At 35.0% G+C, this 67,353-nt stretch overlaps 3 protein-coding genes across 8 annotated transcripts; 1 reads left to right on the plus strand and 2 right to left on the minus strand.

Annotated features, from left to right (window-relative positions):
- Nucleotides 1-6,915: 6,915 nt before the first annotated feature.
- On the minus strand, nt 6,916-13,823 carry LOC103491593 (serine/threonine-protein kinase SRK2H). 2 transcript variants are annotated; one of them, XM_008451609.3, is made up of 9 exons: nt 13,347-13,823; nt 12,963-13,037; nt 12,639-12,740; nt 12,426-12,479; nt 12,240-12,332; nt 12,063-12,155; nt 11,486-11,590; nt 11,312-11,410; nt 6,916-7,591 (listed from the first exon to the last, which is right to left on the minus strand). In XM_008451609.3, the coding sequence occupies exons 1-9, from the start codon at nt 13,464-13,466 to the stop codon at nt 7,265-7,267; spliced, it is 1,068 nt and encodes a 355-aa protein (XP_008449831.1). In that variant the 5' UTR covers nt 13,467-13,823; the 3' UTR covers nt 6,916-7,264. The 2 variants fall into 2 exon arrangements, with proteins under 2 accessions (XP_008449831.1, XP_050945283.1); XM_051089326.1 differs by lacking the exon at nt 6,916-7,591 and adding an exon at nt 10,321-10,519 and having other exon boundaries at nt 13,347-13,746.
- A 21,888-nt stretch (nt 13,824-35,711) lies between these two features.
- LOC107990951 (uncharacterized mitochondrial protein AtMg00810-like) lies at nt 35,712-36,868 on the plus strand. The gene is made up of 3 exons (XM_051089242.1): nt 35,712-35,829; nt 35,950-36,074; nt 36,275-36,868. Exons 1-3 carry the CDS (start codon nt 35,712-35,714, stop codon nt 36,866-36,868), a joined length of 837 nt encoding a protein of 278 aa, XP_050945199.1.
- Nucleotides 36,869-39,535: 2,667 nt separating this feature from the next.
- On the minus strand, nt 39,536-43,705 carry LOC103491600 (protein DYAD). 5 transcript variants are annotated; one of them, XM_008451622.3, is made up of 8 exons: nt 43,508-43,705; nt 41,652-42,025; nt 41,193-41,576; nt 41,045-41,102; nt 40,879-40,962; nt 40,380-40,732; nt 40,186-40,291; nt 39,536-40,088 (listed from the first exon to the last, which is right to left on the minus strand). In XM_008451622.3, the coding sequence occupies exons 2-8, from the start codon at nt 41,873-41,875 to the stop codon at nt 39,948-39,950; spliced, it is 1,350 nt and encodes a 449-aa protein (XP_008449844.2). In that variant the 5' UTR covers nt 41,876-42,025; nt 43,508-43,705; the 3' UTR covers nt 39,536-39,947. The 5 variants fall into 5 exon arrangements, with proteins under 5 accessions (XP_008449844.2, XP_050944278.1, XP_008449870.2 ...); XM_051088321.1 differs by having other exon boundaries at nt 41,193-41,570; nt 43,508-43,675; XM_008451648.3 differs by having other exon boundaries at nt 39,536-40,076; nt 43,508-43,675.
- Between the last annotated feature and the right edge of the window lie 23,648 nt (nt 43,706-67,353).

The raw sequence follows: 67,353 nt of genomic DNA on the forward strand, positions 1-67,353 counted from the left end.
TATTTCTAGAAGTTATCAATCAACAAGGTGTGGCAAAATGGATTACCTGCTGCATACAATCTATAACGGGCTTCTCCCAATTGACGAACTTGTTTGAGCATTGAAACAAAATTAGGCCACGTCTAACAACTGAACCCAATTATTTTGTCTTGCATCCACAAAATGGGATAGATATTCTTCGAGCATACAATTGAATCCCTCAGTCTAGTCGTCAGTTTTAGGATGGTAGCTTGAGGATATATTCAGACTTGTCCCCAAGAAAATAAATAATTTTTGTCCAGACAGTGCTAATGAATCTACCATCTTTGTCGCTCACGATTCAGGTCGAAACTCCCCAGAACTTCAGAACATGTCTGAAGAACAACTGTGTCGTCAACTGGGCTGAACATAACTTGGTACTAGGGATGAAGGTGACATATTTTGAAAATCGGTCAATGGTGACCAAAATGGCCTCAAAGTTGCCCACCTTTGGAAGATGGGTGATGAAGTCCATAGAAACACTCTGCCAAGGTCTTGTCGGAACTAGCAGAGGTTCGAGAAGTCCAATAACTTTCGCTTTCTTGACTTTATTTTGTTGGTAGACGAGACATTTCTTCGTGTATTGCATGACATCGTCTCTGATATTGGGCCAAAAATAGCCCTTCTTCAGCAAAGCATAAATCCTGCCACCCAAGATTGCCAGCCTATAGAGTGAGGTAAAACGTTCAACACATGAATCATTGGAAAAAATTTGAAAATATTTAAAACAACCGAGAATGTAGCATTAATACATAGGGTTTCATTCACTAAAAGTGTAAGAATAGAATACTAGTACTTATTAGAGATAATGAAGTCACTCATAAGCTACAAACAATAGAAAATACATTGAGTTAGCATGGATGACCTCCAGAATCCAAACTAATTCAGTGTGCTAGACTACATCGAAAGATGTGTAAGTTAGGTTTTTCTCGCCAAAAAACGCATTGCTATGTAAAGATTATTCTGATTGATGTTTTAGCTATGAAAATATAGGGAATCTAAAAGTCAAGTTTTCACATTTGTTATTTGATTCAACACCATTTCTTAGCAAACTTTTTACCTTTGGCATACTTTAATTCATTATGGTTTTTGTTTATAGAAGTTGTGGCATTAAAACACTCAAATTAAATCTATTTTCATGTCCCAAATCACATTTATTTGTAAGTCCCAAGCATCCTCGTGGAAACAATCTTGAAATTTTACAAGTACTACTTACTATTGTATTGATTTATAATTGGATTAGTGTAATAAGTGAACATAAAACTTCATATTAACCGTACAGCACACCAATATTTTCACATAAAATAGTTTTCAACAGCCAAGGAAACTGTTAGAATACCGGTTATACATCAGCATAGTAGGAGAAAGAAGAATAAAGAAAAGAATGTATAGTAGTGTCAAGTTTGTTAGGAGGTTAGGAGTTAGGTCGGTTAGGAGTGGGGACCACTGTTGAGTATTATAAATAGAAGAATGGGAGAGAAAGGGAGTTAGTTAGAATTTCTGTTGAAGTTTTCAGTGTAAACTCTTAAGAGATAGGGTTACGGTAGAGAGAGAGTTACTATCGAATTGTATCTTACAATTCGATTTCCATTCTACATTATAATTGTGTCTTTAATTCAAATAAAAATTTCTCAATTCTCTTCTTGAGAATTTCTGTGTTGGATTTGAGATCCAACATATTGGTATCAAAGAAGAATCTTGGGGAAACCAAAGAAAATGGCCAAAAAGTACAAAGAGAGGTTTGATGCACTGGAACAAGAAGTATCAAAGATGAAGTCTGACTTACAGAAGTTGCCGGTGATGGAACAGAAATTAGCGACGGTCATGAAGAACATCGAACGTTAGAATGTGCAAAACAAAAAGAAACAACAACATCAACCAGAGTTAATGAAGAACCTGGGTCGGTTGAGTTCAGAAGTCGATAATTAGAGCAATAGCACCAGGTACATATGAAATACATTGAAAACATAGTTAACGAAAAATAGGTAATGACTTTCGATATGGAAGAATCGTCCAGTAGATCGAAGGAAAGTGAAGGAAAAAAAGTTGAAGGAATAACGATAAGCGATAATGTGATAGAAGAAATTAAAGTGAACTCGAAGGAAGAGGAAGATAAAACTGTCGAATGAAATAAATTTAAAAAGGTTGAAATGCCTATGTTTAACGGAATTGATCCTGATTCTTGGTTGTTTAGAATCGATCAATAGTTTTAGATCCACAAGTTTATCAAGTCAGAGAAAATGACTGTATTTGTTATTAGTTTTGATGGACCAGCACTTGATTGGTATCGATCCCAAGAAGAGTGGCAAAAATTTACTGGTTGGGCAGATTTAAAAAGAAGGTTGTTAGAGCGGTTTTGCGATTAAAAAGACTTCTACAATAGATGAATTTAGAAATTTATTTGATCAATTAGTAGTGCCATTAACTGATCTTTCAAATAAAGTTTTGAAGGAAACATTCACGAACGGATTATTTCCTTGGATTCGAGCTGAGGTTGAATATTCTAAACCAGTTGGTTTACCACAAATGATGTGTTTGGCTCAAAAGGCAGAAGTCAGAGAATTAATCAGGAGAGAAGCCAATCTTTATGGTTATTCAAGAGGGAAGCACTTATATAACCCGACCAATTATAATAAACTGAATAGTGGAGCAAACGCAAATGAAGGAAAGGCAGGAGTATCTACACCTATGTGAATAATCACATTGAGAAGTACAGCTGAAACATAGGTGAAGAACGGAGGGCCGAGTAAACGCCTATCTGATGCAGAGTTTAAGGAGAAAAGAGAGAAAGGCTTATGTTTTAAATGTGATGAGAAGTACTATTCAGGGCATAAATGCAAGGAATCTAAATTGAGGGAGTTAAGGACGTTTGTTATCAATGGTGATAATGTAGAGGAAGAGATCATTGAGGAAGAGTATTATGAACAGAAAGAGTTGAGTATGTTTGAGATGAAAGGTGGAATGAATGTTGTTGTAGATTTGTCAATCAACTTAGTGGTTGGTCTTACTAACCTTGGAACCATGAAGGTGAGGAGCAAAATATTTAGAGAAGAAGTTGTTTTGATAGATTGTGGGAGCCACACACAACTTCATATCTGATAAATTGGTGACTGAATTGAAGCTATCGACCAAGGAAACCTCTCATTATGGGGTTGTTCTAGGGCCAGGCATTGCGATAAAAGGAAAAGGTGTATGCGAAAATATGGAGTTGTTGAATGATTGGAAGGTTACAGCCGATTTTTTACCACTAGAGTTGGGTGAAGTGGATGCAATATTGGGTATGCAATGGCTCTATTCCCTTGGGGTGACCGAAATGGACTGGAAGAATCTAATGATGACTTTCTTCCAGGGGAAAATAAGGTGGTGATTAAGAGTGATCCTAGTTTAACCAAAACTCGGGTAGGGCTGAAAACATTAATGAAGTCTTGGACTAACTCTGATTAGGGGTATTTGGTGGAGTGCAAAATATTGGAAGTAAAAGTATTATTACCAGAAGAAGAGCAGTTGTTGAAGAAAATACTAATGCACCTAAAGAAGTATAAAAGATACTGGCCAAGTACAATGATGTATTTGAATGGCCAAAGACATTACCACCAAAAAGAACTATAGAGCATCAAATACACTTGAAGACAAGACCCATTGAATGTAAGACCTTACCGGTATGCATTTCAACAAAAATCAAAGATGTAAAAACTTGTAGATGAAATGATGTCTTCAGCAACAGTCTATACTCCAGTCCAGTGTTATTGGTGAAGAAAAAAGATGGAAGTTGGAGATTTTGCGTGGACTATCGTGCATTCAATAATGCGACTATGCCAAATAAGTTCCATATCCCTGTTATTGAGGAATTGTTTGATGAGTTGAATGGTGCTAATCTATTTTCTAAAATAGATTTAAAGGATGGTTACCACCAGATTAGGATGCATAAGGAGGATATCAAAAAAACAGCCTTTAGGATCCATGAGGAATACTATGAGTTCCTAGTGATGCCCTTTAGGTTAACAAATGCTCCAGTTACATTTCAATCCCTCATGAACTCTATTTTTTATCTTACTTGAGAAAGTTTGTTTTGGTCTTTTTTGATGATATATTGATATACAGTAGAGGTATAGAGGAACATGTATATCAGTTGGAACTAGTGTTGGAAGTATTATGTGAACATAAGCTATATGCAAACAAGAAAAAATGCAACTTTGCTTATGAGAAAGTAGAATATCTAGGTCATATTATTTCAAGAAATGGTGTGGAGGTTGATCTTGAAAAGATAAGATCCATTAAATAATAGCCTATGCCTAAAAATGTGTATGAAGTTTGTGGATTCTTAGGGACTCACCGGTTATTATAGAAGATTTGTGTAGAACGATGGATCCACTGCAACTCCTTTGACTCAGTTGTTGAAATTGGGAGCATTTAAGTGGAATAAAGAAGCAAAAATGGCTTTTGAGCGGCTGCAAGAGGCTATGATGACACTTCCCGTATTAGCACTGCCTGATTTTGATGTGCCCTTTGAAATAGAAATAGATGCTTCGGGATATGGAATTGGGGCTGTGTTAATGCAGAACAAGAGGTCAATTACCTTTTTGGGTCACACGCTAGCCTTAAGACATCGTGTCAAGCCTGTTTATGAGAGAGAACTTATAGCAGTGGTGTTAGCAGTACAACTTTGGAGACCTTACTTGTTGGGGAGGAAGTTCGTAGTAAAAACATATCAAAAATCCCTTAAGTTTCTACTAGAACAGAGAGTTATTCAACCACAGTATCAAAAGTGGATTGCAAAACTCTTGGGATATTCGTTTGAGGTGGTTTACAAGCCGGGCTTAAAGAATAAAACAGTTGATGCACTGTCTAGAGTGCCTTCTTCTATTCATTTGAATCAGTTGACAGCACTAGCACTGATTAATCTTAAAATCATTAAAGAGGAAGTTGAAAAAGATAAACAGTTTAAAGAGATTTTGATGAAGCTACGAAGTGGTGAAGAGGTCCACAATTATGCCTTGCAACAGGAAATGCTACAGTATAAGGGAAGATTGGTAATAGCCAACAAATCAACTCTAATACCAGCTATCCTGTATACCTATCACAATTTCGTTTTTGGAGGGCATTCTGGGTTCCTTCGGACATATAAAAGACTGACTGGAGAGTTATTTTGGCATGGAATGAAGGGAGATGTGCAGAAACATTGTGAAGAATGTATTGTCTGCCAAATAAATAAGACGTTGTCACTATCACCAGCAGGGTTATTGACTCCTCTGGAGATTCCAACCAAAATATGGGATGACATTTTGATGGACTTTATTAAAGGACTTCCTAAAGCGGCAGGTCTCGAAGTGATTTTTGTGATCGTAGACCGCTTTAGTAAGTATGCCCATTTCTTAACTCTTAAACATCCTTTTGATGTTAAGATCATGGCTAAACTATTTGTTAAGGAAGTGGTTAGATTACATGGTTTTCCACGATCGATGGTCTCATATAGGGACAAAATATTTTTAAGTAACTTCTGGATAGAGTTATTTAGATTGGCTGGAACGACCTTGAACAGAAGTACAGCATACCATCCTCAAATGGATAGGCAGACTGAAGTTGTTAACCATTCCGTGGAGGCTTATTTGCGTTGCTTCTATGGTGAACGATCAAGGAAATGGGTCAAGTGGATTCATTGGGCTGAGTATTGGTATAATACCACATACCAATGTTCATTAGGAGTTTCTCCTTTTCAGGTAGTCTATGGAAGAACACCTCCTCCTTTAATTTGTTATGGAGAACATGAAACATCCAATTAAACGCTGGACGAACACCTTAAATAGAGAGATGTAGCTTTGGGTGCCTTGAAGGAGCATTTGAGGGTTGCTCAAGAAAAGATGAAGACTTCTAACCTAAAACAAAGGCATGTGAATTTGAGGAGGGAGATATGGTTTATCTGAAGTTGAGACCGTTTAGACAGGTATCTCTAAGGAGAAGAAGAAATGAGAAGCTTTCTTTGAAATATTTTGGGTCTTATAAAGTGATTAAGAGAATTGGGCCAGTAGCTTATAAGTTGGAGTTACCATCAACTGCTACAATTCACCCAGTTTTTCATATATCACAGCTTAAACGAGCTTTTGGAGTGTCAAAATCCTCAAGAGCTAGCCCCTTATATGACCGAAAACCATGAATGGTTGGCAGTACCGGATGAAGCTTACGATTATCAGAAGAATAATCAAGGCTGCTAGGAAGTGTTGATGAGTTGGAAAGGTTGTCTAGTCATGGGCTACGTACGATGATTTTCATCGATTCTTTCCGGATTTTCACCTTGAGTACAATGTGAAACTCGATCAGGAATGTATTTTTAGACCACCATACATCAGTATAGTAGGAAAAAGAAGAACAAAAAAAAGAACGTATAGTAGTGTCAAGTCGATTAGGAGGTTAGAAGTTAGGTCGAATGAGAGACAATAGGGAGTTACAATTTCTATTGAAGTCTTCACTATAAACTCTTGAGAGAGGGTTACAATAAAGAGAGTTACTATCGAATTGTCTCTTACCATTCAATTTCCATTCTACATTGTAATTGTTTCTACGTTGTAATTGTTTCTTGAATTCAAATAAAGATTACTCTGTTCGGATTTGGATCCAACACAAAACCCACTTGTACCTTAATGAGCAAGGATGTTCAGTGCATGCATATTATTTCAAACCCTTGTACTCTGCTACTGAGAATAAAGATCTAAATTGGTAGAGAACTGGAGTAATTAATTAAGCCACCTACAACTTGAAAGTTCGGAGGGAATTCTATAACAAATCTATCTACGTACATATTCAATTACAATATGGTTACCACTCAGTTTTCTTGAATTAAACCGACATGCTATCCGGTTGGAAGATTTGGACTTCTCACTTCAGTTACTTGATGCTTCAAACTTGCGTCACAATCCATTGTAATTATTCTTTCATTCATCAGCATTGAGTATAAACACAACGTTTGCACACCAAAAATCTTTCCACCTACTATGAACTGTATCCCAATAACATATGCTTCTTCAATCATACAATTGAGTGAAGCAAAAATGCAAAACCATTGACTTACACAACCACAGAAGACCTCCATAACCGGATTATATATGAAAGACTGATCTTTCAAGTCTGCGAAAATACAACTGCAGTGTGCTAGTATAATATTAACAGACTGTACACATGAAGACGACAACAAGAGCATATGCAATAATCTAAGCACACAAAACCGAATGAATAGTAATGGGAGAACTGAGTTCTAATTGACCAAGTATTCTCCGCTTGCATGAACTTCTTTCACCCTCTTATCATACTCGTCTTCTTCTTCCTCTTTTTCCACCTTTCCATCAACGTCCTCGTTACTTTCTTCATCATCTTCTGTTGTCCATCCAAAACCTTTGACAGGTCTTGACGATGGAGGTGGGTTTCTAGCCTCCCCCACAATTTTCATTATTTCATCCACGCTTTGGAGAGAGAAGCTTGGGTTGTCTCTCTTGTAATATGCTGCTTGAGCCGATTCTGTCAATTCTCTTGGCAAGTTCTTCAAGAACCATGGGTGGTTTTTTATCTCCATTAAAGTAATTCTCTGTTAAACCATACAAAGGTACTCAATATCCAAAAGGAAAGTAAACAAAGTCGGGGATTGTCCCTATTGGCAAGGGAGACTTGAAACACAACATGAAAACTGAAGATTGGAAATATGAACGAAAAAATGACTAATTTTGAAAAGTTAAGATGTTTTCACCGGACCCAAGTATAATGTTCAATTTCAGCTACTCCCACTAAAACAATAATAATAAATAAATAATGATAATGATAATGATACATAAATAAATATAAGTAATAATAAATGAAATACAAACTCCCAAGTAATTCAAGGTACTTGGACGCTTCCGACGTGGAGTATTCTAATTCAAACCTAAAAAGCCACTAAACAATTACCGACGTTCATCCTTTTACCCCTTCCCAACAAATTCCTAACGAAATTAATAATATACACTAATTACTCTAATAATTCCTAATTCTCTCCAAATAGCATTCCTATCACAAACAAAAGGTTATCGGCGTGCTTCAGTGAATTGATGGTCATGGGTTTCATTGCTCAATGCCACAATTAAGGCAAATCTGTGGTGACATTTGGAACTCTGGAATTCTTTTCTGCAGTCTACCACTAGTAGTTAGTCTTTTACATGCAGCAGTTCACAAAAGGAACTTGATTCAGGAAAAAGAAAAATCCACAGCTATCGAACTTCCAAATCGGTGATCTTCACTCTTATTGATAACCTCATCTTTCAAACTAGTTGAAAAGCTAAGTTCATTCCATTTGTCAATCAAATAAATTTATCGTAGCCACTATTTTTTCATGTCTGATAGGTACGGAATTCACTTTGTAGCTGTTATATTAAACCAACAAAAAATATTGGATCACCTTAAATAAATTTCTTTTAGTACACAATCTTTTGATCAACGTTATAATGCTTAGGTCAAGTTAGCTAAAGAGCTGAGAAAGGTACATGTTCCACCCTCTTTGTAAGAATTTAAGTTGCAAGACCATTGACTCAGGAACTTTCATGATTCTCAAATCTCCAAATGCCCTCTTAACTTGATTTTCTATTTATTTCAGAGAATCTTTCAAGCCAAATCTTCCAGCTACTTTCTTCTGGACTCCATTAAATAGCTTACACTAGAAATCTCCAACTATTATCAACGAAATGCAGACCTTTGAAATTAATCAAAAATTTGGAATTTTCCTTCCAATTTAGCAGACAACTTATCAAATTAAGCTTTCGCTCCTACAGATCCCTCAGCATAGCTATAAAAGCTTTTCTTAAAAAAACCCTGTGATGTTTCGTCCAAATATGCAAATCCTCTGTGTCTTCAAAATTGAAATTTATCCACTAAGAAAATCAAAAAGAGAAGCTCGTCTATCATATTTGACTATGCAAAACTAGAATTACTAAGGGTAATATAAGGAAAACGAGCTCCCCTATCAACCACTGTTTTTATTCCCCCCCATTAGACTCATCTCAAATCCATCAAACTGCAATGAAATCTCCTCACACCCTTTTATAAGTCAGCTTGTAACAATGTTAGAGTCCCCTGCCAAAAGTATTCCCTTTAGGATGGGGGTGGCTGCAAACTTTGGAGAATCAGCCAACTATAGCTAGTATACTAAACATTGATGGTTTTTTTCTTTTTAAGAAACCAAACTTTCATTGAGAAAAAATAAAACAATATACAAGGTCATATAAAAAAAAAAAAATAAACCCACAAAAGAACCACTCAACTACCTAGAAGAATGAGCAAACAGTTACAAAAAGTCCTATCCGACAAACTGAACCCACAAAAGGCACTACCTCACTCCTCCCAGACCTCTTTAAATACCTCTCCACCCCACTACCGTTTCTCTCAATTCAGACTTCCCAAAAGGAAAAAAAGCAAACTGACAACCCCACCCCACAAGAGACAATCAAGATCCTCCTGCTGTGCACAAAAAGACACCACTGCAAGTACGAAAACAATGTAGTGTGTGCTGGATAACATACCCAGTGTTTACCATATAAGACTATCCAAACAAAAAATTTCACTTTCTTAGAATTTTAAGAGACGAAAAAATCAAGGGCCCCTGAATGGGAGGAAGAGAACAAAAGATGGAGAAAAATGATCAGGAAGAGAAAACTTCAATAGGATTGGTATCCCAAACTCGCAAATCCCTTCTCCCCGTAAAAATCCTATGATCAAAATAATAGAAAGTAAGCCTACCAACTCTAAGGACTCTCAGTCAGTCAAAGGATAACAAAAACCCAAAGAAGGTGAGGAAGGCATCTCAGAGGGAGACAAAATAGAGCCATTTCAGTGCATCATCTTATCAAGCAAATGATACACGATCCAGGAACAATTCACAAAGCGGCTTAACACCCAATCACCAATCCTCCCAAAACTAGGCATCAATCCCATCCCTGACAAAGCATTTGAGAAACTGAAGAAATAATGGAAAACCTAAAGCAACAGTAATCCAAAGATGTTTACTAAAACCTTTCAACCCACCATTTAGAGCCACTCAAATGGGTGCAGGACATGTATCACATATCTAGTCACAATGGTTCTATACCACTGTGTATGAGATTCCTTGGCATTTAGAGATATAGAATTTTTCCTCCTGTTGAATCACCTGACACGAGTTTTTGCCGTCGTCCTCTTTGTTATTTGTTTGGATGCAAAACTAGAAATAATCCTTGCCAATCTTTATAATTGTCGGCCTTTTCACCTCAAATAAAACTAGCACAAATCTTCTACAGGTTCTAACTCAGAAACTTAAAGATCCAACCCTTCATCTTGATTCAAATATTTACTAATATTTCTTAGAGTAGGAAGAACTGGAATCAGAGCCAACTTGATATAAACTAGCAGATATCTTCTACATGTTCCAACTCTGATGTTCGTAGTTGATAGAAGTTAGAACACTCCATGGCAAAAACTAGGGATAGAGCCTTCCCAACTCCATGGAAACCATCTGAAACACGTTCATTTTTGTTATGAGAAAAAAAATTATTGCATGTGTTATTAAGTTTGATGAATTTATTAATATTGAAACGCATATTAGTCTAACTATACAATAATTTCATTGAGAATCAGTCTCATAATTTCATGAAAACAGGGCAACACCAAGGCAAGGAAAAAAATTTATAAAACATACTTTGATATGAACTAGGGGATCTTGTGGTGGCATCTTTGATGACCATGACTCAATCAAAACATCACTTCAGCAGGGGAAAAAGCTATGAAATGATCTTACAGAGAGTAACTAGCTTGCTACGAACATACAGTTAGCATTGCATCCACCAATTGGATACTATTACAATTGATTTGATAAACATATTATTCTGTACGATCTAGAAATTGGAAGTGTTTCCTTTAGTTGAGCTTTGTAGAGTGGTTTTCTCTACCACTTACCGTAGATTGTTTTCTTTTTTTCCTTCTGTGTGATTATATTTCCTTCCATAGCTTCTTATATAAAAGAAAAAACAAAACAAAAAATATAAATAAATAAGCAAAAACTCATAGATCCTATCTACAGTATCGGTATGCTTATGCACATTCTAGATACTTTTTAAAGCTTCTCATTATGCAGGATGTCCAACTCCAATCTACAAAACTAATATTCAGGTTAAAGAGGGAAAAGAAGAAATAAACCAAATAAACAAATTACATAATAGATAACAACAAATTTTTCATATTAAGGAAACGAATAAATAAATAACAAATAAACGAACAAACAGCAAATAAACTTGTCATTGAAAATTACCCTTGATGGATTAGGGACAAAAATGCGAGATAGAAGGTGCCGACAATCCTGAGATATGTGAACATAGTCTGGAATTTTGTACTGAACAGACATAATACGCTGCCAAATAAAAGTTAAAATATTAAAAGAATTGAATTACATTTCTTCCAAAATGACTGTATGGAGGTAATATACCTGAATTGTTTTCCTAAAATTTTTAGGATCCTCCTGATCCTCAAAAGGATATGCACCAACCAACATGACATAAAGTGTTACTCCACATGACCATACATCTGCCATCTAAAAACAGGATAAGGAATTCAATTTGTAAAAGAATAAAAATAATAAAAAATAGCGGTGGCATTTGATAAGAATGGATCCCTTTTAATTATTCTCCTACCAATAAGTATCTTACCATTTATTAAAAAACAAAACTCTATAGTAGTTACTAATTCATTATCTTTGAAAGTCATTGCTCAATATTGACGGACATGAAACCAAGTGTGTTGCTAACGTGCATAAGGCCTAAATAGTGTGTAATCCACTATTTCTTGGTTGAAAATGCAAGAGATCTTCAAGTGTATTCTGCAAATTTAAAAGGCGAAAAGAATCTTGACATACATTCTGTAGATATTTAAATAGAAATGAAATGATGATATATTTTAATTTTTCAGAATCTTATGGTGGTGCACTGCACTATTGATTGTTGAACGTAGCTAAGTTTTCGCCATTATGATAGCATCAACACACTGAACAAGATGTTCATAAGCACCTTGCCATCATACTCTCTTCGAGAAAGAACTTCCGGTGCTATATATGCTGGAGTACCAACAGTTGATTTTGGTCTCGAATGCAGCAGGGATGACTAAACAAAATAAAAGAATCAAACGGGTTAGTAATATACACCCAAAATACGGATAGATATAGACAGCTTTGCATTTTAACAAACCTTAGAGTAACCAAAGTCACATATCTTCAAGCGGGGTGCTGTGCTTCCATCTAAGAGCGTATTTTCTAGCTTTAGGTCTCTATGACAAATTTGCTGCAAAGTAAAATAAATTAGATAGCCATAGTGAACTTTATTATTGAAGTGGACACTACATAAGAGGCGATCACAATCTGCATAAGGTTTTACCATTGAATGGCAATAGTTGACACCAGAAATTAGCTGCTGGAAGAAATATCTAGCCTGCAAACATGAAGAATAAAAGTAGTTTAGGACCAAAATTTGATTGTCCTAATCTGCTAAAAATTAAAACCCCTCATTAGGGAGTCTGTGAAAGCAGCACTGTATCACAAATCGGAAATGAATATGACCATGAGTGAGAGAGTGGATAAGGAGGTAGACCTCATCTTCACTGAAACGGCCAGCATTACAAATTCTTTCAAACAGCTCTCCTCCAGCAGCATATTCCATCACAATAGCCAAATGCGTTGGGGTCAAAACAACCTGCAAATCTTAAACCAATTTCAACTTCAAATCTATATTTTATTTCATCTATTTCCTAGTCCAAAACAATTCACTTTAAAGAGCTATAGCTCGATCAATTTCTTACGTATGAGAATCAAATTCTTGGCATATGAAACAACAAATCCAAACCCAGTTCGCTGAAGAATACTTTGACAATTACATGATATTAGAGGAAATATATCTTGAAAAGGTGAAACTTACCTCCTTGAAACGAATTATATTGGGATGGCGAAGTGATCGATGGTTTATAATCTCTCTTGCCACATTCTCATCTATCTGTCAATAAAATTAAAATAAATAAATATATATATACACACACACAGACACACACATATATATCCAGAAATAGTTATAAAGGATCTTATATTGTCAAAATCCCCCAATTAAAGCACCTATATAATGAACTAGAATCAGCTCAATCCGAAGCTAATGTCTGGATTCCTAAATATTGGAGTCCAAAAAACTGCTGGGCAGCCCCCAAATTGTTTCAAACAGAAGATTCGTATCATTTCCTATGAATGAAACACCAAAAATGGGGAAACCCAAGTCGAAATTGGAGAGAATTGAAAAGAGATAAAAAGAAACCTTGTGACCACGTTCTATGTACTTCATAGCAACAAGCTCTTTTGTATCCTTATGCCTGAGGAGTCGGGCAACGCCGAAATTGCCAGCACCTAAATCCTTAACGACCTCATACTTGTCCATCTGAGCACAAAATCAAAGAGAAGAAGAGACCCAGAAGAAAAAACAAAGGAAGAAAAGGGAATTGGGAAGAAGGAAGATTTTAGAGGCTGGTAAAGAAGAGCTAAAAATGGGGAGTAGGGTAGGGATTAGATCCAGAAAGCAAAATGTGTTCGCCATATATAGTTGGTGGGGTCAGCAAGAAAGCCATAAACGAGATAGAGGGAGAGGCATTGCATTGGGCGATGTTACTTTTGAAAGAATTACAATTAGGAATGAGAATGTATCTCATGATCGATACCATACCATTTCATTCCTTTTCCTTTCGTTTTCTTCTCTCTCTCACGTTGGAAATTGGAATCATCCCCTTTTTGTTCAACAAAATTCGTTTTTTTCTTTTTTCAACTAATTTTTTTTTACATATTTATTTTGGTTTTTAGTTTAGCAAAGTTGTTTACTTGTATTCTTATTTAGAAGGGTGTTTTCAAAAATATAAAAAATGGATAAAATATTTACATCCTATAAAACAATTGAAAAAAGCTCATAAGCCCACCGTGTAAAATATCAAAAATATTCCGTCAACAACGGACACCTAATATATTTTCCATCATTTAGATTTGGTTATTGTTTCATACACGATTTTTTAGATATGATATGACTACAATGCGATCTTTTAGATATGAGATTTTGCTATTTATCGTTTAGATTCGGTTACCCAAATTTAAAGGACATAAAAAAAAAGGAAAAGAAGAAAGACGATGGACAGAAATAGAAAAAAGAAGAGGAAAAGTAGAAAGACGATGAAATTGAAGTAAAAAAAGAGTAAAAGAAGAAAAACGATGGAAAAATTAAACGACGTAAATAAAGAATTGAAAAATAAAAAAGATGATAGAAAGAAATTGCAGAAAAAAATGAAAGAAGAAAGACGAAATCGCAGTAAAAGAAAGACGAAATTGCAAGTAAAGACGGGGAAGACGAAGTAGTAGGAGGAAGAGGAATGGCGAAGAACAAAAAAGAAGGATGGAAGGTCAAACCTGGAATATTTAAAAAATGACTAATTTTATGGGCTTTGTTAAATGGGCCCTATATTTTTGTTACATTTACACAAGTTTCTCAATTTAAAATGGAATGAATATTTACAAATTGTAATTTTAAAATTACATAACAAATAAATAAATTGGAAAGTATACCAACTATAAATCAATATTTAAGAAGGCATTAGTGATACTTTCCAATTTATTTAGACAATTGTATCACTAATGCCTTCTTAAACATACCTACAAGTTGCTCATGCGGCGGCTTTACGGTATAAATCAATATTCACATCATCCATTGTCTAAACTACTAATATTATTTACATGTCTAAACTACTAATATTATTTACACTAGTAGTGTTATGTGAAATATGACATAGTTGTGAAGGATCGTGGATGTTATTGAACTAATTTTTCTTTTGAACTTTGAAAACAACGAAGGAAAGCTTACTATACTACAACTCGAGATAAAGTGAAGAGATGTTTGATGTAATACAAAGTTGGATATTTCCAGATGAATTCTCTACCAACTTTGAATTACATCAATATTTCTTTGAGGTGATATGTCACACCCCACCCCGAGCACCTCCTTGCTTGGACCAAGATGTGGCGTGAAGTCAACCGATGTCGTTTTCCTTCTTAACGACACCAATTGACTCTGACTACTAATTCTTTACAATGCTAAATAACTTGAGTAAATTAAAAACTGATGCAACGGACTAACATGATAAACACACATTAACAATCTTTATTACACATTCTCAAAAGAAGTCAAGGCTAGGTGCCGTTAATTATAGACTATTCTTTTAGACCCAATAGGAACATAGACAACTGAAACTAATCATAATTTATGTGCAACAACAAAGCAAACCTAAGAACTAACCAATAACATCAAAACTAATTACAACTTGGCACAACAAACTTGGAGAAAACGGTCAAGCTCTTGGATCACAATCTCTACCTGGAAAATGGGAAAATATTTGGAAAGTGTGAGCTAAAAATCCCAGTGCGTAACAGTTTTAATAAACATCCTTTAAGAAAACAACTCTAGTCTTTTACATATTTATGCTAAACTCTTTCCAACTTTCAAATACTCTTTTATCTCTGTATATTTTATATCCGAAAAACTTGGTTAAGATAGCAAAGCACCTTTGGTCTTACTATCCTGCCAAATTTTGGTAGTAGCTAGCTAAGTGGTCAGCAAAGCCCCATACCCCACACTATGCACATTGACCGTCGAGAACTCGGTATATAGAATACCATGGTTTTCTTACTTAAAAAATTTTTCATCAAACACATGCTTTTCAAACATCTTTCTAAAACAGTAAACAATTCTATCTCAGAAACCCAAACTTACTCCTAAATCGTTGCTTGCAAATCTCATCAATAAACTTATCAATAAACACATGCTTTGTTAGAACATTTCTAAACTCATGCTTTGGAAACATTTTTTAAATCAGCATACTCAAATATTTTTCATAAACATGCTTGTAAATTAAGATATAATGATCAATATTGCATACTTAAATAATAACTTTGTAAAACATATTTAGAAATCATGTTACCACTCATTGATGGTGGCTTAGACCCTCAGCTTGTCAATCTACTTGATCTCCTCTTTGATGGATAACATACTAACGCAGCGGAAATAAGATCGGAATTTTACCCTAATTGCAACTAAACTTAATTTAGTGATTAACATGCATACTAAACACAAACCTAATTACATTAAATTAGGATTAAAAGAAATACTTACCTTTGTAGCTTCCCGAAGCTCCAAATCTTCTTCCGAACTCAAATCGAACCACCATTAAAATTGACCTGCTATTCTCCAGATTTGAAACCGAGTTTTAGGATCCGTTTAAATTAGAAAATTTGAGAAAGAGATTGATGATAAATGAATAGAAATTAGAGAAGGACAATTAGGGTTTGAGCTAGATTTGAGAGAAAGGTTTATTTGTAATTCAAAATTACAAATTGGCAAAAAAAAATCCTTCTTCAAAATGAAAAATGCTCCTTAAACAGACTAATTACATGCAAAATTTACATGTAATTGGACCACCAAAGCCCAACACCTCACAATCCACTATCCATTAGTGGATTTATTTACCATTCCATTTTCTCTTAATGGGCTTGGTCTCATCACCATAAGCTTCTACATAGCTCACTAAGAGTTAGTGGAATTATCCAACAAAATGTTGTATTTTCCGACTAACTTTGGATAAGGGGCAAAATGGTAATTTGACCATTCTAATCAAAGTCAAACTTTGACTTTTCAAGTCAAAAGTCAACATTTTGACTTTTTACCATTTTGTCCATCTTAACTAATTTCGACCTTCTGAGTATGAATCCGCATTCATTTTCTTAAAATTCAAATTACATTTGAATATAAAGCCGGTCAAAATTTAACTTTTCAAAGTCAAAAGTCAACATTTTGACTTTTCACAACTTTGGCCATTTCCATCAATTTCGACTTCCAAATATGAATCCATATTCATATTTTCAACTTTGACAATCCAACACTTGTTTCCAATTGTAAACTTTCAGAGATTCTAGCGACAACAATTTTAAGACGTATTCATCTCCTTGAATGGCTACAATCCACTCTGACATTATATCTTCTAAACTCAACTGCCCATTCAATTTTATAGGGACGAATTTCAATAAATCTATAAAAGACACTTTTTTTTTACCGTCAAGAAGGTTGTTGACATTTGACCACAAAAAAACCTTTGGTTCCATAGAAAAACCTCACCGATGAACAAATCAATGTAGCTATCGACTAAGAAGAAAAAGATTGCTTATGCAAAAATTTTATTTTAAATTGTTAGACTGATGAGCTATATGACTATTACTACACAATGAAGACATCAAAACAAGTTTGGGATGCCCAACAAAAAAAATATGACCACGAGGAGGTCGGATAAAAAAAATACGTTGTCACCCGCTACCTGGGATTTCAAATGACAAATAACTTATCAATGAATGTTCAAGAATTATAAAAAATAGCCCACGAATAATCAACGAAGGTATGACCATTGATGAATAGTTTCATATTGTTGTCATTATTGATAAATTGCCTCCTTTGTAGAAGAATTTTATAAATACCCTAAGGCATAAAACCAAGGAATTTTCCTTGGAAGGTTTGGTTACCCATCTGAAGCATGAGGAGGAGGTCTGAAAGCAGGACCAAAGGGAGGAGGTGAACTTTATACCGAGGAAACCTAGCTATGGTGAAATCAGAATAAAGGAATAAAGGAAAAAAGAGGAAGAGCAAGAACCGAGGATCCAACAACCATCAAAATCAAAAGAAATAAAAACACCCCTTCAGAGAAATGGCATAGAAAAAAGCATGTGGCCAAACACCGTAAGAATAAGAATCATCCTGCTGGTCAGGAAAACTTATTAGAAGGACCATTAGTTGCCATGAACAGAGAAGTAAATGTGATTGATGGTTCTGAGGGGTGGTGGATAGACATTGGACCTATGCGCCATGTCTGTCATGACCTTAGTCTTTTTAAAACTTATAACAAGATTAAGGACAAAAGATTTTGTTAGGAGTTCATCATTCGACAAAGGTTGCTAGTATCAGAGACGTAGACCTTAAGTTTATCTTTGAGAAGATCCTCACTCTAAAGGATCTAGTCTCGGGCTATCTCCTCAACAAGGTTGGCTTCACTCAGACTATAGGAGCAGAATCTCTTTACTTTAACAAAAAAATAATGTCTTTATGGAGAAGGACTATGCTATTAAGGGCATGTTCAAATTAAATATTAAAGCTAATAAAGTCAAATCTTCATTGTATATGTTGTGTTCTTTTAACATTTGGCATGCTAAACATTTTCATGTTAATAAACGACTAATAATTATATGAGTAGATTAGAAATTATCCCTAACTTATCCATGAATGAATTTGAGAAATGTGAATTTTGTAGTCAGATTAAAATAACTAAAGCTTTGCGTAAATTTGTACTTAATGAATATGAGTCTCTAGATTTAATTCATTTTGATCTATTTGAATTTGATGGTATATTGACTAGGTGTAGTAAAAGATATTTTATTACTTTCATAGATGACTATTTTGACTTCACTTTTATTTATTTATTGAAAAATAAAAGTGATGCATCATATGCTTTCAAATCATTTGTATGGTAGAAAGGTTAAAAGACTTCGTAGTGATACGAAAACTGAGTATGACTCGGAAAATTTCAACATGTTAGAAGAAATATAGGTTTTAATGTCGGTTGGAAAAAATGAAAAATGAACATTAATGTTGGTTTTGAAAAGGTGGATGTTTAATGTTGGTTTTCCACCGACATTAAAGAGTAAACTTTAATGTCGGTTTAAAACCGACATTAAAGGTCCTCCCTTTTGAAAATCAACATTAAAGATCCATTTTAATTATAATTTTAATAATTTTATTTTGTAAAAGAATATCAAATTCTCTTTCATACTTTACTCTTTCGATCTTCTCCTCAGTCGATACTTCCCGGCGTAAACCCTTTCTTCTCCAAATGGGATCCGCCCATTTCTTCTCTGATGCCCGTTTCTTCTCCGAATAACCATTGCTACCACCATTGTGCTCACCACCACCATTGTCGTTCTGCTCGCCCACCCTTCTAAACAAATTCGCCCACATTGCCCTCCTTCTAAACAAACTCGTCTGCGTCTCCCTCTCACATTCTCACCTGAGACTATTAATGTCGCTCCTACCTTTAACATTCTCAGCTTCTGCATCCACCTTCTAAACAAAATCGCTCGCGTCTCCCTCTCACATTCTCACCGTTGCTGTTGGAAAAATCACAGTTGTTGGGGCCTTCACCGTGTTATTCAAGCTATAAATGCATTCGGCGACGGTGTCCCTACTCGACGCTAACATCTAACTTCGGTAGTGGCTGCTGAAGCTTCACAGCAACGATAATTTCCATCTTCTTTCAAGTGGTCACGATTTTTTTAATTTAGGGTTTAAGCTGCAATGTTTTTTTACTTTGATTTAGATATGCACACTGCTTGCACTACTTGTTTCTCTTTTTCTAAAAGGAACTTTGATTTCATGTTTCTTTGAATAATTGTACATGGAGAAAGCTTGTCTGATTGTACTTTCTTTGGCTAACAGAATAATGAAGAAAGAAAGTTGAAATCCGCTTGTTTTTCCGTAATTGTATGCCCTTGCTTCCATTTCTTATCGACTTGTTAAAAGCTAAGGTGTTCAAAAAGCAAACTATAAATGTTCTTATTAGATATTTTTTTTTATCTCTGATAGAGTATTGGCTTCAATTTGAAAGAACGACGTATTTAGCCACTTCAGAACCTCGACTGCCTCCAAGTAAATTGTACATTGTAGGTAAATCATAGTAAGGTATCCATCAACAATATTCCTCTCTGAACATGGAATCCTAGGCAGAATTTCTGCACATATCATACTCGGGTTGTATAAAGCTTCAGAATTCATTCAAAAGTTTTAGTTTTCTTATTGTAAACATATTAAGTTGCATGTCTATATTTGTGCTTATTATTTTGTATGATCTTAAACATCCAAATCCAATTACTGAAGTCTGATTAAATGATGAAAATGTGATTCAGCCATCTGATGTATGATCACAGAGAATTGGGAAGCATCCAATGAAAATGGAGCACGTCAGACAACAAAGGTAGGTTGGTTTAAAATTTAATCATGAGCCCGTTCAAATAATTAATTGAAAAGTAAGGCATAATCTTTGTTGTTTTATCAAGACAAGATAGGCTCATAATCATGCATAAATATTGAAAGTGAAAATCCCATTAACTCCTTGGTTAAAGCTTATAAGTTACATAAACAATAGCAAAATTATTAATTAAGGGAAGTCCATAGGGACATCATCATTACCAAATGGTAACTATATTACAACTTAACTGGGAGTTAGCTTTTTTTTAATATTAAATGAATGTTTTGTGGAATTGTTTGTTTTGTGTATTTCAATGATGTAAAATGCTCACGAGTGTATGGAGCGTGCGAATTTTACTATTGTTATCCCTACCTTCTACCTTTTTCTCTACTCTAAAGTACCATCCTCGAAGTATGTTGTATGATGCGATGTTTCAATAATGCATGATATAATTTATATGTGGCAAGCAAAATATTTGAGGTCCTACTTATTTATGGTTTTGTGAATAATTTATTGATATTATTTTGTATAGCACATTAACATGTACATGAGAGAATACATCTGTGGGGCTGATCTTTTACTCATGAATGTTGTTGGTGTTGTTTTCCTGTTTTGCATCTAGAGGTTTCTTCCTATTTCGGATTTGCTTATTGTAAATGAATTTGTTTTTTTTTTTTTGTTTATCCATTTGTTGAGTGTTTTGTTGAACTCTTTGTTCAATTTGAAGTTTTGATGATTTGGGTGTAGATTAATCCAGTTTTATATTTAATTTAGGTGTTGGATGATGCATATTTGTTGTAGTTTTATATAGAAGTGTGGAAAAGTGTATGCTGAAATTTTAGTTGTTTAATCTTGTGCATTGTATGTGTTTATTATTGGTTGCTATGGAGGACAACATGCATTGTTTGATATGTGATTATATGTAAGTAGATATATTGGAAGATTTTGAGTAGTTGATCTTATGGTGTTGAATATAGTTGTGTTTATTGATATATGATTATATATAAGTGTTGGATGATGTGTATTTGTTGTAGTTCTATATGGAAGTGTATGCTGGAATTTCAGGTATTCTTGTGTGCATTGCAGGTGAAATAGTTATAAGGTTTGTCATTGAGTAGTAGGCATTCTATAGCTAGCGTGCAAGCAATTTTTTTTATTTTTTTACAATATACGATGACGAACATTTCCGGACGTAATTCGAGCCAAATAATGTCGGTTTTGCCGTCATAAAAAAATAGTGTAATTCGAGCCGTCATAAAAGTGTCTTTAATGTCGGTTTAAAAACGACATTAAAGACATCTGTAATGTCGATTCAAAACAAAATTAAAGACATCTTTAATGTTGGTGAAAAAACGACATTAAAGATATCTCATAAGTGACATTAAAGACATCTTTAATGTCGGTTACTATCGACATTAACGATCAACCGACATTAAAGGCCTTCAATAACACCATCAAAGATGTCGGTTTATAACTGACATTGAAGGCCTTTAATGTTGGTTTATAACCAACATTAAAGCCCAACTGACATTAAAGGTCTTTAATAACGCTCGCAAAGATGTCGGTCGTCAAGTGACATTAAAGGCCAGATTTCTTGTAGTAACACTTTCTATAACTCACATGCAATAATACACGAAAAGTGTCATACCCCCTCCCAGATCACTTTTTCTTAACCGAAGAGATGACATGAAGCCAACTGATATTGTTCTCCTTCTAATGATACATGTTGACCCTACTGAAACTATAACACAACTAAACTTAAACTTAATCAAAACATGAAACATACATACACTACGGAAGTTTGAAACCAAACTTTATACGATAAAGTAATATGGCCCAACTTAGAACAACAAAGTTTAACAAGTCTTATATAGACATAAACAAACCTAAAGATATAGACCACTCCACATACTAACTCTTACAACCCACAACTTACTCAAGTGCAACTGACGACTGAAATATAGACAATATGCATTAGCTAAACACAAGACATACTGGTATGATACTCAAAATACTCTAGCAGATAGGCAGAAGTAGTCAGACATTGAGTCCACAATCTCTACTAGAAAAGTAAGAAAATATTTTTAGACAAATCATGAGTAATAAATAAACTTAGCAAAGCAAATAAGTAGTTCTCTAACTCTTCTTTTTCTTTCTATATCTTGAATTTTTGTATACCTTTTGAGATGGAGCTCTAGGCATTAGCAGTACTATCATCTCAATATAAAGCTTCAAGATAGTAATCTAGTCATCCGTAGAGGCCCTCATCTCAACCTAGACTAAAACATGCTTAATAAATCTCATGCTTTAAAACATTGTCTCAAACTAAAACAACATGTTTATATAAATATTTTGCGTAAAACAAGTCTCAAATTTGTAAATTAAGTTTTGCTTAAATAAATCTTAAATTTAAATACTTCAGAAACTTAGCATTCGTATGCTTGCTCATAGATCTCATGTTTAAGAATTAACTTAACAACATCAGTAAACATAAGTTTTTCAAATTCCTTCTAAACTTTAAACTCATGCTTTGGAAATAACTTTCTAAATCAAGTATAGCTCAAATATTTTAACTCAAAGCAGGTTACAAACATTTTTTAGTAAATCATGTTTAGAAATCAATTTGAAACTCATTTATGTCACTCACAAATGGTAGCTAAATCCTCGGGTTATCAATTTTTCCAATCTCTTCTTCATTTGAAATTAGAGGAATTTAAATTCAATTTAATCCTATAAATTCATAAACTATCCAAACTTTACTCAAAAATTGCAAAAGCACAAAAAATGACTCAAAATTAGCATTTGGGCATGGGTTGACACTAGGCAAAAAGGTAAGCAACAAGCACGTGAAGGCTCCCCAAGATGTCTGACTGCATGCAAACCTCACACTAGGCTTGCCCGTGCCTATGGTCGCTGACCTCATGCCGTGTCCTGTGTGCCCTTACGTGCACATGACTATCGCATGGCCTTGATGTTGGTTTTTATTGTGCTGTATAATAATTTTATGGATAATTGGTTTATTGTTTAATTATTTAATAAAAGTTATTATTTCACATTATTATTCAATTGCATGTTATTGTATAATAATATCCATGAATCTGTTATTATATTTTAAATGTCCCTAATTGATTATTATTATGGGAACAATGATAAATTAAGATTAGTATGTGTTATAATTGATAATCATATGATGATTATATATGTAGAGACATAAATTATAATCATATTTTCTTATTAAAGAATAAGAATTGAACTGACCCCTTTTGAGATTATTACATGAACATGTATCATAAAGCATCTCAAATAATTGAGTATTTTGACCCTTAGCCCTGAGATTATCATAGTGTCAAATATAAGAATTAATTTATTATAATGCAATGAAACGTTATCTTTAAGCAGATAATTACAAAGTGTATTCGAATACGTTATGAATTATGTAGTTGACAATGATTAATCAAGATGGAATTTATCCCTCTTGTTATGAAGATATATCTTTGAGCCCCTTGATTAAGGGTGATTGTGGAAATGCATGGTCGTGCTATAAATGAATTAATAAGGGTATTTATGTCATTTATTATTTCAGTATGCTTATTGATTGTGAAAGCAATTGAATTAGATAAGGTGACTTTGTCCATGCCTTATATTCAATTATAAATATCGTGTGATAAAAGGATTAAAGCAATAATTATATTAGGTCATGTTGGATTATTGACTTAATTTAATACGCGTAGCCATAATGTCTTGCTAGAGACCAATTATGACTTATGGGCCATAAAGTTATAGGTCTATTGCCATATTAAATTAACCTAAAGAGTCGCACACGAAAGAACTGGGTCGAATTTGTCTTTAGGCTAGTTAAATTAATAAAATCCAATTGGAGAATTGGAATCCTATTAAGAAACGTAATTAATAAGCCCAATTGGGGAATTGGAAGCTTTTTAGGAATCCTAAGCTTATTAGAAATCCTAAGCTTATTAGAAAAACCCAGGAAGCCTATAAATAAGACCTTAGGGGTCTTATTTTACATACAAGCAAAGACATAAAATTCGTTCTACACAAAGAGAGAATAGAGAGAGTCAAAATTCTCACTTTGTAAGGTTTTAGCAGACCCAAATTTGAGGAGTCGAATTCTCAGTTCGTGTGTGGATACTGTCATAGAACGCTTGTGATTTCATAGTTTTTCAATTATACAAATTTGGAGAATCATCCTTATCAGAATAAGGAATTTTGAATTTGGAACATCGACATAGAGGTATGTTTATTCATGACTTAATTGTTTATCCCAGTCTGTTTATGCTTTCTAAGGGTTAAAACAAAATTATGTTAATTTTGCCGCATCTAGTGCTAGTTTGTTTTCCAATACTTGGTGCGAGCCTCATGTTGCCTGAATAAGTGGGTGTGTAAAAAACATGGAAGAACCTCACTACCTTGCAAACACACGCACTACAACATCTTGCCTCCTTAAAGCTCTACCAGACTTCAAACTTGGAACAAAAAATCTACGAATTCCATAAACTAACTTCAAATTCCCAAACCCATAACTTTTAAACTAGCCATCAAAATGGACATGTTCCTTCTACAAAGTTGCTTACCTCAAAATTTTAGCTTCAAATTCTGAGTAATGAGTTCTGTAGCCTTAAAAACCCTTAACATTGTTTAGTTTTCCTTAGAAAATGACCTTCTTCTCTTTCTTTAAACCGATGAACATCTTTCTCAATCCTCTTTGTCCAATAGCCCTACTCATAAACAAGACTTCTTTATGATTCTTTTGAGACAAGAATGAACGAAAACAAACGAGTGGAGCTATGTTTAAATGGAATTCACCTTATATAGTGGCTTTTGCATGTTCAGCCTGCCACCTTCTACTTGTCATAATTTGAAAGCTTGCATGCCTTAGCCACCTGTTTCCCACTCCACCGAATGGCCTTGAACGCCTAAGGGCCATCTTTTTCACATAGCAACCTTTATCAACTTGTAAAACCATTCAACAATGCAATGTCGCATGACATGCCCCTTCTTGTCGCGAAGTTTACCTCACATAACATGCCTTTGGCCTGGCCCCATGGTCATCTCCCGTGGAGCTTACTTGACTTGTCTTGACCCCTAACAAGTTGGCTACCCATGGCCTTCTCACCTATGTGTGTCTAGCATGCCACATGCTTCGAAGGCTATTTGACACCCTTGGCCACCTAGCTTATTTAGCCAAATATCAACCAACTTTTTTTTCTCCTGGGCCACCAACCCTTAAACCCTACCAATTAGGCGATTTCTCTTTAACTCTTCCTTTACCAAAGCAACCAAAGAAAATTAAACGCATAAACACAATAACCACTAACTCTTTAGCCTTCTTTCTAACTTAGAAATTCAAAGGGAATGATAGGTTTAGGGTTTAGGAAAAAAACTTAACCTTACTCTCCTGAGATGAATGGTAAAGTCGGGAGGAAAAATAAGACTCTAGCTGAGTTAGTAGTTTCCCTTTTACTCAACTTAGGAGTTTCATCTTATTGGTTGGGTGAAATTATCCTTATCGTATGTTATTCCTTAATAGAATTTCAAAATCTAAAAACACTACTTCACCTTACAAAATCCTAAATAAAAGGGAAAACTTGTCGTACTTTAGAAATTGAGGTTTTGTAACGCCCCAATACTTCGAGGTAAAATTTTTGTCATTTTATGTAAATTTTGGGGAAATTAAACTTTTTGGTGTTAATTCGTTTTGTTGGTTTTGATGAAGGAAGAAAAAGAAATCGAAGTGTATGATTTTTTTTTATTAATATGGTGTAAATTAATATAATAATAATATAATATAAATTATATTATTATTATTATTAATTATGTTATTATTATTATTATTATTATTATTATCATCATTATTATTAACTATATTATTATTTTATTATTATTATTATTATTACTAATTACATTATTATTATTATTTAATATATATATATATATATATATATATATAATTTGTTTTTTAAAAAAACCCTAGCAAGCCGCGCGTCCGCCCCCCTCATCCGTTCTCTTTCTCCATCTCCGTTTTCAGCTTCGCGAAGCCAATGCCGCCGCCGTCTCGCCATCCTTTCTCTTCCGCACGCGTCTCCGTCTCCGGCTCTATCTCCATCTCTGTCTCCGTCTCCGTCGTCGGCGGTTTTATAACTCCAACGTTCATTTGTCGCGGCCGCACCATTTCCGATCTCCCTCTCGGGCTCACACAACCGGACGCCGCCGTGCGTCCTTCGTCCAACCGTGTCTTCCGACGCCCCGCCGCCCTCCGCCGCGTTGAAGCAGAGCCGGTCATCGAACTCCTCCAAGCCGCGAAACATCACGATCGTCGAACGCCCGAAGATCCGTCGCTCGTGGTTGCCCCGGTTTCAAGCTGCCCCGACCCGAGAACCCTAATCCAATCTAACCCGTAAATTCAAGCCGCGAGTCGAGTCAAGTCGAGCTGAGCCGAGCTGCGAGCCGAGCCACGAGCCGAGTCAAGCCGAGTTGAGCTGAGCCGCGAGCCGAGTCAAGCCGAGTTGAACCGTGAGCCGTGAGCCGCGAGCCGAGGGTGAGCCGAGCCGAGCCGAGCCACCTAAGCCATTTTTTTCTGCCTCCACTTCGGGTCACGGTGAGTCTTCGGTAAGGAATATTTTGGTAATTTACCCAATGTTGCTATAACCGTTTCGAGTTTGAATATTGGAGTAAGACTTGGTCCTATCTTTCGTTCCTTGAAGGTATTAGGGATTTGAAGCACAAGTTCTCGGGTCCCACGGCAAATTTATTTGAGGATAGCTCCCTTTACTCGGATAAGCCGACGTTTGTTGTTTCGAATGATTTAAAAGGGTGACTTTTACTAGTGTCATCGTTTAAACCCTTATGTTTTCATTTAGGTGGATTCGTTGAGCGTGGACTCGATTAAGGGGCATAACCAAGTTTCAGGTAAGGGATTTCCTACTACTGGACCTCGGGTCGAGGCTGGAAACGTAGTAATCCACAAGGGATTATACGTTAGAAACTGTACTGAATGAATTGATGCATGTTTGACTATTACATATCACTTATATGTTCTTGTCTGATTAAAGGTAGCGTGACCGCTAGTTGTAGCTTGTGTGCCATCGTGTGAAATGAGTTGTTTACGGATAGACACCGATGCCTGAATGTTCTGTGTTTTTTAGTTATGTTAATGGGCTATGTTGTGAACTGGATTTATATGGCGATGGACTTAAAAGTCTTAAGGTTAGGTATGTGGTAGTCTATTGTCTGGATATTGGTTATGGAGTTATGTCGTGGAAGGACTATGCGTCCGATTCTGATTTGACTAGTTGACTAGATCTAAAGAATATCACAATGATGTGTGAAATGGATACACATGAAGCAACTGAGGATATGGTTGTTTAAACCTATTCTATCAGACTGGCGAAGTCTATGACGAAATTGTAATATGAACGTAGTCGGAGTGTGACTGTTGTAGACGGTTTAGTATGGACTGAGGGGTAACGGTTAGCTTCATCTATGGGGTAGTGTACCTTACTGATATGTGTATCCTTCGGGATCACTAGATTGATACGTGCATCCTTCGGGATCACTAGACCGATAGGTGTATCCTTCGGGGTCACTAGACTAATACGTTTATCCTTCGGGATCACTAGACTGATACGTGCATCCTTCGAGATCACGAGACTGATGTGTGCATTTTACGGAACCACTAGACTGTTTAAGTAGGGTACCCCTGAATAGGAAGTTAACTGTTATTCCCTAACGGGCCAAGTAGTGGGTCCCTTACTGGGTATGTTTTATACTCACCCTTTCTCCTCTTTAACTTTTCAGGTAAGGGTACAGCGAGGGGCAGACCGACGAGAGGCAAGAAGGATGCATGAAGGCCATATGGACGCGTCTGGTTTTCTTTGTGCTTGCGCTGATGTATTTTTGTTACTCTCTATTTTCATTGTCAGATCGAGTCACGGTTAGAATATTTGGTTTTGTGCGTTGTGTTTGATGATTTGAGTACTGTATTTTGAAACTCTCGTGACTGCGATTTAAAATAGGGTCCGAAACTGCTTTTGTAATATTATAAAACATTTCTAATGAATCGTAACCAGTCCTTTATGAGTTTGTGTGTTTTGGTGGTCGAGTCTTAGTATTGAGTAGTGACCTCAGCTTAGTCCGGAAAGTTGTGTCGTTACAGGTTTCTTGCTTTCGTTAAAATTCCAAACCATAAAAGAAGAAAACTTGCTAGTAGAGCCTATGAATGTGTCTTTATAGGTTATGGCTTAAATAGTAAAGCCTATAGGTTATATGATCTAATAAACCAAGCATTCATTGAATCAAATGTTGTCAACTTCTTTGAGGATGGATTTAAATGATGAGGACTCTCTTGAGTCAAATAGAAATTGGCATCTAGTAGACCTACCTTTCGGTTGTAAAGTTATAGGTTTTAAGTGGATTCTAAAAAAGAAACTCAAACCTGATGGAATAATAGACAAGCTTAAAACTAGGTTAGTAATCAAAGGGTTTAGAAAAAGAGAAAACAGAGAAAACATAGACTTCTTTGACACCTTCTCACCGGTCACTAAGGTTAACCTCAATTTGTGGCCCTTGCTTCCTTAAACAACCTTCTAATACTCACCATATGAATGTTAAGACCGTTTTCCTCAATGGAGAACTAGAAGAAGAGATTTATATAAAACAACCTAAAGGTTTTATTGTCCATGGTGAAGAAAACAAAGTCTGTAAATTTGTGTCATACCCCACCTCGTGCACCTCCTTACTAGGCCCGGATGTGGCTTGAAGTCGATGATATCGCTCCCTTCGAGAACGACACCAACTGACCCTTAAACTTTAACTTTTAAAAAATAAACAAGCAGAAGTTAAAACACAAATTTTTTTAAAGACAACTGAGTAAAACCATTCTCATTAAACAAACTTTATATATGGTTTATACAGACATGACTTAACTTTATTTACATAGATACATAACCCAAAATCAACTTTCCTAAACCTAAGTTTGATAGTATAAAAGACAACCTAAAACAATATAAGTACAAAACAACAAGACACATGCGATATTTAAACAAAGTTCTTTAGCAGACTAATAACAGAGATTCAGGCTCTAAGGACACGATTTCTACCTGAAAAGTGGGAAAACATTTTGAAGATCAGTGTGAGCTAAATAAGCTCAATGAGTGATAATTTCTCTAAATAACTTATCACAAACTTTTTAGAAGCAATAAATCATAAATCCTTTGAAATAGTAAACAATGAACAATATCGTGAAAGCTTAAACTTCATAAATATTTAGGAACAGTAACTTAAATCCTTGTTTTTCTTGTTCGAATCCCAAGTACCTACTCCTATGAGATGGTAGTAGTTACTCAATACGAACCCGTTCATAAATTTCAGAGATGGACATCCTCAATCCCTAGCTCATTCCTATAGATAAGTGTCCTTACCTATCATTGGCGCCCCTTTTCCTACCTCGTTAAAGGTTGCTTGAGACATCTTGGTTATGAGAAAATATTTATAAAGTCGTAAGCTTTAAACTTCTTTAAGAATCCTTTTGAATGAGGAGCCTTTAAATCTCATAAAACCTTGATAAACTCATTTTCTAATATGCTATAAACATTTCTTAGTAATCAATATGCTTGAGTAAATACCTTAATGAATCATATACTTTGGAAACTATTCATAAAACATCTTAAACATTTAATTCAAATCATTCATAACCAATAGCTTAAGAACATGCTTGAAATCACTTTAATAAGTTCATTTTTCATTCACAGATACAAGCTTAAGTCCTTAGTCTATAGATTTGCCTAATCTCTCCTTAACCTGAAATAATGGTAAAATAATTCATTTAATTTCCCTTAACCAAGAAAATATCAAAAGTTTACTTAAAACTTCCAAAAATCATCAAAAAGGCCCCAAAAACATCTCTTGACACATGTTGGCACGCAGGGATGGGTGGTAGGGCCTTGGCTGGCATGCTAGGCTACCCACATACTAACCTCATGCACGGGCACGTTGCACGCCTCACCTGGTTGTATGTCTGACGTCTTGCATTGCCCTCTTGCACACAGGGCTTGCCGCCCGCCTCCTTGCGCGTTGCTTTCCTTGCGCACAAGTTATGCGTTCAATATTAGTCTCAATGCATCACTAACCTCTATTAACTCCAACGTGTACGCCCATCTCGCCTAATAAACCTTGCCACTCGGCCAGCCTCTAACTTGCCCAGAAATTCATTTTTCGTCTATAAACATAATCCCACTAAGAAAAATCATAACTAAAAATTCTTAACTCTTTTAAGGAAACTTTCTTGTACAAAATTTCTTATAGATGTCGTAGCTTGGTTACCTCAAAATTTCAGCTCCTAATTTCAAAGGATGTGTCAGTCAGCCTTCCACACTTTTGAAAAGCTAGTCTGCGAGTTTGCCTTCTCGCTCTATCTATAGTAAAGAAATGCCTACCCTCAACTGTCTTTCTTTCTTTCTCCTCACATGCCAAGTCTAGGGGTTTCACATTAGCTTAGTTATAGCGTTAAATATAATTCCACTACTTGCCAGATCATAAATAAGGGATTAGACAGAAAGTGTAATAATGAATTGTACACCTACCTACCTGCGAGTAAGAGAAGAAGGTGACCCCAAGCTCGATCTTCGCCAAGCTAGCATTTTGAAAAGGAAATTCTCTACGATCTAGGCTAGGCCTGCCTGACGCTCCTAATAGAGTGAGTTGGTAGACCGATGTGATTGATAGTGATTCTTTTCCAAGTCAAGAAGTCGATCCAGTGGGTCTAACCTGGCATCTTATTTAGGACGAGGTGACATCTGAGTTGATTGATCTTGTTTATACAATAGAAAAAACTTAACTCGATAGGAGTTGTGGATAAAAGCTCAAAGAATTTGCGAAATGTGAAAAGCAGATTTTCCATGTTAAGCTGGCACACTGGATAGGAGGGAAAAGGCACTTCTGCTTGGGCTTGGGCAATTGGTCTATGGTCGATTCAATAAGAAATAGGAATTGAGTTCTACCTCTAGGCTTTCTTCTTCTTTCTTTTGTTTTCACTCTTTCTGCTCTGTAGCCTTTTGGAAGTGCATCTTGTTTAGATTGCTCCGAAGATTGACCTTTTTCTCTTCCTTCAACTCAAACTCCACTTTCCATTGCTCAAATTCATTCGGAAGCCCTAGTATAGAGATTATACTCATTTTGTGCGTTTTTTAGAATAATTTCAACCAAAATGCACAAGTGAATTGGGAGAAATGTCCTTCTGAAGTTACGTATTTACATTGAACCCTACATGGACCTTTATCGACACCTTCTACTTGTTGAAATTTAACTTAAACATGCTAAGGATACCTGTAAAGCACTTCATCATCTCTACCTCTTCAACATCTCGCCTAATCAAAATGCCTAAGTGTCCAATAACAAGCCAAACGCCTAGTGTCAAATGCCTTGCTAACCTCCAAACATGGACACTAGCAACTTTTTCCTCGCGTGAAAGCCCTAACCTCAAACCTTTCTAACCTCTTCTGGTCTTCGCCACCCAACTTAAACACCTAAAGACGCCCTTCATCGCCCAATAACCTCTATGGACAAGCTTCCTCGCCTAGACAAGCACACACTCAAGTTTGGCCGCCCATGACACTCAAATGGAGGTTCTTCTCGCCTAGTGTCCTTCCAACAAGTTTTTGGCCGCCTAGCTCAACTTCAAACGCGTAATAACTTATTTTAGATATTATTTTCCTTCCTTTTGGCCACCGACATACCACCAAATAACATTTAAACGCCTAATACTCCATCCTTGACACTTAGCCAATTTTTTCTCTTTTTCCAACAACCATGACACACCTTTAATGACTCTTTGAGTTCCTTTTCAACTTTAACCTCAATCAACTCTTATCCTTTTAAGCTCTTCAAAAGATTTAAGTTTTCCTAAAATTCGGGGTTTACAATTAGATAAATCTCTTTACGGTCTAAAACAAGCTCCTAAGCAATGACATGAAAAATTTGATAGCTTAATCTTACCTACAAGCTTCAAAGTCAATGAAAGTGACAAATACATCTACCATAAATTTGAAAACAATCTTTGCACATTCTTGTGTTTATATGTAGATGATTTATTAATTCTTGGGTTAAATGTGCATGTCATGAATGATGTAAAAACCATGTTAAGTGCAAATTTTGACATGAAAGAATTGGGAGAAGTTAGTGTAATTTAGGAATAAAAGTACCTAGGTCTGAGAAGGAAATTCTTTTTATCTTACGTAAAAAAGATTCTAAAGACATATAATTACTTTGAATGTAAACCAGTTTGTACTCCTTATGACCCTAATGTAAAGTTGTTCAACAAATTAATGATAGTGTTAATCAATCTACGTGGGTATGGTGGTCTTTTCATGCGTGTCATAGCCGCCGATGCTCGGTTAGGGGTGAAGCGAGGTCAAAACGAAAAATAATTTCTTTATTAAAAGATTGTGTTAATGTATAAATCTCTTAGGGTGTTAACGTATAAAATCTCTTATAATTAGGAATATATTATTTGATTTTATTTGTTTCCTTCTTTTATCACGAAGGCCTCTTGTATTTATTCCCCTTTTTACTTGATGTAATAATATAAGAATAATATTCAATAAAATACAATTACATGGTATCAGAGCTTTAACCTAGTTACTGTTCAGCCGCCGCTGCCACCGAAAATTGTCGACGTCCACGTTTCGTCTCTCCGCTGCACTCTCCAATCTCAGATGTCCAGCCTCTTCGATCGTCGTCCGTAGTGTTACAGATCCACATCTTTGTAACCTCTCTATTCAGCCCTGATCATCGTGATATGCATCTCTGTGATACCGACCTCTTCAACGTTATAGATTTTGGCCTCTTCAGCATCGATCTACGTGAAACTCGTTTTCAGTCGTCCGTGAAACCCGTCTCCAGCCGTCTGTAAAACCCGAAAACTCGTCCCTCCCCTGAAACTCGAAACCCGAAAACTGACCCAAAACCGTCTCCAGTCGTTCTTAAACCTCTTTGTTATAGATCCAAAACCCAAAACCGTCCTGAAACCTGAAACCATCCTGCTTTTATTTTTTTATTTTTTTATTTTTTCGATCGCTGACTTGCTTTCTTCTTGTGAGTAGATGGAGAAAAATGAAATTGCTCGTCCAATTAGCAAAATTCTTGATGGCTCTAATTATATTACATGGAAAAATCAAATGAAAAGCTTCTTAATTGGATGGAAATTATGGCGTATTGTCACAGGCGATATTACCAAACTGACTAAACTAGGCAAGGAAGATGACAGTAAATTTATCGAACACCTTGAAGAATGAGACAGCAAAAATCATCAGATTATTACCTAGCTTAGTAAAACATCAATTCCTGCTATCCATACACAATTTGATGCTTTTGAAAAAGCTAAGGAGTTATGGGATTTTTTGTCTACACGGTTTAAATCTGTCGGATTAGCTTATTACTATCAGTTGCACAGTAGTCTTGTCAATCTCAATCAAGAAGTTGGTCAATCAATTAATGAATATCTAGCAATACTTCAACCTATCTGGACTCAACAAATCAACTCAAATCAGTAAAAATCATCTTCATCTTATTAAAGTCCTTATGGGATTACGTCCAGAATATGAATCTATTAGCACTGTCTTACTACACCGCAGTCCTCTGCCCTCATTGGATACAACTATCCAAGAGATATTATTTGAAGAAAAACGTCTTGGCATTAATCTCTCCAAACATTCTGATGTTGCCCTTGCAGACACTTATTCACCATCTCGAGCATCAAGCCCATTTTGTACAAATTGTAAGCTCACTGATCACAAATTTATTAATTGTCCTAAAATAGAATGCAGGTATTGCCATAAGCCAGGTCATATTCTGGATCATTGTCCCATAAAACCACCTCGAACTCAAAGCTACTCTACAAAAGCAAAGAACTTTACTAAACCTGGTACCTTTGTTGTTGCTGTTGCTTCAGATAATTCAACCACCCCAAATTTTCAGATAAGTAATCTTCAAAGCCTGTTAGAACAGTTAATTTCACCATTTTCCTCTGCACTTGTCGTCTCACCAGGTAATCGATAGCTTCTTGACTCTGCCTATTGCAATCATATGACATCTAATTATTCTCTTATGACCACTCCTAGTCCTGTTAAATCCTTACCTCCCATTTATGCTGCCGATGGCAATTGTATGAACATCACTCACATTGGCACCATTAATACCCCCAATTTGAATCTTCCTCATACTTATTGTGTCCCAAACTTAACTTTTAATCTAGTATCTGTTGGTCAACTATGCGACCTTGGCTTAACTGTTTCTTTTTCTCCCAATGGTTGTCAAGTTCAGGATCCACAGACTGGACAGACGATTGGGACGAGTCGCAAAGTGGGAAGGTTGTTTGAGCTCCTATCACTTCAGGTTTCTCCACCTTCATCCATCTCTGCTCCTGTCACTGACTCTGATACATATCAGTGGCATCTTCGTCTTGGTCATGCTTCTCCTAAAAAATTGTGTCATCTAATTTCTGTTAACAATTTAAATAATGTTACCAAGTTTGTCCCTTTTAATTGTTTAAATTGCAAACTTACTAAACAACCTGCTTTGTCTTTTCCTCCATTCACTTCTATATGTGATAAACCTTTTGATTTAATACATTTTGATATTTGGGGTCCTGCTCCTACTACCACTATCCATGGTTATCGATATTATGTTTTATTCGTTGAGGATTTCTCTCGATTTATCTGGATTTATTTTCTCAAGCACCGCTCTGAATTATCTCGCACTTATATTGAGTTTGCTAACATGATTCACCCTCAATTCTCTCGTCCTGTCAAAACCCTTCGCCCTGACAATGCCTTAGAGTATAAAAACTCCACTCTTCTATCTTTTCTTTCCCAATAGGGCACTCTTGTTCAGCGCTCCTGCCCTCACACTTCTCAACAAAATGGGTGTGTTGAGCGCAAACATCGCCACGTTCTTGAATCAGTACATGCCCTCCTTCTTTTTGCCTCATGTCCTGAGAAATTTTGGGGTGAAGTAGCTCTTACATCCGTCTATACCATCAATCGTCTTCCTTCTTCTGTTCTTCAAAACATCTCTCCATTCGAAAGACTATATGGTACTCCTCCTAATTACTCTAACCTTAAAGTCTTTGGTTGTGCTTGTTTTATTCTTCTGCACCCTCATGAACACACTAAACTTGAACCACGTGCCCGCCTCTGTTGTTTTCTTGGCTATGTTCGTATATCTCGCCATGTCACATTTTGGGAGCATACTATGTTCTCTCGCTTGTCCTCCTTCCACTCCTCCTTCTCTAGTCCTCAATCTTTCTTCACTGATACATCTGCTGAACTTTTTCCTCTCTTTGAGTTCACTCCTGATACCGAGCTTACTCAATCTACACCTGCTCCTGCAAATTCGAACCAGTCGTCCGTCTCTGATGATGGTCCTGAACCTACTCTAGACACCCTTCTTCGTCGTTCTACTCGATTAAGAGAACCTCCCATCTATCTCTAAGATTATCACTGTTTTTCCACTATTGTTCCCTTGTTGAACCTACCTCTTATCAAGATGCTAGTACTGACCCTTTATGGCAGAAAGCGATGAATGATGAATTACAAGCTCTTGGAAAGACGCACACTTGGGACTATGTTGACTTACCTCCTGGTAAAAGGCTCATTGGCTACAAGTGGATCTACAAAATCAAGACTCACTCTGATGGTACTATTGATCGTTATAAAGCTCGTTTTGTTACAAAAGGATATTCATAAGAATATGGTATTGACTATGAAGAAACATTTGCTCATGTGGCTCAAATGACGTCTATTTGATGTTTGTTAGCTGTTGCTGCTGCCAAGCAATGGCCTTTTCTTTATATGGATGTCAAAAATGCTCTCCTTAATGGGACTCTTTCAGAAGTAGTTTATATGAAGCCACCTCCTGGCACTTCTCCTCCTCCTCACAAGGTATGCCTCCTGCGTCGAGCATTATATGGTCTGAAACAAGCTCCACGGGCTTGGTTTGCCACATTTAGCTCCACCATCACTCAACTTGGATTTGCTTCTAGCCCTCATGATAATGGCTTTTTACTCGCCACACACCCCAGGGTATTGTTCTTCTTCTTCTTTATATTGATGATATGATTATTACTGATAATGATCCACAGACCATCTCTGATCTCCAACATTATCTTGGTCAATATTTTGAGATGAAAGACCTTGGGTTTCTCAACTACTTTCTTGGCCTTGAAGTCTCTCGGCGCTCGGATGGGTATTTATTATCTCAAGCCAAATATGTCTCAGATCTCTTAGTTCGCTCAGGAATCACTGATTCCAACATAACTTCGACGCCATTAGATCCCAATATTCATTTGACCCCTTATGATGGTGTTCCTCTTGAAGGTGTGAGTCGGTTGACAGTGAGTCGTCTAGACATTACATATGTTGTTCATATTGTTAGTCAGTTTATGGCTGCTCCTAGAACCATTCATTTTACTTCTGTGTTACGTATTCTTCGCTATATCAAGGGAATCTTGGGGCATGGACTTCAGTTTTCTTCTCAATCCTCACTCGTGTTATCTAGCTACTCTGATGCAGATTGGACTGGGGACCCTACCGATCGACGTTCTATAATAAGTTACTGTTTCTACTTAGGAGATTCTCTCATTTCTTGGCGTAGTAAGAAACAAAGTGTTGTCTCTCGTTCTAGTACTGAATTAGAATATCGTGCTCTTGCTGATGCTATCGCTGAACTCCTATGACTTCGTTGGCTCTTTGCTGATAAAGGTGTTCCTCAGCAGGGTCCCACCCTCCTTCATTGTGACAATCGTAGTGCCATCCAGATTGCCCACAATGATGTTTTCCATGAGCGTATAAAGCACATCGAAAATGACTGTCACTTCATTCATCATCATCTCTTGAGCAACACACTTCTTCTACGATCTGTCTCCACCACTGAGCAACCAGCCGATATCTTTACCAAAGCATTACCCTCTACCCGCTTCAGTCAATTACTTACCAAACTCTAGCTGACAGCTACTCTACCACCTTGAGTTTGAGGGAGGGTGTTAATGTATAAAATTTCTTAGAGTGTTAATGTATAAAATCTCTTGTAATTAGGAATATATTATTTGATTTTATTTGTTTCCTTCTTTTATCACCAAGGCCTCTTGTATTTATTTTCCTTTTCACTTGATGTAATAATATAAGAATAATATTCAATAAAATACAATTACATATTGTTTATATTTATTTTGGGTAAAATAAAAAATATTTTTTTTTAATTTATTTTGCTTTACCAATTCTTTCACGAATTGATCTTCACAAAACGAATGGGTCTTCATGGAAGCCATGTGTCACGTACGGATCAAACGATGACTTCCTCCTATACTCGTCCTATGTAATGCACGTTCTATGGTAGAACACGCGTTATGTATTTTTCAATTTGTTTCCAAGACCTATAAAAGCACAATTCTCCCTTTCATTTTTTCACAAATCGTCTTCTCTTCTCCTTCTCTTGTGCTCTAGCGTTTTCCTTCAAGTTCTTATATTCTTTTCGAGCATTATCATATTTTTTGAGAAAAAAAGTTTAGTTTCATCGATCAGTTTCTGTTAAAGTTAATAGTATATTTTGTGGTTGTTTTATGTTGGAGACGTCATGGTACCTTTAGAATTGCTTGCACAGACAAGGGTAATGTTGTGAAACGTATTAAAGAGAGTGAGCTCTGCGACTCAACCATTAACAAGTTTTTGCCTTGCAAAATTCTATTTTTGACAGTCCAGCTATTGTTTCCAATTGTAGACGTTTGGAGATTCTATTGGCAACAAGTCATCTATTTATAAGCCTTCGATTGGCGTGCTTGCACATGGCTCTGATTTTCCAATATATTCCTCTAATGCTTTGAGACACTGCAACACTGCACTGCTTTCAATTTGTGTCATTCTGAATGTCGTGTGGTACTTTGCTGTCATTCTCACTAACTTGCTTATCATCTAACGATATGTATCACCTAGTATCTCTTTCATTGCCTAGGTGGTTAGCACAAACTAGATCTAATCGCTTTAGACAACTTCTTCATTTCACTTTATCTTCTTTTTACCAAAATTCTACGTTATAACAAGGAAAACCGTGATAAACAGGTGACCTTTGTGCAAAGTTGTTTGTTTGAGATGTATGTTGGTATTGGTTGTTAGAGGTGGTTGTCAACATACTTGGTCATTAAAGGTGATCTTCATCGAAGTTTGCAGTCAAGGTTGGTTCTTGAAGCCCCAAGTTAGGTGCACAAAAGTGGTCGTCAAAGGTGATTTTTTCCTGAGTTTGTAGTTGAAGGTGGTTTGTCGAAGCTAGAAGTTGGTCGCACAAAAGTGGTCTTGGATATGGTCCCTAGGGTTTTTCAACGGGGCTGAAGTTGGTCCCTCAAAGGTGGTCACCGAAGTTGATCGTCAAAGTTGATTTTTGTTGAAGCTTGTAATTGTAGGTACTTATTAAAGTTCAAAGTTGGGCACATAAAAGTGGTCGTCAAAGTTAGTCACAAGTTTGTTATTGGAAGTGGTTGTCGAAGCCCAAAATTGGTTGTCAAAGTTGGTCACTCGAAAGTGTTGGACAAAGTAGGTCACGAAGATTGTCATCGAAAGTGATCGAGTTAGGCTTCTGAAAGTGGTCGATAGAGTTGGTTTATGGAGTGGCAAAAATAGTCCCCAAGGTAGATCTATTGAAAACATTACAAGGATGGAGAGTTGGTATAGTTTACCAACTCAATTCAAATTATGTTGGTGAACCAACACCCTCCAATTGTTCGTTCATTGACAATTGTTTGTTGTCATCAAAAGTTATGTTAACATACTTTCAAAAACTGGCATTGATTGCCATGAATTTAATCATGATAATTTTTAAATATCCATGTAATCACAATTTTGTTCGTGATATCAACCACCTCCCTCATGAGTCACACCGAATTACTTCTGTCTTTTCTTTTTTTATTTTTTTTTATTTAATGTTCTCTTAAAAGAGTAAAGGTTTGCAATTGACGAGAAAAATTATAGAGGGAAAGGTTGAAATATAATTTTATAACGTCATCTTACCACAACCTATTCTTGATAATTCACATTTTAACATAGCAAATTTGAAACGAAAATCAAATGCACCTATCTTTCAAAATTTAGGGGCCAAAGATTTTTTATTTTTTAATTTCACATAGTATTTAATCTTTAGAAGACTTCTTAAATGGTTCTAATGGTCGCCGTCTTAGGCCACTTGTAAGATTGTATATATATTCACAGTAATAGTAGATCCTCGAAATAGGTACTCCCACTGGCCACTAAGCATTTAATAAACTCATTTGTTTGTTTAAACATACATGTTTTGGCGTTTGATAAGGACATGATACTGCACATCCTGAAGATTTTTCCAAACACAAACAAACGTAAAGTAAACCGAAAAGCAACAAGTGCCACATAATATAATTAATATTAAAATCCTCCAACATGATACAAACAAAATAAGTTATATCATGCTGCTTGGGGATGTGGAAAAAGAATCAAAAGGCTCAGTATATGTATATACTGGCTATCAAGTCCACTATGTGCAACAGTGACAAGCAGGAATCTACTTATCCAGCCAATCAAGGTTCTCCACGTGGCCAACAATGCCAGCATGTCAACAGAGTTAGGACACCAACCATTCAGGTCACAAACACATTTCCTGGTTGGCTAATACTCATCGTGGTTAGATTTTTTTCTTTTTTTTTTTTTCCAAATCCTAAATGTCAGCTTCTAAATGCTGTACATTATCTTCTTCTAAACCTATAATTAAGAAAGATGAACTCCAAAAGCACTTTCTAATTACCCCTTAAACGTGGAACCAATGCCTGATTCCTTGAAATGGGATGATGATGATGCCTGTAACTCGCGTACAGAATTCCACAACTCCATCACCTGTTTCTCCATTTTAGCTTTCCAACTAAATAACTCCTGAAACATTTCCTGCCGACAAACAGCATCAGAACCATATTATTTTGCGACAAAATGTCAATTGACACGATCTAAAAGCAGTTCTTTAAATACTCCAACCAGCATTTACCTGAAACATATGCACTGAAGTATTAAACTCCGATGTTGAATTTCCCGTAGCTGAAGAATCAGGGGTAATATTTGCCCCATAATCTTCTTGTTTCTCCATGTCATCTCTGCTTATGAATGAATCCAAATGAAACTACAAATCAGTTAGAACTTAAAAGTTGAACTAGAAGAGTACAAGTTACTGTGCTTGTTTACCTCTTTATTTTAGACCATTTGTTTATATGTTCCTGCTCTCCTTCTCTACCAATATCTTGCACTGAATTATTTCCATACAACTCAAAAGAAGCGAAAGGACGATATGAATCTTGAAATATAACATCCTGCTGCCCTTGCACACTAAAAGTATTGTTGCCCTCAAACCAAGATGCAATTTCATCATCCTGAAAATTATCAAGGTTGGTGCGCTCCAACCAATCTTCCCATTTTTTAGAAGCAGGACTTGTAAGAAGTTGCTTTGAAGGTTGTATACAACCCAAAGAACTGGAAATTTCCATTAGCTGCAGCTCAACCTTTGTTTTCCAAGTCATCAATTCACCAGAAAGTATGCCCTACAGGGTTACAAATAATCGGGTCAAACTTGAAATAATGATTGTCACTTTCCTGCTTTCATTGTTTAGAATACGGGATATTAATAGAGTCGCCAAATCACCTAATTTCCAACCAATGTAAAATCAGAACTGGCATAATGAGTTACCTGCAGACCCTTCAAACATCCAGTAATCTCATTTCTGTGTTTCTCAGCCACAGCTTCCCTTTTCATCAATTCCTCATGAATCATCTGTAATTATCATGCTAAAAATTGGTCGGCCAAGAAAATAATTAAACATCAATGATACAGCTAAGGAGAATACATCATTCACCTCCATGGAGTTAAGCCGTTCTTGATCCCGAAATTTCGATGCCAATTCCTGCATATCTCTATTTATTGCAAGAGAAACAAAATGAGAATCGAGTAATGTACTAGGGCAAGAGATCTCATTAACAGCTCTAATTCTCTGGTTCTGATACCTCTTCATTTTGGTCATTTCAGCCCTAAGAAGCCTCATTTCCTCAGAAGATTGAGAATCTTGGAAGTTGGCACAAGCATGCAATGGTCTAGATTGAGGAACCCAATACGGGTCCTGCACACCAGCTTCCTGTCTAATATTTACAAGATCAGCATTTTCAAGCCAATACTCCATTATTCCATTAGCATTGAACCACCTCCGAAATCGCTCAGCCCCACCTGGTGCTACCTTGCCATCAATGTGTTTCAGAAGGTGGTCAAGAAGGCCAGTGTCACCAATATGCTTACGAGCTGCCATTCTCAACACTGGACGTGGGACTGGGTTTGCAAATGTTGCTCCCTCTGCCTTCATAACCTCCAACATACTTAGCTCTGCCAGCCTATACCTGGAAAATCACTTGATTCGCAACTAAAAAGGCACATCCAGTATAACTAAGATAGAAAAGAAATAGAGATTCTACCTCTCAGGTGTCCATCTATTTGTTGTACTCTCACTCTTCTTTAGCTTACACTTCCTAGAACTATTACTAACACAAGTACTTTGCCCTTGTTTTGCATGAAAAGATGCTTTCACCTCCTTGAGTCTACTAAGGCTAAGACGCTTCCTCTTCTTAAATCCGGGTATAATTGGAACTTCAGTAATTAAAGAGTTGGCTTCATCATTCAACTTATCTTCCTCAGTCATGTTTGATGAATATCGAGGTGAGTTTTTCCAACATGACAAAAAATGTTGATCTTCAGTGACTGCCAAACTCTAGCGTTTCGAAATCTCCAAGCATAAAAGCTTTAAATGCCTCCTAATATTTAGCTCAATATTCCATAAGTTTTGAGATTCCTGATCCAAATGCAATCACCATATCATTGTCAATTCAAGCCGCACCACAGAAGACAATATTCGTAATTGCCACATCATTAAATGTTACTCTTTTTTAGATAGCAAAAGAAAGCATTTCTTATCATAATAAATTAAAACTCTTTTTTTTTCTTTTTAACCTAAATTCATACTCCTTTCCTTTTCTAATTGATAAGTTTAGAGTTTATTTCAAAAGATCTGACTACAAACAACTTCTAAGTAACAGAAAATTTGAAATGCTTAAATATTGGAGCTTCGATCCTGAAAAGTATGATGCAATTCGAGCAGAGTAATTAATTTTCCTCTATCTTTTATGAGAAACATAAAGGGAAAAAAAAACTAAAGGAAAAACCAATATACAAAAGTCCAGAAGGAATCGATGGTAGCATACATCAATAAACATCAAAGGGGAACATGTCCAAATTATTCAAATAGTATCAATTATATAAAAACCACAATTAGCAGACTGTATGCAGAACAAACTATTAAAAGACGTTCAAATCTCAAAGAGCTTATATTCATTTTGATATGCAACAAGTGAAGCTTGGAAATAGTGTTGAACATACATAAACATAAATGAGATATGTAAATATTATTAAAACTAGTTTATTTATAACTTGCAATATTAGTATTTAGCTCAAAAAATTACTTCACACTAAATTAAGGAGATTAAATAATGTAGTCACCTCACATGCTTTTCATGATTTATCCTCAAAAGGAAACACAGACAAGAAAAAGAAAGAGACAATCAAAATTTTTTCTCAACTGTATTACTCAAGTCAGTAGAGCATGTAATTGTCCAAGTAAAGGTAATATCTCCAAAACTTCTAAGCAGTGATACACCAAAGCAACAAAATACAACGACGATACACAATTCCACCAGTTAGGACTCCTTTGTGGGTTCGATTTCTTTTATATGCACTCGTCGTTCTTTGATTTGCTCAATAAAAAGCATAGTTTCTTTCTTACCCAGGAAAAAAAATTACAAGAATCGGAATATATCCACACACCTAAACAAACAAAATTACTTAATTAGAGTGAACAGTTTTGAAAGTTCAACACAACACAAATTAAATCATTGCGCATCCGTGACTATTTTTACCGCTTTAAAGTTGCAGAGTATCCATAAATAAGCCTACTATGTCATCAAACGAAGAAAAAAGTAATTAATCAAGTTTACTTCTTCATTCTATTTCAAGAAACATTCAGAGAACTTTAGCTATGACCTTAACTTCACCAATAGCAAAGCATTGAACACACTCAACGGAAAAGACAGCCTGAAGACATGGAAAAAAGTTAAAAAGAGAAAACAAACAAGAAAATAAGCGAGCCCAGTTCTTAAGTTAGTAGAACATAACAGTATATGAAAACATGAGAGAGAGTAAGAAGAATAGAGACAAAAACATGGGGTTGCAGAAAAGTGGAAGTAAAAGAAGACCTGAAAATTGAAGGGATTAGTTGTACCTGACGAGGTTTATGAGATTAGAAGCATTGGACGCAACAGTGGAGAGAAACAAGAGGTTTTGAAAAGACGAAGCAATTAGGACGTCACACTGCGCTACGCGATGAATTTAGTTCAGCATTCAAAGAAAAACAAAAAAGTATAAAAATCGAGTTTCCTAAACCCTAACCGCCAAAACCCCTTGCAATCTTTGTCTTTGTAATTCATGGTTAGAAATTATGTTAGTCAAACACTTTCACAGTTTAGTCTTCCAATTTCCGCTAATTATTTACTTAACGGAAATTAAAAAATAAAAGTAAAATATTAGAAACTATTCATGAGAGGTTCATAAAAACCAACGAGATATTTACACCATATAAAACAATTGAGGAAACAAAAAAAGTCCACAACGAAAATAACAAAAATACCCCATCAATGCACGTAATATATTTGAAACAATTTATTTTTTCAATTCTATCATTTAATTTGGTTACACGATCGTTTAATTTGGTTAAACAATTGTTTAGATTTGGTTATAGGATCGTCGTTTAGATTTAGCTATCTCAAATCTAAACGATTTTTTTTCAAAATTTGCTACACGATTGTTTAGATTTGTTTACATAATCGTTTATTTTTTCAAGATTCTTTGCTACACAATCTAAACGATTTTTTTTAAAAAAAAATTTTGGTACACAATTGTTTATTTTTTACACGACCGTTTATTTTTTCAAGAATTTTTAGTACACAATCGTTTAAATGTGACAAAACATTTTTTTAAAATTTTTTTGGTATACAATCGTTTATTTTTTTATACGATCGTTTAGATTTGGCTACTTTGATTGTTTAGATTTGACTAATTCAATCTAAACAATTTTTTTTCAAGATTCTTTATACACGATATTTTAGATTTGATTACCTTAATCTAAAGACGTAAAAAAAAGAAGAAAAAAAGAAAAATGATGAGAAGAAATTATAGCAAAAAAAGAAGAGAAAAAGAAGAAAGACGATAGAAAGAAATCAAATTTGGTTACCCAAATCTAAAAGATGTAAAAAAAAAGAAAAGAAGAAAGATGATAAAAAGAAATCGTAGTGGAAATAAAAGGAGAGGAAAAGAAGGAAGATGATAGAAAAAAATCACAGCGCATTGGAGAAGAAAGGCAGAAGGGCAAACCTGAAACATTTAAAAAATAGCTAATTTTATGAGTTTTGCTACACGGACCGTAAATATTTTGGTAGTTTGTTATATTTATGAAAATTTACATTTATAAAATATAATAACATTCATCAAACTCTTTATAAAATATTTATCTTTTTCTATATATCGTAAATAGTTTCAATATTTTATTATTCGTAATAATTCCTCTTTACACAATGTATTTTTAATTTTTTTTAAATTTAGTCGTGTGTAATTTTTTAGAGCGTGTTTTGTAACTCATGTATTTTTGAAATTATTTTTAAAAAAACAAGTGTGCTTTGTAATTGATTTACTTTTTTTATTTTTTAAACAAGAATCTAATTACGCAAGAAAATTGAAAATGAAAAAAAGAAGCTTTAAAAAATACATTTTGTTTTTCAAAAACAAAAAGAGCGAAATTAGTTACCAAACATAAATGGTTTTTGTTTTTAATAAACAAAAATTTAAAAACAAAAACAAAAAATTGAAATGATTATCAAACAGAGCCTTAGTTTTGTTTAAATTTATGTTCTAAAACTCGTAGTTTGTAAATTAAAACCACTTTTCTACTTAATAAAGTGGTTATTAAGAACTTATTAGTGAAAATGAATTCTATAATCTTAAATCCAAAAACTAAGTTCATGAGGATATCTATGTAGACTTGAACTTTATTTATAAACATCAATATGAATCAAGTTCGAGTATATAGCATAAACGATCTAGTATATAAATAAGGTTGGAAATCTTATTCTAAAGACACTATGAATATGACCCGCTTTGCAATTTATATAAACGATATGATCCTGAATCGTTCACGTAGAGACATGGAAGTGAAGGCAATTAGAAATTTACCTTGGTACAAAGTTTACCTTCTTCCTCTAGTCTTGTTTTCGAGCTTCCTCCTCATTCCTTAGTTAGGTTATCAGACTTTCTAAGGAAAATTCCTTGGTTTTGTTCCTCAATGTATTTTTAAAATTTTTCCATAGAGGAGGCAACTTGTTAATAATAACATCAATTTGAAACTATTTGTCAAGTGTCAAACCTTTACTAATTATTTTATGCACAATCTTTTGCAGTTCATGGGACTGAACCTCTACTAATTTGTCATCCGTCATTTGGAACCTTAGATAACGATTGGTAGCATATCTATTTGATCTAACCTCCTCAGTGTCGTACTTTTTCTGCAAGGCATCCCAAACTAATTTCATTGTTTTCATAGTGCTGTAATAAACCATACAACTCATAAGTCAAATCATTAAGATAAAGTTTTTGCATAAAAAAATATTTTTCTTCCAAATCAGTAGCCCCCTTGGTTTGTTCCTCGGTGGGATTTTCTTTTGGAACAATAGGTTTTTTTGTGGTGTAGGCCACTACAAGAAAACAGGACTATCCTAGCGCGTTTTTGTGCGTCGGGTAGATAACATTGAAAAATAGAACCTAAGATGTTGTATTCAAGACATCGGGACTGCGTACACCTTCCCCGTGCCGTGCACATAAACGTCAGAAAAAGGTAACATTTAAATAATAATTTCCATTTTTCCCGGTGCCATGCACATCTACGTCGGGAATGAGGTGGCTACACCTGACGTGGATGTCTATTACGTTCGATAAAAGGGAAATTATTATTTAAATGTTTCGTTTTTTTCGATGTATGCATGCAACACGTCAAGAATTTGGTCACTATTCCCGACGTCTATGTTGGCCACATTGGGGAAGAGGTAACATTTAAATAATAATTTAAATTTTCCCCGACGTCGTAAGTGAAATGTCGAAATTGATCCACACTAATACCGGCGTTTCACTTATGGCGTCTGGAGAAGTGGGGATCTCGCGACGTTTTTGAGGTGCGTCGGGAGATCCACAGAACATAGAACTGAAAACGAAAGAAAGAAAGAGTTAGAGACCAAGAGAGAGGGATCCATCCATCTTTTTCATTGTCGTCCATTCGCCGTCACCGTCGAGTTGCTCCGCCGCTCACCATCGTTCACCCGTTGTTCTATTTCGCCGCCGTCGCTTTACATTCCAATAAACTATTTGTTGTTTTTTTTTTTTTTTTTTTTTGTCTTTTTCATTGTTTTTAAGTTAAAATAAATGTATGTTTTAAATGTATATTGAATTTGTTTGCATGAATATAGTTAGAATTGTTAAAATGTATGGTTAAACATACTTAAATCATTTATTGAAATTATTTGAAGTTTAGGAATTAAATTGTATGTATAAAATTGTATATTGAAATTTGTTACAGGGTTAGGGTTGAAATTGTTGAAATTCATATTTAGATTTATTGAAATTAGTTGAGGTTTAGGAATGAAGTTGTATGTATAAAATGTATATTGAAATTGTTACAGGTTTATGGTTTAAATTGTTGAAATTTATGTTTAAATGTATTGAAATTGTGATTGGTCTGTGGTTGAGATTGTTAGAGTTTTAGGCTTGAAATTGTTAGTTTTTTTTTTTAAATGGTTGAATTGTTGAAATTCAAAATTTTTAAATTGTTGAAATGGTTTAAATATTTCAAATTGGGGGGGACAGTTGAGTCATTTTGATTGATTTGTTGCGGCTATCATGTAATTGTGGTAGCCTTTAGTTTTTAATTTGTTAGTATGCTTTGTTTGTTAGAATTAAGTGTTAGTTAGAATTATGATAGCCTTTAATAGTTTATAATTTGTTGAAAGTGTTAGGTAGCTTGTTAATTGGAAGTGTTAGGTAGCTTGGAAAAATTAAAGTAATATGTGGTTAGGTTGTTCTGGTTATCCTGTAGTTATGGTAGCCTTTTTAGTTTAAACTTGGCTGTAGTGAAAGTTTGGATATTTGGTACTTGTAAGGTGTAGCTTACTCATGGAGTAAGTTTGAGCATTTAAGAGGAGGAATATAAGACAAATCAAACATGTTTATATTTTAGGTCTTTAACGATGAACAAGAGTTGGATGAAACTTAGAAATAAGTTTTCAGTTGAGTGTAGAGAGGGGATGTCCCAATTTTTAAAGGTTGAAAAGTATCACGTCGGTGAGTATGGACAAACAAGGTGTCCATGAAAGAGATTTATGAACTTAAATTGGAACTTATTAGAGGGTGTGGAGCGACATTTATTAACGATTGGAATATCCCCCTCCTATACAGATTGTGTATCATAGACAATCAATGAACTTGTATAGAGGTATAGAAAGATTTGATGAAGGAACTAGTAGTAATTCTTTTGATGAAGGAACTAGTAGTGACCCTTTTCATGATGAAACTAGTAGTGACCCTTTTCATGGAGGAACTAGCAGTAACTTTTCTGGATGAAAATGAAATGTTGGGTATGCTTCATGATTTACAAGCTTCAATTGAACACAAAGAAGAAACGGAAGAAAGTTTGGAGAATAACATGTCGTTTAATAGTGATGTTGAACAAGAGACATCGAACATATTTCAGGAGTTATTAAATGAAGCACGTAGTGAGCTATACCCAAATTGTTCAGAATTTTCCTCCCTGAAATTTTTGGTTAAGTTGATGCATGTCAAGGTTCTCAACGGTTGGAGTAATAAGTCCTTCGACATGTTATTAAAATTGTTAAAAGTAATGTTTCCAATTTGTAGTACTACTATCTCTAGTTCATTCTATGAAGCAAAATGGAAATTGCGTGACTTAGGCTTGGATACAAGACTATTCATGCGTGTAAGCATGACTGTGTATTGTACTGGAAGGAATTTGGTTATTTGCAACATTATCACTAGTACAAATTTGAGTTTTAACGATACTAGTAATCAAAATATTGTGTCATTAAAAGTAAAAAAAAGGTGGGGTGGAAGTAAAATATGTCGTTAAAAATAACAAATGCGGAATTTTTAAGGACACAATTTTTGCGTTGTTATTTAATTTTTCTTGACATAATATTTTGCGTCGAGAATAAACTTAATTTTTTTTTATCCAATGGAAGAGTAATCTTCTAAGGGTAAGAGGTAGTAGATATAACATTTTGTCCTTTATTTATTATTTTTTATTTACTTTTTTTATTTTATTTATCTACTTTATTTTTATTTTATTTTGAAAGTTGGATTTGAATTTGAATTTATACATTTGTTTTTTTTAAAATGAATATCACATCTCTTTCCTACTTATTTTTCCTCAACTCACCTGTAGTATAAAAACATATAAAAACAAAGGAGAATTTCTTTTTGAGAGGGTATGTTAGATTGAGATCAATTGGAAGGGTTGAAAAAAAGCTAAGGAAACTATTATGTCAAATTGGTCTTCAGAGGCAACTTTTTTTTCCTTTCTTTCCTTTCCCTTTAGAGACTGTGATCAATTATAACGGTGTATTTTTTCAAATTTATTTTTGTTGGAATTACGTTAATTGATTTTTCGGTGAGTTCAATTTTGTTAGGGTTAAATCTGTTAGGTTAAGCCAATTGAGTTTATGTGCTTTTATTGTTGCTTCAAATTTATCACCAATTGATTTCAATATACTTCAAATTTGTTAGATTTAGGTCATTTGAGTTTAGTATGTCTGCTTTACTATATTTTAATATTGTTAGGTTTAGGTTAATTAAATTTATTGTTGCATCAAATTTAGCAGATTTAGGTCAATTAATTTCAATGAATTTGTTATATTTAGGTCATTTAAATTTACTCTTTACTCTACTTTAATTTTGTTAGGTTTATGACAATTAAATTTATTTTTATTGTTGCATCAAATTTAGTAGATTTAGACTAATTGATTTTAATGAATTTGTTAAGTTTAGGTTTTATTTGCTTTAATTTTGTCAGGTTTAGGCTAATTAAATTTATTGTTACGTCAAATTTAGTAGATTTAGGCCCATTGATTTCAATGAATTTGTTATATTTAGGTCATTTGAATTTACTTGCTTAAAAGATTTAGACCAATTGATTTTAATGTGGTTCAAATTTGTTTGATTTAGGTCATTTGAGTTTATTATGCTATTCTTTAAATTTTTTCAAGCCAATTGATTTAAATTTGTTAGATTAGGGTTTAATTTGATTGTTATTAATTTTTTTTGTTTACTATTTATTAAATATATTGCATGTTTGAAATTAATTGATTAGAGTTGTGAAAGACAAAATAATTTGTTAGGTCTGATATTTATTTCACAACTATTATTTTCAATATATTATTTTCAATATATTATTTTATATTATTTTCAATATATTATTTTATATTATTTCAATATATTATTTTATATTATTTTCAATTTATTTTTATATATTTTTATATTATTTTTTATATAATTTAATATTATTTTCAATATATTATTTAATATTATTTCTAATATATTATTCTATATTATTTTCAATATATTATTTTATATTATTTAGAATATATTATTTTATATTATTTCCAATATATTATTTTTCAACTGATATATTATTTTCAATATATTATTTTCCAACCTTGTACATTATTTTCAACCTGTATTATTTGTCAAATGTATTGTTTACTGTATTATTTGTCAAATCATTTGCCAACTGTTTTATATGTCAACCTGTATTATTTTCCAACCTGTATTTGTCATATTTCACATTGTTTTGCTAATATTATTATTATTATTATTATTATTATTATTATTATTTATTTTGAAATTTTTATAATTGTAAAATGTATGAAAGATTCATTTTTTTTGTTATATGGATATAAAAATTTGAGACAGAAAAGAAGTGATGTTCATTTATGAATTTTATGATTTAAATTCCATAAATACATGAAATTTCTCATTTTGAAAAATTAATTAATAAATTGTTTATAAACAAAATATATCAACAATTTTATATTTTAAAATGAGTTTGAATAGTATTGTTTTGGAATTTATTAATTCTTTAGATACATGAAATGTCTCACTAGATGTCTATGATGGAGATCAAAATATCAAAGTTTGATATTTTAGTATTTTTGAGGTGAATAAAAAAAATCTTTTGAAACAAAAAAAATACCACTTTCCTTTCAAAGTTCATCAATCCAACTCAAATTTTCACCAAAATTCTCTCTAAATTTCATTTTGCTAGAACTCTTCCCTCTCCAATTTGCCATTTTCTTCCAAAAACTCTAGCAATCTTCTTTACTCTTCTCTCTCTATTGTGCCCTTTTTCTTCCAAAACTCCAGTAATTTTTTTAGATCCAATGGAAAGGTAATCTTCTAAGAGGTAAGAGGGCAATGAGTATTCAATTTGTTTGAGAGTTTCTTCCCTTTTTTCTACTTTTTGTTTGCGAATTAAATTTGCATCTAAAAACCAACTTGTTTTGATTCTTGTTACAAATTCTCTTGATATTCCCTACATATTCTTTTATGTTTTCCTTTTTCTACTAACCACTTTCCTTTCAAGCTTTGTTTTCAAGAATTTTTATTAGAAATCATTCCCTTCGGTTTGACATCCTAACTTGCCACCAAGCTACGGTAAAAAGTAAGAGCAAATCTTTTTTTTTTTGTAAGTTAAATTGGTGAGTTCCTTATCCTTTTTCTTGGTTCTTGGCTTGTAACTAGTATATTACATTTTTCAAACTTGTGCTAATCTATGAAGTATCATGCTATGTAAGTTTCATTATCATCTAATTTTAACATTTATGAATAGTCATAGACTAAATTTAAAACTATACGAGGATAAGATACAAAACTAGGACTTCTCAATTTAAGCCATTAAAGATTTACTTATGTGTTGTATGTCAATGAAGATGTTTTCTTGTTCTATAGTTCCCAGGGAAAAGCAAGGATTATTTGGATCAATGTATTGTCTACTCGATTTTTTGGGTTGAATTTGATAGAAGAGGAACTACAAGAGATCTTTGATAACAACAATTCCTGATCCTCATGGTAAGAAAGTTTTGAAACTTACTTATTTTGCAACTGCATTTTATATATTATTTGGATTTTTGGAGTCACCTTCTGATGTACATTTTTAGAGTGTTTGTTATTTGTTACATTGTTTGTTGTTTTCTCATAACATTTGTTGCAACTTTTGTTCTTGGAATAACTTTGATAATGATGTGAACTTAATTTATTAGGAGCCTCTGTGGAGGGTAATCAAGATATGAGGGTGGGGATTTAGTAAGCGTGCTTGATGTTTTGCAACCATAACTTAACTATTTTGTTTTAAGAATCATGTTGATATGTACTTAGGAATGTTGCTTTGATTATCTTACAGTAGTAGCTATTGAAAAACTATTTTGTGCAATCCACTTAGACATATATCTTAGGAATCGTGTTGACATGTACTTAGGAACTTGATACTTTGTTACGTTGACTGTCCTGCAGTTATTATAGTCATTAAAAACTTATTTTGTTCGATCCACTTAGACATATGTTATAGGAATCATGCTGTTTTGTAATGGCTTTGGAGGAGGGGAGCCTAAGGGTAAATTTATGCTAAGTTTCAACTTGATGCAAACTAGAACATTGCTTAGAATCTAAAGATTGAATTGAAACTTACATTTGCAACATTTATATCTTATGCTTATGCTTATGCTTATGTAGTCGGTATTTTTTTTTATCTTTTGTGTTCCTTTTGGGTCTTTATTAAAAACCTTGGTTGTATGAACTTTGGGTGCTTATTTTGAAAAGTTTATTAGTCTGCTTATTAAGAAGGTGATTTCTGTTTAGCATGTACTTAATGTTTATGCTTATGCTTATGAATTTTCCGTAATGAATGTTGGCTAAGGTTTATTTTTTTAAAATTTGCAGGTAGTTGAAGAATCCATGGACTATGGTATCAATCAAGTTCATTTATGCGTCAATTTGATTAGATTAGGTTACACATACATGTAACATTACAGTTAATTTATCTTTTGAATTATTATTAAACCTTTACCGACAATGTAATTTATATTTTTTATTATCAATATAAATATCTTTCCAAACATATGTGGCTAATGTTGAAATTTAGTATTTAATTTTTTGAAAGAAGAAATATATGACAAAAAAATATGTGTTGTGAAAATGAAGAATAACGACACCAAACATGTGTCAACATATAAGCCTCTATTAAATAGAAACAGTGTCGTCAAAACACATTTCTTGACAACAATTGTGTAATGAAACATTTACAATGACAATATATTAGTGTCGAGTTATATTGAAAGATGACACACTTAAAACGTCGTTATAAGAGTATTAATGACAATATATTTGTGTCGAGTGATAGATAGCGGTGACACATTTAAATTGTCAATATAACAGTATTGATAACAATATATTCGTGTTGAGTGATAGGTTACAGTGACACATTTAAAGTGTAAATGTAAGGGTATTAATGATAATATATTCGTGTTAAGGTATAGATAACGATTACACATTTAAAGCGTCAATATAAGGTTATTAATGACAATAAATTCGTGTCGAGTAATAGATAACGGTAACACATTTAAAGCGTCAATCTAAGAGTATTAATGACAATATATTTATGTCAAGATATAGATAACGGTGACACATGATTTGCGTCAATATAAGGGTGTTGATGACAATATATTGGTGTCGAGTTATAGATAATGGTAACATATTTATTACGTCAAGGTAAAGGTATTAATGACACAATTTTGGTATCATTTAAGCATATTTATTGACACATTTTCCAAAGTGTCGTTAAATAGCCTTTCTTGGCAGTGGCTCCAATGACACAAAATTGTGTTGTTGAAAGTCTGTATGACGTAAAAATTGCGTCGTTAAAACCCAAATTTGTAGTAGTGTGTCCAACGTCTAGTGAGTCTTGATACAAGGTTAGTCCTAACAAAGGGAAAAATTCTGCACAAGGTATTGCGTCACTTTCCTTTGATACTGAGATTGTTTGTATCGCAAAAGGACTTGTCTGACATGGGATGGCATAAGGATAATCGATTCGAAACAAATGATGTGTTGAGACATCCATCATATACAGAGGGATAGAAGCATTTTGATTGTGAATTTCCTGAGGTCGCTTCAAATTCACAGAATGTTCGTTTGGGATTAGTTTTTGATGGGTTAATCCATTTGGGAATCTAAGTACCTCGTATAATATGCGGCTTGTGGTATTAATTCCTTACAATTTTCAACCTTGGAACTGCATAAAAGAGTCTAACTTCTTCATGTCATTGCTCATACCCGATCCAAGATCTCCTTGTAGAGAAATTGATGTTTACCTCCAACCATTGATTGAGGAATTCAAAGAGTAGACTTTTGGTGTGCATACGTATAATTCTCTTATCGGTCAGTTCTTTCAATTGTATACACTCTTGTTATGGACAATTAATGATTTTTCGACATATGGTGACTTATCCGAGTGGAGTACGCAAGGGTATCGGCATGTCCCATATGCATGGGAGATAGATCATCATTCTAGATAAGAGGGAAAACATCTTTCATGGGATACTGTCACTATGTTTGGCGTAGAAGTAAACTACATGATGGAAATGTAGAGTATAGGCCTCCTTCAGTTGTACTTAATAGGCATGATATCTTGGAACAACTAGATTCGTTGGAGTTTCTAGTAATGAGTAAACATCCCTCATTGAAAGATAAGAAAAGAAAGAGAGCTCTAAATTGGATGAAGATCAAGTATTTTTTTCGAACTTCCTTATTGGGCAAGACTACTAATACGTCATAAATTGGATGTAATGCATATTGAAAAGAATGTTTGTGACAGCTTGGTCGGTACATTATTGAATATTGAAGGAAAAACGAAAGATACCAAGAATGTTCAGTTGGACCTACAAGATTTGAAAATAAGAAAGAACTTACACCTGATAGAAGCCAGTAACAGATTGGTGAAGTCCTCTGCAAGTTCCATGTTGACTAGCAACGAGCAAGTTGTGTTTTGCAAATATCTAAAATCAGTTAAATTTCCCAATGGATTCGTTTCTACTATTTCATGATGTGTGAAAGACAGAGACAGGAAAATATCAGGTCTTAAGACACACGACTATCACGTTTTGTTACATTGATGTTTGACTATTGGTGTTCGAGCATATCTACCGAAAATATGTAGACTGCAATTACTGAATTGTGTGGTTTTTTTTGTGACTTATGTGCAAGAACAATATGAATAAGTGGTTTGGACCGATTGCAAGTAAATATCGTAATCATACTGTGTAAATTGAAAAGAATATTCCCACCTACATTCTTCGAAGTAACGATACACCTTGTGGTTCACCTACCATATGAAACAAAAGTCACTGGTCCGGTTAGTTATAGTTGGATATATCTCATTGAGAGAAGTCTACGCACGTTGAAACAATTTGTTCGAAGCAAAGCATGTCCTGAGGGGTCTATTGTAGAAGCATATGTGATGAATGAATTCAGGACTTTTTGTTTAAGATATCTAAGTGGGATTGAAGCTTGATTCACCTGAGATGAATGAAATGATGATAGCACTCCCGATGACAAGCTAATTAGTGAGTTTGAAGTGTTCTGCAGAAGGTACGAACATTAGGTGCGTCAAGTTCATAAGCTCTATTATAGGAAGATAAACACCTTGCACATTGGTACATCCTAAATAATATAGATGTAGCGGACTACGACAAGTACACATTTCAATTTTATACTTCACTAGCTATTTTAAGTTTTTGTTAAGTTATTGTCGTCACACAGACTCACAACTATGTACTTTAGGAAACACTTTAGGTTGATACGTCGTCCGAGCTCAAAGCGCTTCTTACTTATTTAAAAGACATCAACGAGCATTTTCTAATTGGTTCAGAGTTCAGGTATATGGAGTACATGAATTTGAGAACTGGTATATGCTTATTTCAGAATTCATATTCATTTATATCAATTTCAGGTTATAGAAATGCGTGAGAGAGAAAACCTTTCTCATGATTTCTTCATATTTGCAATGAGGCCTTCACTTGACGTTCAGTCCTACAGTGGATGCATTATCAATGAGGTACGATTTCACACGATAGAGTGTGATTCCCGACGTACTACATAAACCAGTGTAGTTATGGTAGTTGGTGAAAATAATGGCAGTTGAAGTGCCAACAACAATTATTATGGTGTATTAGATGAAGTTCTTTCTGTTCAATATCTGATGGGATGACGTGTTTGGCTATTCAAGTGTAGATGGTTTGACACAACAAGAACAAAAAATCATAGGACACATGTGGAATAACGGTACAAATCAATCAACATGTCACATTTTTTGTTCCATGAGGAATCAGGCATTCTCACAATCTAAGCACATCAAGTATTTTACCTCGGGGACCCAAAAAATGGTGCTAATTGAAATGTTGTTCAAGTGGTCCAAAATAATATATATGGGACGTGCTCGAATTGGAGGATGTTGAGAATGAGCAACTGAATGTATTGAAAATCGTTGTTGGACACTGTGTGGACGAACACATTGAGGATGACACCTTGTACAGACCTGACGTTGATCCTACAATGGTGAAAATACCAATTGCGCTTCATGTCATTGACGACTTCATAAACGATGATGATGAACAATTATCCATTCAAAGAGAATCAAGTGATAACAAATAATAATACGAGTCACGTATTCATATATTTCATTTTTTATATATTAAGCTTTAGATAATCTCATTTGTTTAATTAATTTTGGTTTTTATGTCCACAAGTATCATGTCATTCCTCAGCGATTTCAATGAGACAGATGATCTATTCAATAACACGAGAGGAATGTCATTGGTGGGCGATACTTCAGGTTAGTCCCGTTATGTAAACAATTAATTGCATAAACATAGAGTTCTATATGTTTATGATAGTATTCTATTTTCATAGATGCCTGTCAACCTAGTACACACACTCTTAGAAGACGATAACACTCTAAAAACTTGGAGTTAGAGAGATATGTATAACAGAATAGGCAGGTCCCAATATCTATTGCCCTAGAAGCATATAAGTCAACCTTGCCATATGTTGTTTGCTTCAGTAACAATTTTGGTGTATTAACGTGAGATACCTTTTCAGTCCGCTTCCTTAAGTGAGTTGATGTTACTCCGGAGTACATCGAGATTGTGAAGGGCAGTCTACAAGTAAGTTTTTAAATTAACGTACATATATGTTAAATTTACGTCTATGTATAGAAACCTGATGTGTATGTTTATTCCTTTTGTAGCAATGGTTCAAGCTTGATTTCACCGATCAAGCACTTGTTTGATTTGTTGAGCATCAAATGCTCAACACATGAAAAAAGTTCAAGGGAGACAACCATAAGCATTTTAAGAAGTTTAGTGATCCTAAATAAGCACGTGCCAACCCACCCCCTAGATTGACTAATCGTGTGGAAGATTAGCACTTCCTCCGCGACACTATGTAAGTCAACAATTTCAGGTGATTTACATTTTCAATGTTCCTTGACGTTAATTCATTTTTGTTGTTTATATGTAACATTTTGATTGTTTGCATGTATGAGTAATTAAAGACCAACAAGGCTGTTAGAGCAAAGCAGCCTTACAACTACAGTAGTAGGTCCAAGTTGTTCCTACAACAACAACATGAGCTTGCTGAACGACGAGGTTAGCTAGTGGATTGTGTGGAGTTGTTTAGAGAAACATACACCTAAGAGGACTGGCCAATTCGTTTATAGAAAGCCGTAGATGTGCATCTAAGTTTCTAAAAACCTTTTCTTGTATTGTCTACTTTTAATTGTCAGTTCATAACTTATAACTTTTGGTGTAGAATAAAATATTGGAACTCTAGTTCCAACCCATCCCATAAAGTTCTCAACCACTCTTTGAGGACAAGATATTCGAGACTGTTTTGGGTAGACGATCGAGCTACTCAAAAGCAAACTAAAAGCTCTCCTAGACAATGCTCAACAATTAATTGAAGAACGTAAGAGTTGCTTGCACAACAAATGAAAGAAATGAGGAAAATGATTGAGGAAATAAGTCAAGCACAGAGAGGACCTTGATCACTTGCGGTACACATTTTTCATCTTTTAAGTTGTTTGATTTGTTATCAGTGATATATATCTAAATTTACTTTCATGTCATTGTAGGTAGGAAGCCAGTGGGAATATGACGTCTGTGGTAATTTCTGAACCTACATATTTGTAATTTTTTAACATTTGGGGATTTAATACTAATATAAATATGATTTAGTATTTTAATAATTTTTTATTAATTTTATGTTTGTTGTATTTTTTAGAATCTAATTGAATTTAAATCGAATATGAACCCAACAGATTACAGTACCAAAAAAATTTAAATATAATAATTTTTAAAAATATTATAAAATATTTTTTCGATGCACAAATGGCATCGAAAATGAGTTCTTGCCTACCTCGATGCACTACTATCGACTGACTTCCCGACGACACTATCTGCATTGGACGAGCCTATCCTGATGCCTTTTGTTATTTATTTTGACGCCTTTATGCGACTGGAGATCCCCTTATTTTTGTAGTAGGCATCAACAACATTTTTGACAATGAGGAAGAACAAGTTCTTTTATTTTCATCGTTTGAAGTTGGCCCCTTTAAATTGAAATGTGCGGTTGAGTTTAGTGGACATAATTAATGTTAGATTTAGTTGAAGCCATCAAAACAGATCGAGCCGTCTTAAAATTATTACTACTAGAACCTCCAACCGTCTATGAAAGGAAACAATAATAACTGGACCATCAAATCGAAATTTATAAAATAAAAATTGGTTAACAGCTGAGTCGTGGAGCTCACTCTCTTTAAGACATTTCGTGGCTCTGTCCTTGTTTGTATAGTAGTTATGAAAAATACCATGTTGTCCCCGAGATTAAAATGACCAAAAGAAAAATATTCACGATGGATTTTATGCTAGATATGATCACAAAAAAGAACAGCCTTTTAAAAATAATTTGATATTGTTTAGTATACAAAATAAATAAATAAATAAATATTTGGAGAAGAAAAGCAAAAGGAGAGAAAGAAAAGGGAAGAGTGTTTGCAACGAAGGAGAAGGAAATTTTGTTGTGTGTTGAGAGGGGAAGAGAAGTGAGCTTTTATTGGCCTTGAGGCCCAATCGTAGATAATGAAATGAACAAGGGCTAACTAGATATATAGCTATTTTAAAATTGTGATTTTGAAAAATAGCAAAATCCTTGGTTTTTTTAAATGGCAAATAAAAAAATAATAAGAAATATAAGAATTTTGAAACATCAATAATACCCCTACATATTAGCCTTACACCCTATTTTTGAAAGTAAAATTGAAAAAATTATACTTTCATCAAACCCTTTTTTTCTTCTTCCTTATTTTTCCTTATTTTTCTATCTTCTTCTATTAAGAAAATAGAATGTGGCTCCACTTCCTTTATTTAGACTATTACTAATTATTGAAAAGAAATTGGTTTTGGAGTGGTTGGAAAAATTCTGTTAGGATTTCCTAAATCTCCTTATTTCATGGTTAGTTTTGATTCAACAAATATATACCTAAACTATATTTAAGGAAGTCTAGGATACAGTGTAAGGTGATTCTTACCGATAAAGAAATTGAACAAGTTCCAAAGAAAGGTAAGAAGTTTCAAGAAGCTTTTGGTGATGATCAAATATATGAAACCTTTATTTTGAAATCAGGAGATTAATTTAGGGACTTGGAGAAAATTGCTGAAGTCTGAAACCATTGATTCAGGGGGAGTATTTCCTGTCATGTTATGATTAGTCGTTTTCTGATGTATTGTATTAGTTCAAGTTTGACATAGGATAATTTGTTGAGTGTCACAACTTAAGTCATAAAATTGTAATCATTAAGCTTTACTAGAGTAATATAATCTCTTCTCATGGGTCTGAGACCCCCCAGACGTAGATGTAGTATCATCGAACTGGGTTACTAAAGTTGACTGTGTTGTTTCTTTATGCATATTAAGTATCTGTAGGTGAAACATCTGCTATTAACTCCCGCATCAACAATTTATACTCTTGAAACCGAACATTTAGTTTCTCAATTGGTATCAGCGAGGGTTCAAGATTCTTTTTAGCGGTAAATGGAAAATCTACGTGAAGGATGTTCAACTAATAGACCTCCACTTCTTGATGGAGCCAACTACGGATATTGGAAGACGCTTGGCATTTTCTAAATCATTGGACTTAAATTGCTGGAGAGTTGTGATGGTAGGATGGGAGCAACCTACAGAAACCAGTGAAGATGGCGTGGCCACCCCAAAAACTAAACTAAAATGGTGAAAAGCTGAAGATGAAATTACAGTCGAAAAAATTGCCAAGCACTAATTTGGCTATTCAATGCAGTAGATCCGCGTGTGTTTAAGTTGAATAAAACATGTACTTCTGCTAAAGAAGCTTGGGACACACTAGAAGTTGCTTATGAAGGAACTTCCAAAGTTAAGACATCTCAACTCTAGAGTCTGATGTCTCAATTCGAAGGAATGAAGATGGGTGAAGATCAATCACTCTCGGAATACAATGTCAATATTCTGGACATTACAAATGAGTCATTTCTCTTAGGAGAAAGGATTCCTGAATCAAAGCTTGTAAGAAAGTTTCTACGTTCTCTGCCTCAACGTTTCAATATGAAAGTGACAGCCATAGAGAAAGCCAACGACATCACCAAGATGAAACTGGATGAACTGTTTGGATCACTAAAAACCTTTGAATTAACCTTAGGTAATGGTGACTCAAGGCGAAAGAATGGCATGGCGTTTTCAACAGTCAGTGAAGAAAATGCACGACTTCAGAAGGAAACTCTGAATAAAGAGTCACTTGCTGAATCAATTGCTCTTTTAACTAAGCAAGTGTCAAAACTCAGGAATCAATTCTATAAGCATGTTGGAATAAACAAGAGTCAAAACTTCCATGACAACTCCTTCTCATCCTACTCATCTGCCAGTAATAGCTTTAGCTAGAACAGACGAAAGGAATATGACAGAAATGATAGCGAAGGATCCTTTTCAGGATCTGACAAGAGTAATCGAAGTGCACGATGCCATGAATTTGACAGACATTGCCATTTTTAGTCAGAATGCTCAATTACCTGAAGAGGAAAAAGAAAAGTCTGAAAGTAACTTTTTCAAATGATGACTCGTCTTCAAAAAGTGACTCTAAAGAATTCGAGAAAGCCCTCATCAGCATAACACCAAAATGTGAGATTGTAACGGAAGATATGACAGGAAAGCAAGAGAAACATGCATCACCAACTAGTAATAATGGTGCTACGGATGATGTATTCAAGAAATGGGAAGAGGATAAGCTGGCTCTCACAAGGTTAAATGAGAGAGTGCAAGTGTTGGATTAGGAAAATCACAGATACCTATTATCCATAGCTACCTTGAAAGCTGAATTAGAAGATGTCCGAGGAGAGTTTGAAACACTATCAAAGATTGTAAAAAAGTTGACATCTGGAACACAACAACTCAAGGATATTCTCAATGAAGGAAGACTACCAAAAAATCGAATGGGTTTGGGTTTCTCGAAAAAATGTCAAGCTAGTATGTCAACCACAATATTTGTAAAAGCGTCAGATACCTCAAACACTTCTACTGAAAATAAGAAAGATCAAGTCAACCATCATACTAAAAGAAAACGCTGGGTATGTCACTTCTATGGAAAACCTGGCCACATCCGTCCTTTCTGTTTCTATCTATACGGTTTCCCCAATTAATTCATAACTGGCTTCAGGAACAAGACCAAGGCTATGTGGAGACAGAAGTAGAGAAGTGAAAGCTGTAATGTGGCTCTCACATCAGTTTGGGATATAAATAATTATGATTGGTTCTTTGACAGTGGGTGCTCTCGTCACATGACAGGAAATGCAACTTTCTTTACAGACTTCAAAGAATATCATGCCAGGCATGTCATGTTCGGTGATGGTGGAAAAGGCAGAATTCTTGGGAAAGGGTCCATAAATAAACTTGGTCTTCAATGTCTTCAAGATGTTAGATTGGTTAAGGGACTTTTAGCAAACCTTAGCAGTATTAGTCAACTATGTGACCAAGGGTTTTTGATGAAGTTTGGTAAGAAGAGATGTGAGGTATACAATTGTAAGAATAACATGATTCTCAAAGGTACCAGATCATCAGATAATTGCTAACACTGGGACTTAGAGACATCCATCTGCTATCTGTCAAAGGCTGAAGAAACAACCTTGTGGCATTAACGACTAGGTCATCTTGGCATATCAACAATCTGTAAAGCAATAAGTGCAGATGCTATACTTAGGGTTCCCATGCTGAAATCCTATGATGATTCATGCCTTGACTGTCCAACAGAGAAACAGACGAAAGCACCTCATTCATCCATTAGGAAATGCACCACTTCTAAAGTTCTGGAACTTCTACACCTCGACCTCATGGGTCCCATGCAAGTAAAAAGTCTTAGTGAAAAGAGATATGCCTGTATCTATGTAGATGATTATTCAAGGTACACATGGGTGAAATTTTTGGGTTAAAAGTCAGAAGCCGTTAAGGTATGTCGTGCTTTATTTATTCAGCTTCAGTGAGAATAGAATACTAGGATTATTAGAATTTGATGTGATCACAGTCGTGAATTCGAAAATAGCAGTTTCAGTGAGTTTTGTGCCGAAGAAGAGATCTTCCACGAATTTTTTGCTCCAATTACCCCTCAACATAATGGAGTTGTAGAACATAAAAACAAAACCTTGTCGGAAACGGCTAGAGCTATGGTGCATGCCAAATATATTCCTCTTCATTTATGGGCAGAAGCTCTCAACATGGCTTGCCACATACACAATCAGATTTCTCTACTATCGGACACCTTAAAGACAAACTATGAAATTTGGAAAGGTAAAAAGTTAATGTAAAATACTTCCATATATTTGGGAGTCAGTGTTATATTCTTGGAGATAGAGAAACTGATCGCAAATGAGACTGAAAATCTAACCGAGGGGTCTTTCTTGGTTACTCCACAAATAGTCGAGCCTATCGTGTTTTCAATAAATGAACCAAAGTTGTAATGGAATTTATAAATTTTATTGCTCATGATCTAATTAAGGACAAAGATGATGAAGATGATGTTCTCTCCAAACGGTCAGTACGCTCTACAACGCAACAATCGACCAACACTATAAGTATAACTCAGTAACACTGACTCCTGTAGTCATGACTCGTGTATGAACACATCTGAAGTTCTCTCAAGCAATACCTCAGCAGATATCCCTCCAGGCAAAAGCTCTAAGCAGACACCCTCTATAGTTCCCCCAGTTGCATCTAGTGTCATTAACTCAAGCACCTCTCCACCTCCAGTACCTCTTAGCTCCTCTAAATCCTCTACAGTAGCACCTTTTTCTTATGTATCCAAAAATCATCCCATTAGATAAGTGATTGGTGATGTGCATAGTGGGATAGCTACCAAAATAAAAGAGAAAGGATTACGCAAAAAATAATTGCTAACGTGTGTTTCACTTCACAGATTGAACCTACAAGTGTTAAAGAAGCCTTAACAAATGAAAAGTGGATCTTGGCAATGCAAGAGGAGTTGCTTCAGTTCAAACGAAATGCTATGTGGGAATTGGTTCTTAGACCCATAAATGCTAACATTATTAGGACAAAGTGGATCTTTAAGAATAAGACAGATGAACACGATGTTATAACTCGAAACAAGGCTCACCTGGTTGCTCAAGGGTATACATAAATTGAAGGGGTAGATTGTGGTGAAACATTTGCTCCAATAGCTCGACTGGAGGCCATTCACCTTCTCCTCAGCTTTATCTACCTATGTCACATTAAGTTGTTCCAAATGGATGTAAAGAGTGCATTCTTAAATGGATTTCTCTCTGAAGAAGTTTATGTTGCCCAACCAAAGGGTTTCATTGATCCTACACATCCGGATCATGTCTTCAAACTCAGAAAAGCATTGTATAGTCTTAAGCAGTCACCACAAGCTTGGTATTAACGTTTCTTAGTGTTCCTCACTCAACAAGGTTACAGTAAAGGAGAAGTTGATAAAACAATGTTCATAAAAAGAACAGGTTCTGATTTTTTAATTACTTAAATTTATGTTGATAACATTATTTTTTATGGTTTTCTATTGCTTTGGTTTCTGTGTTTGTGGAACAGGTGAAATCGGAATCCGAAATAAGCATGGTGGGTGAGCTCACATTCTTCCTTGGGTTCAAGATTTGGCAATGTTCCTCTGGCATTTTCTTATCACAAGGTAAGTATGCTCGTAATCTTATAACCAAATTTGGATTGAATAAAGCCAAACCAAAAAGAACACCTGTTGTTCTCCATCTCAAACTTTTGAAGGATGATTCTGGGGAGAGGGTCGATGAAAGTTTATATAGAAGTATCATTGGCAGCCTACTACATCTTACTATTAGTCGACCTGACATAACATTTACAGTGGGAGTATGTGCACGATATCAAGCGTCTCCTCGTATATCTCACCTTCATTTTGACGAAAGGATATTGAAATATGTTCTAGGTACAACAGAATATGGTTTTTCATATACATATGATACATCCTCAGCACTGGTGGGTTTATGTGACACTGATTGGGTAGGCTGTTTAGATGATCGGAAAAGTACCTCAGGGGGTTGTTTTTTCTTGGGCAATAATCTCACAGCATGGTTTAACAAAAAATAAAATAGTATATCCTTGTCCACTATCGAGGCCGAGTACATTACAGTTGGTAGTAGCTGCACGCAGCTCCTATGGATGAAACAAATGCTCTCAGAATATGGGATTCTGCAGACCTCGATGCTTTTATACTATGATAACTTGAGCGCAATTAACATCTCTAAGTACCCGGTCCAGTATAACTGCATGAAACATATTGACATTCGACACCACTTTATTCGAGAACTTGTTGAATCTCAGGTTATTACTCTTGAACATGTGAGGAGCTTCGTCCAACTTGCTGACATTTTTACTAAGCCCTCGAAAGCTGCAACGTTTGAAAACCTACGGGCCTCCTTTGGCATCTGCACTTACTTAGAATAGTAATTAAAGCTATGGGCTTGGGTCTGGATCATAATATATTATTTGAATAATTGGGCCATATTTTTTGAAATTTATTGTTATTTATTGGGCACTAAACCAACTAATTCGTCTTCCTCGTTTCACTTGGCATAAAGTTTGGTCGGTTCAGCTTCCATCCTCATCTATTTTCATCTTGCAAGTCTCAACTATGGTTTCAACACGTACGGCTTCCTATCGTTTGCGTCCTTAAGTTTCCATGGATTCTCCGTATTCCAATGTTAGTTCGTCTATTCGTGGTCGTCGTATCAAGAGCATTCCCCATCGTCACCCCTATTGATGTCTTCATCGAGTAGGTGATATTGAAGACCTGACTCATTCAGATGCCGCCCTTTGATAACCTGCTGTTTCTGTGGCTACTGCAGGAAGTACATTGGCCTCAGGTAGTCACTTGGCAACTCAGAGCTATCATAGATCTACATTTAATCCTCAGGTAACTCTTGTATCTCGCCCTCCACCTCGTCAATTGCTCCTTGGTCTACTACTTCGATTGAGACTATACAAGTTGATTCAAATTCCTCTGATGAAGAGGACAATGTGGTATTATCGAAGTTGTTTCATCACATGCACGGTTTAAAACCTACAGAAAGTCACCCACTTTCTTCTCCACTATCATCCAAAACGCCTTCACCAGGTATGGTTCCTCTAATTGAAACTACTAGTCACATAGATGCTGATACTCATGATGAACATGTTGATAATGACTCCCCTATCTCGACGATGATGCCCCTTCCCTTGTTCGGACTATTGGAAATCCTAGAGTGATTGTGGAAGATACGATTGTTGATCCTCGTTCTAAGATCCCTCCTCCTACTTCTACTTTTGCTCCGTCTATCTTTCCTGCTGATACCTCTGCTTCCACACAACCACATCAGCAATCAGATGATGCTGGTGATCCTGCTGTTTCGCGGATGCCTCGTCGTCAGCCCACCAAGGGTCAAAAGGTAGTTACCGCCACATCTGGATGTGGGAAGCTTCCGCCAAATGTCCTTGTTGTTCTCCTTGATGATGTGACATTCCATCCAGAAGACAATGTGCATAAATGAAAGTATGTGGTACAACGTAGAATGATTGATGAATGGAATATATCTCCCAATCCTATACTTCAGTCACTGAACTAATTAAGGCTGTTGGGTTGATGAGAACTGTTGAGGATGTTGGCTCGTACTACTCCAGACTCATACAAGAACTGATTGTTAACCTTTCTACCAATTTCAATGATCTTAGCTTTGCAGACTATCAGAAGGTACATGTTCGAGGGATTTTCATTTCTATCTCACCTATAATATTGAATCAATTCTTGAGGTTGACAATATTTGATGACTTGGTCATTCAATATCCATCCAATGAGCAACTAGCACTTGAATTGTCTAGTGGCACGGTTCGGTTATGGCCAACAGAGGGTCAATTGCCTGCTGACCCTTAACATGAAGTACGCCATTCTACACAAAATTGGGATTGCCAATTGGATTTCGTCTATGCATGCCTCTACAGTCTCTTTGGCTCTAGGTCACTTTGTCTACTTGGTTGGTACGGGGGCATGGCTGAATGTTGGTGAGTTCATCTTTCGACATTTACTTCGCCATGTTGACACTTTTGGGATCAGTATTTTCATCTGTTCTCTGCGATTGTTGTTTGCTTTTCTCTTATCACAACATGCTTTCCTCTTCTCACCTCTAGACCATGCTAGACCAGCCCCAAAAACCTTGACCCTAACTCCTAGACTTTCTAAGGTACTCATGTGCATGACTTGCCGTCTGAGTTTTGTCTAGCTCTTGGTAGTGAGTCTACACCCTTGTTTTTAAAGGATACTGTTCCGTCTAATGGTTTGCAACTTCCCCCTGCTACAATTGTTCGTTTGCTTCAAGCCTTGACTGAGGAATCATAGGAAATAACTAGTACACTTCGGGATCTTTCAGTTAGGAAGAATGTTATTGATTCGGTACTCTATGAACTTCAATGTTTGCTACCCTCTTCCTAGTTCTATTTAGCAAACAGTAAGGAGGAGAATGGTTAATGGTTAGATTTTTTTTTTTTTTTTTTGTGATTTTGTGAAGGCTGAACCCTTATTCTTTACATACTTTTGATCTCTCCATTTAGTTGATGGGTATGCTTTTGTGTTTAAGCCCAGTTTTTTGGATACTGGTGATAGCTCTCATTTGTTTTTTGCTGGCTTAGATATTTATGGTTGGTTTTCTGCTGTCTTATTCTGCACCATGAAATAAATAAGGTTTTTCTGTGTTCATCTGTGTTTGAGTAATGCTTTGGTATTTTATGCTTACAGTATGTTTGATTACCAGGATTAGCAATTGTAATTGATTACATTTCGGCTGTATATGAAGTTACTTCTTTGCACAAATAAAGGAAGATGGTCCCAAGGGGGAGCTTGTTAAGAAAAAAGAATGTGGCCCCACTTCCTTTATTTAGACTATTACTAATTATTGAAAAGAAATTAGTTTTAGAGTAGTTGGAAAAGTTTTGTTAGTATTTCGATCTCCTTATTTCATGGTTAGCTTGGATTGAACAAATATATGCCTAAACTATATATAAGAAAGTCAAGGATACAATGTATGGTAATTTCTTACCGAGAAAGAAATTGAACAAGCTTCGAAGAAAGGTAAGAAGTTTCAAGAAGCTTTTGTTGAGGATCAAATATGTGAAACCTTCATTTTGAAATCAAGAGATTAATTAGGTACTTGGAGAAAATTGTTGAAGTTTAAAAGCATTGATTCAGGGGGAGTATTTCCTCTCTTGTTATGCTTAGTTGTTTTCTGATGTATTGTATCAGTTCAAGTTTGACATAGGATAATTTGTTGAGTGTCACAACTTAAGTCATAACATTGTAATAATTAAG

The sequence above is a fragment of the Cucumis melo genome, chromosome 8 (assembly GCF_025177605.1).
Source record: "Cucumis melo cultivar AY chromosome 8, USDA_Cmelo_AY_1.0, whole genome shotgun sequence".
NCBI classification, from domain to species: Eukaryota; Viridiplantae; Streptophyta; class Magnoliopsida; order Cucurbitales; family Cucurbitaceae; genus Cucumis; species Cucumis melo.

What these genes read in the sequence shown, in the direction of transcription:
- LOC103491593 (XM_008451609.3), bottom strand. Translation starts at nt 13,466, where the DNA reads ATGGACAAGTATGAGGTCGTTAAGGATTTAGGTGCTGGCAATTTCGGC. An exon ending in ATATAATTCGTTTCAAGGAG is followed by an intron (nt 12,741 to 12,962) that starts GTAAGTTTCACC and finishes TAAGATTTGCAG; the next exon opens with GTTGTTTTGACCCCAACGCA. An exon ending in GAAGAGAGTATGATGGCAAG is followed by an intron (nt 11,591 to 12,062) that starts GTGCTTATGAAC and finishes TCCTGTTTTTAG; the next exon opens with ATGGCAGATGTATGGTCATG.
- LOC107990951 (XM_051089242.1), top strand. Translation starts at nt 35,712, where the DNA reads ATGAATGATGAATTACAAGCTCTTGGAAAGACGCACACTTGGGACTAT. An exon ending in AATCAAGACTCACTCTGATG is followed by an intron (nt 35,830 to 35,949) that starts GTACTATTGATC and finishes GATGTTTGTTAG; the next exon opens with CTGTTGCTGCTGCCAAGCAA. An exon ending in CTTCTCCTCCTCCTCACAAG is followed by an intron (nt 36,075 to 36,274) that starts GTATGCCTCCTG and finishes AATGATCCACAG; the next exon opens with ACCATCTCTGATCTCCAACA.
- LOC103491600 (XM_008451622.3), bottom strand. Translation starts at nt 41,875, where the DNA reads ATGACTGAGGAAGATAAGTTGAATGATGAAGCCAACTCTTTAATTACT. An exon ending in GAAATGACCAAAATGAAGAG is followed by an intron (nt 41,103 to 41,192) that starts GTATCAGAACCA and finishes TGCAATAAATAG; the next exon opens with AGATATGCAGGAATTGGCAT. An exon ending in AAATGGTCTAAAATAAAGAG is followed by an intron (nt 40,292 to 40,379) that starts GTAAACAAGCAC and finishes ATTCATAAGCAG; the next exon opens with AGATGACATGGAGAAACAAG.